The 72,089-nt window shown below is 40.6% G+C and overlaps 1 protein-coding gene across 2 annotated transcripts; it reads left to right on the forward strand.

The window, feature by feature from the left end:
- The first annotated feature begins 2,712 nt into the window (after nucleotides 1-2,712).
- Nucleotides 2,713-48,998, forward strand: LOC124131198 (carnitine O-palmitoyltransferase 1, liver isoform-like). Of its 2 annotated transcripts, none has more exons than XM_048395161.1 (16): nucleotides 2,713-2,932; nucleotides 20,060-20,214; nucleotides 21,258-21,380; nucleotides 22,244-22,547; nucleotides 23,272-23,376; nucleotides 24,121-24,252; nucleotides 26,290-26,344; nucleotides 27,697-27,826; nucleotides 28,276-28,415; nucleotides 29,215-29,414; nucleotides 30,336-30,480; nucleotides 32,001-32,072; nucleotides 34,035-34,195; nucleotides 36,029-36,185; nucleotides 38,816-38,932; nucleotides 39,280-48,998. In XM_048395161.1, the coding sequence occupies exons 1-16, from the start codon at nucleotides 2,808-2,810 to the stop codon at nucleotides 39,478-39,480; spliced, it is 2,322 nt and encodes a 773-aa protein (XP_048251118.1). In that variant the 5' UTR covers nucleotides 2,713-2,807; the 3' UTR covers nucleotides 39,481-48,998. The 2 variants fall into 2 exon arrangements, with proteins under 2 accessions (XP_048251118.1, XP_048251117.1); XM_048395160.1 differs by lacking the exon at nucleotides 2,713-2,932 and adding an exon at nucleotides 5,685-5,904.
- Nucleotides 48,999-72,089: the final 23,091 nt, after the last annotated feature.

Consider the following 72,089-nt stretch of genomic DNA (forward strand, 5'->3'; position numbering starts at 1 on the left):
TTACAGGATGACAACACAGTCTCAGGTTACAGGATGACAACACAGTCTCGAGTTACAGGATGGCAACACAGTCTCAGGTTACAGTATGACAACACAGTCTCAGGTTACAGTATGACAACACAGTCTCAGGTTACAGGATGACAACACAGTCTCAGGTTACAGGATGACAACACAGTCTCAGGTTACAGGATGACAACACAGTCTCAGGTTACAGGATGACAACACAGTCTCGAGTTACAGTATGACAACACAGTCTCAGGTTACAGGATGACAACACAGTCTCAGGTTACAGGATGACAACACAGTCTCAGGTTACAGGATGACAACACAGTTGTCCGGTGACCGGCCTAGCTAAACGCGAGGCCACCATCTGTGCCTATCCATCCCAGCTGGCCTGGCCGTTATACAACGATAAGTAGTTAACGGCAACATGCACACACGATGTTCATTCATAAACTACTGGGACATGCAAGGATGGCCTAATTGTCTATAACCCACAATTAGAGACCATATATCGGTGTTGGGTATCTGATGGGTGTTATGGCTAAAAATGGGACCGCATCATAAGGGTACCAATATTGCCAAGTCGGTACCTCGAAAACGACACTGTAATACAATACTATGTATACGAGCTTTCTGGAGGAGCCCCCCCCCCCCCCCCCCCCCCCCCCCCCCTATTTACATCTGATGCCATTTGTGTGCGCACTGCCTACCATAATAACACGTTGATTTGGTTGCTAAAGTAAAATTAATAATGGTTTACATAAAATGTTTGTGACTTGACTTTTGGGGGGTAGGCTTGGGGGGTCGCCCCCACTCGACATCCCCCCCCCCCCCACACACACACACACACCCTTCACACACACACGCTCTGATATATATTCACAACTAACGTCTAGTCTCAAAAATAATTATTTTTCAAAGAAAAAAAACAGCTGTTGAATAATCTTAAAACAATATAATAAAAAGGAGCCCATGCAGAGACTCTCTTCATTTTATGAAACTACAGTAATTTGGACTTTCATGGGCTCTCTTGTATATAGTTGTTACAGGGTATGTAAGACAGACAAGGTATTTGTATTTGATGCTATATAAGTTTATGAGTTTATTACAGGAATAATTAGCGGTATCACCCTCATTCCTTCAGATTACCTGTCATTACATAACAAGCGCGTCTGTTTATTGCGCTACGATGAATGACAGTCAGTAATTCCATTTGGACATTTATCTTATCGGGGGGTCATTTTAGTCAAATATTGGGTTATAAATAGAGATTATTATAAGTACACGAGCTTGTTTCATACGGATTGTACGACAGAAGTGTCAGAATTCTTGTATTTCCTGAGCGAGAGTGAGGGTTATTCATAAATTCTTTCATGAGTTTCGTAAATAGAGAAATTATACTCGCGTGTGTCACACTGACTTTAGGAAAGGAGTGTCAGAATTGTTGTCCTTCCCGAGTGAGAGCGAAGATAATACACGACGTCTTACACGAGTTTCGCCAAGACATAACAAAATTTCTACAACACAGTTTTATTTACAAGTTGACAAACTATTATAACATAAATATAAAAAAAACATAATTCCTTGTCCAGTTCACTCAAATGTCCCCAGCTTGAAGTTATCACAGATAAACACGGCTCTAATCAAGTCGGATCTTCTTTGACATAGACTGCACGAGAACTGGTTGAGTGTCTTTCTTCCATCAGCGTGAAAGGATTACCCACAGAGAATGAAAGGATAAATGGTTTGTCATTCACACCCCATTTCGTCTGATAGACTGTTACCTTTGATATCCCAAAACACCAATTCTCGGCATGCTGATTAGGCAATGGTTCACATCACACACCCTAAAGTGAGCATGTCTACATGGTCACACCCGCAGAATGTTGAGATCACAAATCCTAATTGTTAAGAAAAACAACTACTGAAAATACATCGTGAGTCTCCCACCAAAATTCATCTTTAAAAAATGAAAACAGCGTCGAGAAATGTCCATCTTCCCGTGGCAGGGGAGTTTACTGGCTGTAAAAGTCTAGTTTCCACTTGTCTTTTACAGTCAGTTAATATCACATACCCTAATGGGAGGATGTCGTACTTGTCTGGACTTAATCATAGTCAACATACGTTGAATAGACACTTACCTTCCTTGAAAAAATATGCACATTCACATACATACAGTTAAAAATATGGCAAACGTGTATCTATAGACGAATTATTATGGCTATTTATTCTTACATGTGCATGTATATTGACACGTTTATTTATTCAGTATATCATATATAACACATTTCTTATCCGTATGATTAGGTCTCCAGTATTGACGACGTTCTGTTGTACTCTTATGTAAACATCCTTTGTTATAATATCTCTTTTAATATTATTTGGTCTTCTAAAATGACGTTGGAATACAATAGATACAAACTAATACTTAGAGTTTATTGAAACAATACCATATACCGTGTGTTCATTTCTATGAAGATATATGAAGAAGCCATTAATACTAACCGCCTTTCAAGAACAATCGTTCACTATTTAACCTGACTTACATATTAAGTTCAAACCAGTTACTTGTATTTACCGTAAACGACAAATGCGGGTATATATTTTAAAGATACGAAATAAATTATCCCCGATGGGTCAGTAGACGTCTGTGTATTGTGAACGGTATTGTACGTAGTTGCGAGGAAGGTAGTATTACTGACTCGCCGGTTGCAAGTTAGTATGCGAGCAAAGTCCACATGTTGGTAGTGTTGACAATTTGCAGCGTTTGACAGCTGAACGCTGATCGCTCCCCTCAGATCACAATGGCCGAGGCCAGAAGCGCAGTGTCCGAACCAAGAGTCAGTAAATTTGAGGAAGATAAGACCACAGCACCAGACGTTTTAGATGCATGGCGACGGGGGCTCCTTAGACGTTTCTTTAGAACACGGTAAGATTCTAACTCCCCACATTTCTTAGAAATTAAAGTTTTCAATCATGATAAAACCCATGCGATTTGGAGATGTGACTGACAGGTGTCAATTTCACATCTTGTAGCAGATGTTCGTATGTTCGCCGGTATAGCTTAGTTTGTGTCTCCGGTTACACGCGAATATGGAGACCAATGGGACGTATTTGTATGTGGCTATTGATGGTATAGGTTTAGATGTTGATATACCATATCATGGGTATATTGGCATTAAGTATGATACAGGGGTACAATGAAGTATTTTGCAGCTGAATACAATAAACATTCATTAGGCTAGGCCACATACTAATAACGAAAACAATCATGTTGGCAAGACATGCAAAAGTCGAAATTAAATTTTATCTTTTTCCCAACATCTCCAACCTACAGTTACAGTTGTACTAATTGAAAACAATATTAAGAAGTAGAGATTATGTTTCTGTGGTCTTTATCACAAAATTTTGTTATTAACAGAATATTGCTGCTAGTCCGAACAGGCGGCACCATGATGTGAAATTTTGGAATGGAAACTATCTTAAAAGATGTGGAGCCAGAACAAGATTTTAGTTTTAATATTGTGTAAAAGGTTTATGGTTGGGATGTATTTGGGGGTTGTCTGGTTATTTTGTTTGTTGTAGTTTAATGCCACACTTAGCAATATGCCAGCATTATGACATCGGCCCAGTAATAATCAAATCTGTCACAGACGTTCCAGTGATCAAAATTGTGAGCAACGATCATTGATGTTGGGGTACTCAGAGACGCTATCAACCAAGTCATTGTGCCTGACCACCCAATCCATTTGGTCGTCTTTTATAACCAGCATAGGTTGCTGGGACCTATTCTAACCTGAAATACCAACCGGGAACTGTTTTGTTCCAGTTAGATATGTACCAACAATCCTGCCCCCCCCCCCCCCCCCCCCCCCCCAATATACTATGAGCGAAAGTAAAGGGGACCTTATTCTCGAGACCCACAAAATATTTGCCTTTACTGATTTCCCATTTGTACATCATCTTTTCACTGACACTCATAGAAGGACAAGGAGATCACATAAGCTGGGTGCACAAGATTCATTTTGAACACTGATCAGAGTGAAGCTGTTAAGGCGGACAAATAGTTTCCATTAACAGAAGTCATGAGTGACCAGTGTGTGGTGTGAAAGAAAAACACACCCAGCTGTGACTTGTTCAAAGTTTAGTAATGATAGCGTACACTGGTGATGCATGTGATGCCTGCTGACACAGTGGATGACATCACACACAAAGGTCAAATCACATGCATCATGTCTCCAACAATAGATACAATAGAGCTAGCTGGGATTCCAAATGAAGTGCCCTTGGCAAGCAAATTTGGAACAACTGTTATTTTGTTAAAAATTGGGATATATTTTATTGAGTTATTATTTTCCTAAATTCAGAGGTATTGTAACATTGAATTTTTAACATTGCATTCAATGCAATAATGTTGAACTGAGCATTAAAGCCTCTTTCACTATATTGGTCCGGGTCGGCGGAGTAGCCGAGGAGTTCAAACGTTCACTCATTATGCCAAAGATCCGGGTTCGATTCTCCATGTTACAGCGTTCCCGTTTACCGGTAATTACCAGTTTTGTACCAGTAAAATTAGGCTTGGACTGGTAATTCATGTGACTGCCAGTCCCTGTGGACCAGCAAATAAAGTACCTTATAAATCTTTGTTGTTGAACAAAACGTTGGTGATATTCATATAAGTACATTTTTTGAATAAAGTCAGCTTGTCTGTTACCATCAGGGTTTCCCCTTATCTATTTCTAGGTTAAATATCCATTTGTAGCAACTTCATCTCGAAATATTGAAAATTGTGACTCAAGTTTGTGTTAATGACGTATAGATCTAAAGACTACGTTACTTTAGAGATGACATCTTTGCACTGAACATTATGTTGAAAGAATTAAAAACAAATAATTTTCATATGTTTTTTTATTTGTTGAAAGTTAGGACTGGCAAAAATTAGGGGGAACTGGTTATTTTTAGAGTTGCCACTCCACAAGGACTGGCAGTGGGGATTTCTGGTATCCCCTGCCGTGATATTGGTTATAACAATAACAGCATGAACTGGGAAATGTTTCTTTCCAGTGGGGATTTCTGGTATCCCCTGCCGTGATATTGGTTATAACAATAACAGCATGAACTGGGAAATGTTTCTTTCCAGTGGGGATTTCTGGTATCCCCTGCCGTGATATTGGTTATAACAATAACAGCATGAACTGGGAAATGTTTCTTTCCAGTGGGGATTTCCGTTTATTTATTCAGTATATCATATATAACACATTTCTTATCCGTATGATTAGGTCTCCAGTATTGACGACGTTCTGTTGTACTCTTATGTAAACATCCTTTGTTATAATATCTCTTTTAATATTATTTGGTCTTCTAAAATGACGTTGGAATACAATAGATACAAACTAATACTTAGAGTTTATTGAAACAATACCATATACCGTGTGTTCATTTCTATGAAGATATATGAAGAAGCCATTAATACTAACCGCCTTTCAAGAACAATCGTTCACTATTTAACCTGACTTACATATTAAGTTCAAACCAGTTACTTGTATTTACCGTAAACGACAAATGCGGGTATATATTTTAAAGATACGAAATAAATTATCCCCGATGGGTCAGTAGACGTCTGTGTATTGTGAACGGTATTGTACGTAGTTGCGAGGAAGGTAGTATTACTGACTCGCCGGTTGCAAGTTAGTATGCGAGCAAAGTCCACATGTTGGTAGTGTTGACAATTTGCAGCGTTTGACAGCTGAACGCTGATCGCTCCCCTCAGATCACAATGGCCGAGGCCAGAAGCGCAGTGTCCGAACCAAGAGTCAGTAAATTTGAGGAAGATAAGACCACAGCACCAGACGTTTTAGATGCATGGCGACGGGGGCTCCTTAGACGTTTCTTTAGAACACGGTAAGATTCTAACTCCCCACATTTCTTAGAAATTAAAGTTTTCAATCATGATAAAACCCATGCGATTTGGAGATGTGACTGACAGGTGTCAATTTCACATCTTGTAGCAGATGTTCGTATGTTCGCCGGTATAGCTTAGTTTGTGTCTCCGGTTACACGCGAATATGGAGACCAATGGGACGTATTTGTATGTGGCTATTGATGGTATAGGTTTAGATGTTGATATACCATATCATGGGTATATTGGCATTAAGTATGATACAGGGGTACAATGAAGTATTTTGCAGCTGAATACAATAAACATTCATTAGGCTAGGCCACATACTAATAACGAAAACAATCATGTTGGCAAGACATGCAAAAGTCGAAATTAAATTTTATCTTTTTCCCAACATCTCCAACCTACAGTTACAGTTGTACTAATTGAAAACAATATTAAGAAGTAGAGATTATGTTTCTGTGGTCTTTATCACAAAATTTTGTTATTAACAGAATATTGCTGCTAGTCCGAACAGGCGGCACCATGATGTGAAATTTTGGAATGGAAACTATCTTAAAAGATGTGGAGCCAGAACAAGATTTTAGTTTTAATATTGTGTAAAAGGTTTATGGTTGGGATGTATTTGGGGGTTGTCTGGTTATTTTGTTTGTTGTAGTTTAATGCCACACTTAGCAATATGCCAGCATTATGACATCGGCCCAGTAATAATCAAATCTGTCACAGACGTTCCAGTGATCAAAATTGTGAGCAACGATCATTGATGTTGGGGTACTCAGAGACGCTATCAACCAAGTCATTGTGCCTGACCACCCAATCCATTTGGTCGTCTTTTATAACCAGCATAGGTTGCTGGGACCTATTCTAACCTGAAATACCAACCGGGAACTGTTTTGTTCCAGTTAGATATGTACCAACAATCCTGCCCCCCCCCCCCCCAATATACTATGAGCGAAAGTAAAGGGGACCTTATTCTCGAGACCCACAAAATATTTGCCTTTACTGATTTCCCATTTGTACATCATCTTTTCACTGACACTCATAGAAGGACAAGGAGATCACATAAGCTGGGTGCACAAGATTCATTTTGAACACTGATCAGAGTGAAGCTGTTAAGGCGGACAAATAGTTTCCATTAACAGAAGTCATGAGTGACCAGTGTGTGGTGTGAAAGAAAAACACACCCAGCTGTGACTTGTTCAAAGTTTAGTAATGATAGCGTACACTGGTGATGCATGTGATGCCTGCTGACACAGTGGATGACATCACACACAAAGGTCAAATCACATGCATCATGTCTCCAACAATAGATACAATAGAGCTAGCTGGGATTCCAAATGAAGTGCCCTTGGCAAGCAAATTTGGAACAACTGTTATTTTGTTAAAAATTGGGATATATTTTATTGAGTTATTATTTTCCTAAATTCAGAGGTATTGTAACATTGAATTTTTAACATTGCATTCAATGCAATAATGTTGAACTGAGCATTAAAGCCTCTTTCACTATATTGGTCCGGGTCGGCGGAGTAGCCGAGGAGTTCAAACGTTCACTCATTATGCCAAAGATCCGGGTTCGATTCTCCATGTTACAGCGTTCCCGTTTACCGGTAATTACCAGTTTTGTACCAGTAAAATTAGGCTTGGACTGGTAATTCATGTGACTGCCAGTCCCTGTGGACCAGCAAATAAAGTACCTTATAAATCTTTGTTGTTGAACAAAACGTTGGTGATATTCATATAAGTACATTTTTTGAATAAAGTCAGCTTGTCTGTTACCATCAGGGTTTCCCCTTATCTATTTCTAGGTTAAATATCCATTTGTAGCAACTTCATCTCGAAATATTGAAAATTGTGACTCAAGTTTGTGTTAATGACGTATAGATCTAAAGACTACGTTACTTTAGAGATGACATCTTTGCACTGAACATTATGTTGAAAGAATTAAAAACAAATAATTTTCATATGTTTTTTTATTTGTTGAAAGTTAGGACTGGCAAAAATTAGGGGGAACTGGTTATTTTTAGAGTTGCCACTCCACAAGGACTGGCAGTGGGGATTTCTGGTATCCCCTGCCGTGATATTGGTTATAACAATAACAGCATGAACTGGGAAATGTTTCTTTCCAGTGGGGATTTCTGGTATCCCCTGCCGTGATATTGGTTATAACAATAACAGCATGAACTGGGAAATGTTTCTTTCCAGTGGGGATTTCTGGTATCCCCTGCCGTGATATTGGTTATAACAATAACAGCATGAACTGGGAAATGTTTCTTTCCAGTGGGGATTTCTGGTATCCCCTGCCGTGATATTGGTCATAACAATAACAGCATGAACTGGGAAATGTTTCTTTCCAGTGGGGATTTCTGGTATCCCCTGCCGTGATATTGGTCATAACAATAACAGCATGAACTGGGAAATGTTTCTTTCCAGTGGGGATTTCTGGTATCCCCTGCCGTGATATTGGTTATAACAATAACAGCATGAACTGGGAAATGTTTCTTTCCAGTGGGGATTTCTGGTATCCCCTGCCGTGATATTGGTTATAACAATAACAGCATGAACTGGGAAATGTTTCTTTCCAGTGGGGATTTCTGGTATCCCCTGCCGTGATATTGGTTATAACAATAACAGCATGAACTGGGAAATGTTTCTTTCCAGTGGGGATTTCTGGTATCCCCTGCCGTGATATTGGTTATAACAATAACAGCATGAACTGGGAAATGTTTCTTTCCAGTGGGGATTTCTGGTATCCCCTGCCGTGATATTGGTTATAACAATAACAGCATGAACTGGGAAATGTTTCTTTCCAACTGGGGATTTTTTACTCACATTTGCTGCATGGCTAAGGACGGAGCTTGCTGACTGTGATATTCCTTCTGTTTTCTGAATTGTCGAGTGAAATATCATGTTTCTCTCATCGAGTGTCATTACAAATGTACAACCTTGAAATGTAAATTCTCCCTACCTAACACGAATGGTCATTTCACCACCCCTTGGAATTTCTGCTTAGAATGTAGTTCCAAGTTAGCAAACTCTTAAATACGAACAAAAGTAATAAAACATATTTGAGGTCACTAAAATTCTTTATCATACATTTTGATTATATATACAACATCACCTGAAAAAATATTCTTGAAAGTTACGAGACCGTTGTTGGAAGCGAAAGAATACACACTGGTCAAGTAACAAAAATGGCGCCTTGTGAAACGACCAATCTTGATTGACGAGTTACATGAACAATATACAGTTCATAACAAAAACATTTCCAAGAGAATAACAAACGGCAAGAAGCGATATCAACTCTTCAAATGACCATCTTTCATTGTTTTGTCTTGTCCGTGTGGAACTGACGTAAAAAAGAAGTCAACAGTTTGTTTACGGGCCAGACACTTACGATAAAGGGTGACAATTTGCGGGGATGTACCTCTTGTATGACAATAGTTCCATCAAATAGTTATGTTCACTGCAGTGAAATAGCAAGTGTTATGTTCACTGAATATAATAAATGTTGTTATTTGTGATTTATTTAACACAGTATTTGCACCGTATTTCTCACAAACAAGAAACATGACAAGTTTCTGCTAAACTTTCACGATAACATTAAAGACAGTTAATCGTCATCAGGATTAGAAACTAGTTCAACTACTTGGTTGATGCATGTCACTGTATCCCAATTGGGTGGTTCGATGTCCATGATATCAATCACGGGATTGTCTGGTTCAGACTTGATTATTTACATACTGCTGTCATGCAGCTGGAATATTGCTGAGTGTGGCATTAAACAAACAAACAAACAAACAAACAAACAAACCCATCTTTCTTTATTCAATGAAATATACCCACATAGACCTACTCTGATTAACATTCATGATTCAATCGATTGCTATCCTTTGAGAGTTAATGTAAAAAAATAATAAATATAAAAATGCACATTTTTTGACACATTTACGCATTGGGATGAAAATCTAATAAATAATTTATTGTGTCCTAAGTCGGACTGACATATTTTATCATGTTTACAAGAAAATGGGGCAAGTTATTACGTACACTACTTAACCTGCCCTTGAATAGTGGGCCAGGAATTTGTAACCATGTTCTGGTGAATGAACAGCTGTAGAGAGTACAATGTTGGGGGCAAAGTCCGGGTGCCCCCTGTGGATTTAGGTTATCAGTGTCTGAAAGTGTCTGCAGCTGACTGATAGCTGTGATAAAAATAACTATGTGTTGTTATTGATAAGAGTTTCCAACACTTCTGAATGGCCTCAAAATGTCAATAACAATTTATGTAAATGAACAGGATTAAGACCTACATACATACACATACATACATACATACATACATACATACATACATACATACATACATACATTTGTTAATAGATGGTACTTGTTGTTACCCTGACTGGTGCTCTGCATTATGGGTCTAAAACAAGGACTGGTTGGCTCGGAGTCGGTATACTGTGCCTAAGTAGGGTAATCATGTTAAACTGAGGCATGGTATCCCAGCGACCTACCACTATAAACTGGCATTTGTCCGGACTAGTACAAGTAGCCACACACACATGTGCAATGCACGTTGCTATATAAGTGTAATAATCTTGGACACAGTATTAAACCTCACCTCACCTCACCTCAACTCAACTCAACTCAACTCACAATTCTTGCCGTAAAAGGCGACTATGCTTGCCGACGACTAAGGGGATCGGGTGGTCAGACTCGCTGACTTGGTTGATGCATGTCATCGTATCCCAGTTGCGGCTATCGATGCTTATGACATCAATCACTGGATTATCTGGTCTAGACTTGATTATTTACAGACTGCTGTCATAATGCTGGAATATTGATGGAACAAAAATACAAACAAACATTTTAATGAACTGTTATTAAAGATCATAGCATTCATTATCAAGACCTTGTTTGGCAATTGAAGATATGAAACCTTGATGAAATTAATTAATCATGTTATTTGGATTAACAGCAGTGATCATTCTAATAGTAACACCCCTGTGGGGATTCCAGGTCAAAGGGGGTACCCAGCATCCTCAGCTGGTCAGAGGCAACTATAATGGACCGGCTGGTCAGACTACCAGCCTTTGTGTGTCGTCCTACTCCAAAGGCAATGATCATTGGTCATAATCAGTGTTTCCGTTCTCCGGTATATGCCGGCCTTTGGCCGGTAAAAAATGGCAAAGACCGGTAAATGTTAAGTGTGACGGTCCCAGTGTCCGGTAGAAAGAATGTTAGAAAAAAATAACTTTAACTGAGTCTGTGTCTGCAACAAGGTGTTTAAACTTTGTTCACTCAACTCTAAAATCAGTCCGTGTTTCTCTTCCACACAGAAAGGAATTCCCAGTTTTCTAAAAATAAACTGGACTCGACTCGTTTCGTTTCACTCAGATTGCATCTGTATATCTTTGGTATCTTGACACAACAAAGCTATAGTAATCAAGTAATGGATTTAAACGATATTTTCCGAATGAGTTCAGAACCACGTGCACACTCATGCGCAGTGATGACTTCCCATTGCACCACTGCCAAATTTGCATATCACAATCAAGTGACTGAACTTTCTCGTGTTTGTAAACAAACACGCTTATTCTGAAAACAGAACAGACTGGCCTAATGCAAACCTTATTGGCGAGCTTTAGATATTGTTTTTCAAAATAATATAGATCTAGATATGCTACCACATTTGCGAAAGGTGCATGACAAAATATTTTTGGGCTCCATGTGCTGTCATCGAAACCTACGGAGAGCTATATATTGCGATGCGGTCATTTTAATGTGTAAATAGCATATGTATTGTCATGCAACTCACTGTCGCAGTTGTAGTAGCGTATCTATATAATTAAGCAAAACAATATGTAAAGCGCCCCAAGATACTTGCATTAGTCTGTTCTTTTCTGATTTCTTAAAAAGCGTGTTGGTTTACAAACAAGAGAAAAGTCCGGTGACGTGATATGCAAATTAGCCTATGGCAGTGGAGCGATGCTAAGTCACCACTGCGCCGGAGTGTGATCCAATGTGAAGAAAGAATAGTGAGTGAGTGAGTGAGTAAGGTTTTACGCCGCTTTTAGCAATATTCCAGCAATATCACGGCGGGGGACACCAGAAATGGGCTTCACACATTGTACCCATGTCGGGATTCGAACCCGGGTCTTCGGCGTGACGAGCTAACGCTTTAACCACTAGGCTACCCGACAGCCCCGAAGAAAGAATAAATATGCAAATAGAGTCTAGTGATAGTTTTTCACATTTCATGATATTTTCTCAATGAAACTTACTTACACAATCTAAGACAAATGTATATCTAAATAGATAGGCTCGTCAAAAATAAAACAGATGAAATACATATGCAATATCTTGAATCAAAGACGTATATATATACGTCTTTGCTTGAATGGAGATGTGACGAATCACAGGGCCACGGATAGCCATACTATACTGACTGTACTGATTACATTAAAAAAATAATTTGTGATTTGTCATAAAGTGAGTGGTCCAATAAATAATGACGTCACATATATCATAGATGGCGACCGGGCCAACCGTGATTTCGCCAGCTACATAACTACAGTTGTGGGACTTGGTACACACACACTTCAACAGAATTGTCGAGTTATCATGGCTGATTATGAGGATATTTATCCAGATTTTGCTGTTTTCGCAGCTGTAGCCATGACGATACCTGTCAGCAGCGTACCAGCCGAACGTGGCTTCAGTCTGCAAAACCGCATACATACGGCAAGTCGTAACAGACTTTGCCAGTGAAGATTAAACAATCTCATGATCTTGAACATGCATTCTGGTGAAAAACACCTTCCTGCAGCAAATCTACAGTTCAGAAATAAAAAGGGAAAACTCTGATCGAAAGGTATGTTTTTACACAGTAACGTGGGGGACCGTCCGAAAATGATAAGGACCGGTATATTTTTAGTCAGCCGGTCCAATGACCGGCTGACAAAAAAGCTAACGGAAACACTGATAATGTGCCCCCATGGTACTGTGTCTTCATACCACAACAGCTTAGATCGTTGCTCACAATATCAATCACTCTATTGTCTGGCCCAGACTGGGTTATTTACAGGCCACCGTCACATAGCGGGAATGTGAATACTGCTTTAATCAAACAAAACAAATCTGAAAGTGATGGGGTGAAAAGGATTCAAAGTCATGAATGTATCAAGTTATCTCGTTCACAATATATGTATCACTATACAGTATGATATATTGAAGTGAGTAATGTTGATTTATAAAAGATTAACAAAAGGGTATTAGTTTATTTGTAAAAAATTGTCTTTACCCAAAATATCTTGCCGTTTTACTCCAAAACATGATCAAATTAATAAAAGGCCTTCATAATATAAGCTAAAATGTTGATAAGCTCCTGTTTCTAAACAACCTGATAGTCCTGTCATTTTCATAGCTCCTGTGTTACATTTTGGTTTCTGGATGATGACTTGGGCAAATACATTTCAACCACATTTGGTTTTGCAATCTAAAAGACAGTTCAAGTTAGCTAACTTCTGAATGGTCAGTATTACATCATCATGTGACCTGTCTTGAGTTTGCCAGTATTTGTATGGTCATTTGTTTGTTGTTTAATGCCACACACAGCTATAGTCCAGCTATATGATAGTGGTCTGTAAATAATTGACCAGACAATCCAATGAATGAAATGGGATACGATGACATGCATCAACCAAGTCTGCGAGTCTGACCACCTGATCTATTGGTTGCCTCTTACGACAAGCATAGTCCCCTTTTACATCAAGCATGGGTTGCTGAAGACCTATTCTACCCCGGAACTTCATAGGTAGCTTTTGCCAGTGATTTTTTCTGAGTACAGACCTGATCAATTTGATGACTGCTGTGGTATATGTGAAAGATAAAGCACGTCCAAGTGAGATATTGAGATTTAAAACCTGCATCAGAGGGATTAAGCTGAGGAGTGTTCACCCCGTCATTATATTCTGAGGAGGAAGGTTTCAAACTTTCAGCCTCGTGAAAACCTGAGAGAAAGTATTTTATCCAACATATATGCCTTCATGTGCACTTCAAACTACTTTGAAAAGATGAATATCTGTGTACGTATTTTCAGAAATGAAAAACAGTTATACAATGAGCAAGCTTCATGCACTGGTCGAGAGTTGAGACGTTTGTCCTAAATACAGAATTCGACTCACTCTGTACCTTCTCAAAATGTCAAGTGCAACATGCCCTGTGCTATTGTTTTCAAAAACATGGATAGCAATGTGTGTATGTGTGAATCATTCAGACACTACTGTGCACATTATGATTATTAAGAAAAACAAAATATTTTATCACTCACTGCAAATAATTATTTATGACACTTCAAAGTATGGCTTCAAAATATTTTCCCACTGTTTATAATGGCCAGTGGCCCAAGTTGTAGCAGCTTGAGAATCATCAGCAGATGTCATGAGAAGTAAGGGTTTGAATCCCAGTAGAGGGGACTATCTAGGGAACCATGTTAATGAGAAGATAACATCCCTGTGTAAATAAAACATTATAACATCCTGCCAATGAGATTAACCAGCTTGGAGAATAATGGGATGACGTCACAAGAGGTTTATAAGTCCCAGTAGATAATCCCCTCTCTGCGTTTTCCTACCCCACTCCTTCACAGCTGACGTATGTAGGTATTATCTTGCTGTGGGATTATGGCAGTTTGTTAGATAGGTGTTTATTTTCCTCAAGGTTGAACACTTGAGTGTTTACATGCAAGTGTTAATCTTACTTGTAGATATTTCTGTATGTTCCTGATACCTTTGAAAGACATGGTGAGGCCTGGCAAGTTGTTTGTTACTGAATCCATGCAACAGAATCTCAATAAAGGTCATTAAATTTGAATGTTTTACACAGTTTTGGGGTAATTAGGAAAAAGGCAGGAGGCATATATTTTTTTAATAAATGATCCTACCATGACAATGAAGAATGCTTGATTCTGATTGGTTAAAAAGAGGTTTCCATTTTGCTACACAAACCCCTATTAAATACACAAAAAATGTGAGAATAAATAGATGCATCAATAGCCTATATATCGATTCATAAAAAATGGCTGCTGATTGATCACCCAAATATATTGATATTTCTCTCTTTTACATGCTGGGTCTCTAATACAAGCCAGGTCTCTAATTCTCACGAAATTAATAGACAGCCTAATGTCTATTGCATTTTAGTTGTTGTTGCATTAAGTGTTTAAGAGGTCCCCTTCTGCCTAAGCAATTGGCTGACCTGTCCCTCTTTGGGACTCCTGTGTGTGAGTAGGGTACACATATCTATTGTGAGTTTGGTATTCACATAATTTCTGTTTTTGTATTGATATGATTTCTATTTTCTTATATTGATATGATTTCATTTTTATCCTTGGCTGCTCTGTTTATATACGCTCGAGTCGCTGTCCATCTCTCAGAAATAGAGTTAGTTTGGCCTTCGCTATTGCATCTCTTGGCTCTAGAAGATCTATGACAGATAGCGGATCTAACTGCAATTCTTGTTTTAACCTAGCCCGGGCTAGGGCATGGTCTTGACATTCTAATAACATGTGAGCAATGGTTTCAGCCTGATTACAAGATGAACAAACCTTGTCATAGTGCTTTATGTGACCGAGTCTTGAGGCATGAGATAGCAATTTAAATTTTCCTTTCATTTGAGTATAAGTTTGGTTTTTTTAGACCTTGGGTTGAATTTTGTATAGCCATCTGCCGACCTTACTTGCATCCCATTGGGCTTGCCATCTTAACAACATTTTAGTAATCCTTACTATCTTTATAGATAACTGGGCAATGAAGACTGCTGAAGTATGTAGACCGCTGTGATAACACCCAATCAGTAAACAATAAGGGCACGTGTCGTGATGATGGTAGAACAAGTGAGCTATCACCACAGGATGTTGGTCTGTGGGGCACTGTATCATGTCTCATGTCTTGAGTGGTGATAAGTCTCTCCTGGGTTCAGTATAGGTACAATGTTGAAGAGTCACTCACAGACAAGGAGAGTTGTTTTGTAATGACACCTTCAGTACATGAGAACTGCAAGCACATTTCAGCGCTCCAAATGATGTTTTACTTTTATTACTTGCCTGTGAATCACCTGTTTAATAAACACACAGCTGTGTTACACATTGTGTAATACCAAAGCCCGTGTTTATGTACTGGGGGAATATGTACTAACAAATACTGAAAACTCCCAACATCTCTGGGCGTTTGCTCGTCAGATACTAGAACTATTCACTCGTTTTATAATATTGGTATTACACGTTAGCTCTATATATGTTTACTTCCTTTTGCAATATAGTGTGGTCTGTCCACCAGTAATGTCTACGCAACTGTTATGAGTTGTGTGGATAGCATCAGGGAATCATCTTCCCGAGGCAAGAGAGTTAACTGACTTTAAAAGTCCAGTTTCCGCCCTTGCCGAACTTGGCTGGAATTCCTTGGCTCGATCGTAGTGCCAACTGTGGCTATTACGAGTTATGTCCTTTCTATGCCTCTCCTATTGACCAATCAGATTCAACCTCTCGTATCACTTGCAATTGCTTCAAACAAAACGGCGGCGCCATGTCAAGACGATCTGATCGATAATCAAGATCTATATTGTGATAAAATGAGTCTTACATCGCAAAGTGCATCAAATCACGTGAGCACCTTGATTATAAACATGAAAAGATTTAGAAAATATCTGTTGACAACGAGTTAGCGGTGCACATGCTTTGCAAATCCTGCAGTCGACCGAAATCTACATGACACTTTAGGAACCGGATTTCGATTTCGGTGTGCGATTTTGATTGGACTATGCAGAGACTCGTTAGTCCAGCCCAAATGTAACTCCATAATACCAGCCATTACCAGTTCGGCAAGGGTGGCAAAGCACTTCTTGAAACTGAGCGAGGACAATACCTCACCTTGTTCTCCCTGACTTCAGCATTGGAGAGAGTGTGATCACTCCCAGCCATACTACCAAAAACATGGGCATCATTGTGGATCCTATCTACAGCTTGGATAAGCAGCCATAAGCAAATGTGCAGGAGATCTGTCGATGTTGAGGCTACAAAAATGTGGATCCCAGCTTTTGTCATCTCTAGGTGGGGTCACTGTAATTCCCTACCAAGGAAGGATGCAGAAACACTACAGGGTGTTCAGAATACAGCTGGAGAAGTCTGACAAGAACACCAGAGTGAGAACATATCACTCCGATATTGACTGAACTGCACTGGCTGCCAATCCAACAAAGTGCAATTTGAAGTACTCACTCATGCATGCATAGTTTCGCTCCTGCAGACTTACAGGAACTCTACTATCATACAAGCCTGCATGTTCTCTCCGATCTAAAGATCAGCATCTGCAAAATATATGGCGATAGGTCATTTCAACATGCTGGCCGACTGGTATTGAACATCTGCCACAAGAATACGAGAAACAGAATATCTGACAAACTTTAAGAAGACACACAAAACCTCTCTCTTCAAGGTCAATCATGGTCTGAGCAGATTTGAGCAGTTGTTAATTGTAAAATGTGCTGTACAGATTCTTAATTTAATTTTTTTCATAAGCAGAATAAATTCTGCTTAAAATGCTGTCTTGACTCACTTCAATAATATTTTTTGCACTGTTTGCGACACAGATTTTCAAGCCATTTAGCAAATGCTTACTGTTTTGATTTTGACACGGGAAGTCACATTTTCAAAATGTCAACGTAACTGTAAATTTTTAGATGAAATGTTACTAAATTATTTCCTGTTATGAATTTTTTCAAATTACTTAAAAATGACAGGAATATCTATAAAACAAGTAATTAAATTGGAGTGGCCTGATGTTTATTAACAATAGTGGATTAACAAACACTGGAGAGACCGGCCATACAAGGAGGGTGTCAGTGTGAGAGTGTTGACCATTCCTACTGTTGGTGCAGTCCACACACAATATGCACTGATGTGTGTCTTTGTCCAAGTTTACACTTGTGGGAGTTTGCTGGTATGTTGACAATCACCAATGTAATGAGTGATTCAGTGATTACTCAAATATCAGATTTGTGTTTGTGTCATACTTCCTTACAACAGTTGCACCAAAATCAGGACCAACTTCTCTCAAGCGCTGGAACTTTCACACACATTTGAACAAAATGTCTGCATTGGCTCAAAATGTTTAAAGAGTGTTGAATTTTCAACAAATCATCTTGATAGTGCACACATGCTCAGTGCTATGAACATGATGAAAATGTTGTAATAAGGGGTTTAATTTATTGTTTTGTATTTTTTGAAACTTTGTTTTTGAATTCTTATAGCCAGCCCATAGAATGTTTGTTTTGTGGTAATTTCATTCAAACTTCAAAAGAGTAAGTACTATGCAGGGATTTTGCCTTTGTCTGTTTGCAAGTCCTGGGAACCTCCTGTAATACATGTTGGGGGTCTGTGGCATTATACTGACTATAAAATACCCCAAATCTACAAATGGCCACAGATCAGCTCTAAAGTAATGCTACTCCCTATCAGAACTTTGCTACCAAGGAAATAAATAAGGAGAAAATGGGTGTCAGAATGTTGTGGTTGGGTGTGATGAGGTGGCCTAGTGGTTACAAGGATGCTTGTCAAACTGAAAGTTTCAGGTCCAGTGTGGGTAACGCATTAGTGCCCAGTTTAGATGTTGCTGGAATTATTAAAATTAAATCACACACACACTCCAGATAAAAGGACTGCAACTTACTTCAATAAATTAGTTTTTAAAGTTTTTATTGCTTATGAATATATTCCAATTAAATATTGGGAACGCATGCTATAAGCGGATTAATGGAACAGTTATTGTGTCAAGCAGAAGTTTCTTGGATTTGCATTAAATGCTGCTAGTCTGGTAGGTGGTGAAATAATATTGAATATGGAAATTGGAACAGCTTTAGTATCTCTTAATAGCTGGGGCCTCCTTCCTGTGTTGTAAGAGCCAGATTATATGTTGATTGTACAGTGGAGCCTGTAGGTTTGATTCTTTATAAGATTCTTTATTACAGTATAAAGGCCAAAGGCCCATAATACATGCTGGATTTTATTAACATGTACTGCGCTTACGCTAATATAAAGGCAGATGTACAATCATATGCAAGAAAGTGTGGTACATGTTTCAAATGTTACCAACAGTTGTTTAACATTGAGACATTATGTTTCATTGAACCATAAATATCACTCATCATTTAAGAGTGCAGTTCCCTGTTTATAAACTTTATATAAATACTGACAAGTATCATGAATAACATAATTATCTGATGACCTAATACTTTTGCAAGAAAGTGTGGTACAGGTTTCAAATATTACCAACAGTTGTTTAACATTATAAATAGTATGTTTAAATGAACTATAAATATCACTCTTCCTTTAAGAATGCAATTCTGTGTTTATAAACTTTATGTAAATACTGACAAGTATCATGAATAACATTATAATTATCTGATGACATAATACTTATAAACGCCTGTAATGAGGCTGATCTAAAGTGCTTAACAATGTACATACTTCTTAAGGTATCATACTGTTTACACACAAGTAATACATGATGTTCATCTTCAATAGATGCAATACCTTCCTTGAGACAAAAAGGACAAAAAAGTGGAGTCTGTAGGTTTGATAGTGATAACATCTATCTGTAGGGCTATTGAGATAATAACATGTACAACTGAACACTTAACATACTGATGGGGAAAGTAAGGGAACAGATAGTAACACTGCACTGAAATGTTCACATGCGTGTCCAGTTATGGCCCTTGGTTTAAGGTAGCCCACCATTAGGTAGCCATTAGGTGCCCACTACAATGGTGTAACAAAAAAACGGGGCAAAATATGATTTTGTCTTCAGTCATTGTTTTGTTTTGATATGTTTAATCAAGATGTACTGCTGATATATGCAGAAGGGAATTTCCAATGTTCAAATTTAGGCCATGTGTTGCTCTAGGTCTACCAGTCGTTTATTGTGACTTAATGACTATGTCCCCAGGACCATTGCTGATCAGAAGAGGCAGTTTAATTGGGTCGGTGGTTAGGCTCTGTGACTGTAAATCTGTGACTCTATGACTCTGACTCTGTGACTGTCGTGTTGTCAGGCTCTATTAATCTTTTGTTTGAGTCATGTGCTATTTTTAAATATTTTCCAGAAACTTGATTCGCAATGGAATGTGGCCTACCTCTACATGGAACCTCTTCGCCTTGGTCACACCTCTCACTGCACTCCGATTGGCTGACTGGAAAGCTGTTCGTCCAATCACAGACCAGCTACATAAAGTGGAAGATCTGATTTGTTTACCAACAGGTACTTCTTTTGTAACCATATGTAGGTTTAACACAATATATGTATCATTTGGAGTCAAAATGTGATATGTATTGCAATAGTTTGCGTCAGCGTAGGAGTGCTTAAATATATTCTTTTGTTCATATAACAGTGGAAAACAAACGAGAAATTCAAAATTAATGTTGATGTCAGGTGTTTAAGATATCAACAATACATGATCAGACTGTTATGGGCATAATATGATAAAGCCAGAATGTCGATGAGATCAAAATTGATGACGATCCTATGCCTTGATAAATAACATTTGTGAAATGTATGTAACTGTATGTAAATGAAATTTGTATTAATAGAGAATGAAGGTTACCGGTAATGTATATTGTTGAGATTAATGTGAAGTCCATAGCTGCCAACTGTCTCCAATCTTTGTTATTTGTTGGGAATTTGGTACTAAAATAGGCCAATATGATTTTTTTTCAAGACACTTGAGTGTCATTATTTAGCCTTACTCTTGTCTTGTTTATCGACTAGTATGAAGTGGATTTATAGTGTTACTCATATTATCAGAAGTTGTTGAAGTCGAAATAGAAACTAGGTGATATTGTTGTCAGGCTTTGGTGACTGGACCAGACGATCCTTACAAAATACTAATTGTAATTTAGAAAAGTTAGCAGCTTTGCAAGGTGCATCAGTGCCTCAGTGATACTTTCAGCCTCCAGTGTATTGCTGTTTGGGCATTTAATATAAATATAAATACCCAGGATAGTTTAAAACCTGGCATACTTTTGGAACTCGTTTTCCCATTAAAAAACTGATCACAAATGAAAGAAATCCCTTTGAAATGCGATCTTGCAAGAGATACAGCCAAATCTGTTCCACAATGTGATATCAGTGCTTCAAGTTCTGTGTTCGAGTGTGGGAGAATTGACTCGTGGAACTGGGCCTGGTGAAGACATCTGTACATGGAGGTGGTGTTTCCAGAAAGGGATTCTCATCATGCATTATGCCACGTGATACTGAGATAAATGAAGGTATGTCATGAATTGATGGCCTTGTTTTATTTCCAGGATGTCCAGTTGTGATCAAGTCTGTGATTGGTTCAGTTGTTGTCGGTCTAGGATTTTTCATCGTTGTGCTGTATGTTCGTCGCTTCACCCTCCGAGCTTTGCTGTCATATCGTGGATGGATGTGTAAGTAGTAGCTATGTGTCAGCATGTGATCCACTCCAAGGACTGTTGCCTGGACCCAGGTCTTGGTTTGACAGACCCGGAGTGGCCACCCTTGTCCACCACTGTTGATGTTCCCCTGTAGGGACAAAGGCTGGCTCCTGCTGTGGATTTTTCTGTTCCCACAGTCAGGGGGAGCCCATCTTCCCGAGGCAAGTGAGTTAACTGACTATAAAAGTCCAGTTTCCACTCTTGCCGAACTAGGCTGGTATTATGGAGTTACATTTTGGCTGGACTAACGAGTCTCTGCATAGTCCAATCAAAATCACGCACCGAAATCGAAATCTGGTCCGTAAAGTGTCATGCAGATTTCGGTCGACTGCAGGATTTGCAAAGCATGTGCACCGCTTACCTCGTTGTAAACAGATATTTTCTAAATCTTTTCATGTTTTTAATCAAGGTGCTCAAGTGATTTGATGCACTTTGTGATGTAAGACTCGTTTTATCACAATATAGATCTTGATTATTGTATTGACTTGGTGCCACCGTTTTGTTTGAAGCAAATGCAAGTGATACGAGAGGTTAAATCTGATTGGTCAATAGGAGAGGCATAAAAAGGACGTAACTCGGAATAGCCACTGGTGGCGCTACGATCGAGCCCAGGAATTCCAGCCTTGTTCGGCAAGGGTGGAAACTGGACTTTTAAAGTCAGTTAACTCTCTTGCCTCGGGAAGATGGGGGGAGCCTTGACCCAGGTCTTGGTTTGACAGAACCGGAGCAGAGACTGGTTCCTACTGATGATGACTCCCAAAATGTCGTTTGCTTTGCACCTGAGCTCTAGTGTAATCCTGAAATGTAATCCTGAAGTACAATCATGTGTATTGCAGATGAACCCCCGAAGTCCCAGTCAGTGTTGACGCTGATCTGGGGTGCGATGGTGCGTATTGTGAGTGGCCGCCACCCCCTGCTGTACAGCTGCCAGCGTAGCCTGCCCAGAATGTCTGTGCCAACATTGAGACACACCCTGGACCACCTGCTGGACTCCCTCAAGCCCCTGTATGGGGAGGACTCCGAGGAGTTCCAGACTCTCAAAGCCGAAGCCAAAGTATTTGAACAGACACAGGGGCCAAAGTTACAAAGGATGCTTGTGTTGAAGTCCTGGTGGTCCCAGAACTGGGTCAGTGATTGGTGGTATGTATCATGGTTTTACATCCTGTTTAGGCTCTGGTCAAAATGTCCCTGGATTAATGAGGTTCAAACTGAAAGCACGTTCACCTGGATTATGATCATATGTCAACAACTGTATCAAATTTACAGGTTAACAGATCTACAAGGTTTACAGCCAGCAAACCTTATTAAGTTTTCTTACAGTTCAAGTCAATAAATAACAGCTCTTTTTGTCATATTTTTACTCTGAAAATGAACAGCTTCAGTGAAACAAAATGAACGATCGTGCCAGATCCAAAATCTTCCCAATCCACTGTTTACCTGCTGTCGTGGTATGGCAGGAGTACTGCATGCAGTGTCAGGCAATAGACATTTACTTTTTTATGCACACTCAGTGAGTGGCAGGTGCTGCTGGTAGAGTAGGACAGGCTAACCCATATTGCGAACACCTGCTGTCATCACCAATTTCCCATGATTCATTTATATAATTTTCATCACTATTTTGTCTTTTGTATCCAATGGAACCCTCATCAGCAGATAATCAAGACTGGTCATTATCTGTTTTTTTAAATTTTGGTCAGTATCAAACACTGTGATTGCGTCAACATTTTCGCAATTAATTTTCCGGGCTTGGGTAGGGGTATGTCTAAAAAATAAATGCTGATCTGACATCAAAATTTTGAAGTTTTCCAAAGCCCACTGACTGCGTGTCTTGCTGTGTGTCTTACTGCGTGCCTTGCTGTGTCAGGGAGAAGTATGTGTACCTGATGAGTCGGAGTCCACTGCCCATCAACTCCAACTACTACGTGATGGACCAGAACTCCTGGATACCCACACACAGGCCAACATCCAGGTAACTGCCGCACTTCGCTGTGCAGAGTTGGGTCTCTGAGGCCATTAATTTACCCACATGCATATACCAGATGATGGTGGTGAAACACGTATACTGTAGGAAGCAGGATATCACCTGCATGTTTGTGTGTTGTAGGGCTGCCACATGCATATACCAGATGATGGTGGTGAAACACGTATACTGTAGGAAGCAGGATATCACCTACATGTTTGTGTGTTGTAGGGCTGCCACATGCATATACCAGATGATGGTGGTGAAACACGTATACTGTAGGAAGCAGGATATCACCTACATGTTTGTGTGTTGTAGGGCTGCCACATGCATATACCAGATGATGGTGGTGAAACACGTATACTGTAGGAAGCAGGATATCACCTACATGTTTGTGTGTTGTAGGGCTGCCACATGCATATACCAGATGATGGTGGTGAAACACGTATACTGTAGGAAGCAGGATATCACCTACATGTTTGTGTGTTGTAGGGCTGCCACATGCATATACCAGATGATGGTGGTGAAACACGTATACTGTAGGAAGCAGGATATCACCTACATGTTTGTGTGTTGTAGGGCTGCCACGTGCATATACCAGATGATGGTGGTGAAACACGTATACTGTAGGAAGCAGGATATCACCTACATGTTTGTGTGTTGTAGGGCTGCCACATGCATATACCAGATGATGGTGGTGAAACACGTATACTGTAGGAAGCAGGATATCACCTACATGTTTGTGTGTTGTAGGGCTGCCACATGCATATACCAGATGATGGTGGTGAAACAGAAGCTGGACAGGGAGCAGTTTGACCCTCTCGTCATCCGGAACACGATCCCTGTGTGCATGGCCCAGTACGAGAGGGTCTTCTCCACAACAAGGTAACATGTCATAGTTACCTCCAGATTGTTGTTAGCAGAATGGAAATAAATTTATTACTTTTATTGGTATATTTGTTCATATGTTTGCTCATGTGTTCATATTTGTCAGGCATGTGTTGTTACCTAGCAGTTTCATATCATTCATAACTGGAAAACGAGTTGTCGATCCAGGGGAGATAACAATGTGCTGGGGTCGCATGACCAAATTGTCTCCCTTGACAAAAAAGATGCATGGCTTTTTTAGTAGTAATTTTAGTATATTGTATCTAAAGTTAACTATTTTATATTCTTGGGACAAACAATCACTAAAACATAGACATTGTAACAACCTATTGAACTACTTAAATTCCACATACAGGCTTGGTGTTTTGTGATGATAGTCGGTACCAGGTGTTTTGTGATGGAACTCGACACCAGGTGTTTTGTGATGGCAGTTGAAACCAGGTGTTATGTGATGGTCCTTGATACCAGGTGTTCTGTGGTGGTACTTGACACCAGGTGTTCTGTGATGGCAGTTGAAACCAGGTGTTCTGTGATGGTACTTGACACCAGGTGTTCTGCGATGGCAGTTGAGCCAGGTGTTCTGTGATGGTACTTGACACCAGGTGTTCTGTGATGGCAGTTGAAACCAGGTGTTCTGTGATGGCAGTTGAAACCAGGTGTTCTGTGATGATACTTGACACTAGGTGTTCTGCGATGGCAGTTGACACCAGGTGTTCTGTGATGGTACTTGACACCAGGTGTTCTGTGATGGCAGTTGAAACCAGGTGTTCTGTGATGGTACTTGACACCAGGTGTTTTATAATGGTATTTGGTACCAAGTGTTTTATGATGGTACTCGACACCAAGTGTTTTATGGTGGTATTTGGTACCAAGTGTTTTGTGATGGTACTCGACACCAAGTGTTTTGTGATTGTACTCGACACCAGGTGTTTTATAACTGTACTTGACACCATGTGTTTTGTGATGGTACTTGACACCAAGTGTTTTGTGATTGTACTCGACACCAGGTGTTTTGTGATTGTACTTGACACCAGGTGTTTTATGATTGTACTTGACACCATGTGTTTTGTGATGGTACTTGACACCAAGTGTTTTGTGATTGTACTCGACACCAGGTGTTTTGTGATTGTACTCGACACCAGGTGTTTTATAACTGTACTTGACACCAGGTGTTTTATGATTGTACTTGACACCAGGTGTTTTGTGATTGTTCTTGACACCAGGTGTTTTATGATTGTACTCGACACCAGGTGTTTTATGATTGTACTTGACACCATGTGTTTTGTGATGGTACTCGACACCAAGTGTTTTGTGATTGTACTCGACACCAGGTGTTTTGTGATGGTACTCGACACTAGGTGTTTTGTGATTGTACTCGACACTAGGTGTTTTGTGATGGTACTTGACACTAGGTGTTTTGTGATGGTACTTGACACTAGGTGTTTTGTGATTGTACTCGACACTAGGTGTTTTGTGATGGTACTCGACACTAGGTGTTTTGTGATGGTACTTGACACTAGGTGTTTTGTGATTGTACTCGACACTAGGTGTTTTGTGATGGTACTCGACACTAGGTGTTTTGTGATGGTACTCGACACTAGGTGTTTTGTGATGGTACTCGACACCAGGTGTTTTGTGATTGTACTCGACACTAGGTGTTTTGTGATGGTACTCGACACTAGGTGTTTTGTGATGGTAGTTGACACCAGGTGTTTTGTGATGGTACTCGACACCAGGTGTTTTGTGATGGTAGTTGACACCAGGTGTTTTGTGATTGTACTCGACACTAGGTGTTTTGTGATGGTATTTGGTACCATGTGTTTTGTGATTGTACTCGACACCAGGTGTTTTATGATTGTACTCGACACCAGGTGTTTTATGATTGTACTTGACACCAGGTGTTTTATGATTGTACTTGACACCAGGTGTTTTATGATTGTACTTGACACCATGTGTTTTGTGATGGTACTTGACACCAGGTGTTTATGGATGTTGACACCCGATGCTTCATGGTGGTACTTCATGTGGTTGCAGGATACCGGGAGAAGACATGGACATCATACAGCATAAAGACCCATCCGAGTCTAAGGTAAGCTGGCAGCTTCGTGAAGGTCAAGTCTTTCAACTAGGACACCTACTTGTGGCAGTAGGCAGTTACACACCAAACTAGGTGTCAGTGTGTTCTCAGGCAAAGAACATGACAAGTTGCTGACATTATTTCCTTGGCATTTTAGAAGAATGACACAGCAAGTCATATCTTTTCAATAATTGACCATGTCTAGGTCAAAGAATTTATATTGAAATAAATAATGATTTGCCAGCAGTGGTGGTTACCCAAATTTTCACACAATGCTGCCAATGTGTTTGTTTTTTGTTTTGTGGATTTCTTGGTCAATATCCCAAGATACAGGTTGATGTAGATAACTAAATGTAGCAAGGTTTGCCCTAGGGACCTCCCTGGTGATCATCTCTGCAATAGAGGTGTTGTCCAGAGTTCATTCTGGACTTGAAAAAAAGGTTGGCCCATGACCCACTTAACTCTAAAAATGTGGGCCATTCAGAAAATGTGATGGGCCATAAAATCATAAGATAGGATGAGCTATTGGTAAAGTTCAAGCCAGTTCCTTTGAAATATGTGAGGTGCGTACGTAGTTTCAGGATCCTCACTTGACAGGATAGCTTGTTAAATATCGGCTGACATTTATCTAGAATTACCTGTTTTTCATGTGAAAAGAATGAAATATCGTGACATGTGATATGACTGATGACAATTTGGCCATCGAGGCCATCAGGTCATGCTTTCCTAATGTCATGGAAATATGCATCTTGAAACACGATTGGGTACTACTGGTGATATGGACCAATCACACAAGCTGACACAGTGTCATGACTGAAATACTGTTCAAATGGCGTAAATCCAGACTCACTCACTCACACATTTGAAGAGGGTCTACTGAAGACTGAAAGTAGCCTGTCAAGACTACACGGCCAACTGACAACCCACTTGCAGTACGTCGGTTCAGTGGGGCGGTTTTCGAGTTGAAATGAAATGTGAAATGAGAAGCCTACAAGTTTTACCATTGGAAGATCCTGAAAGATACTATAATATTTTCAAAATTAATTACTTTTTACTGTCTAAAGTCCTCTGGTACTGGGATATGAAATGCCTATTCAAACATAACATTGAATAGTGTTCTAGAATTCATTCTTGCCACACTTTGATATCAATCAAATGGTACTTTATGGTATATAGTATATTTTAGTGTCAGTGAATATATCATTTGGCATGTTTCGGATTTTATTATCTCAGTAAGACATTAGCAAGTCTGCAAAATTGTATTTCTGAAACGTATAATGTTATTTATCAATACAAGATAGTTTAGTTTGAGAAATGTTGTAATTTTGATGTGTATACAATACATTCCCATGTTGTACTTTCAGCATATAGTGGTGTTAAGGAAAGGAGTTTTCTACAAGGTGAATGTGTACAGTCCAAGGAACCGACCGGTGCCACCTCAGGTCTTGGAGAAACAGTTCCAGTCCATTCTAGAAGATGCTGAAGCACATCAAGGTATCGGCGCCTTCAGCCTTTTGTGGGGATTTCAGGGTGTAGATCTCCGGTACCTGATGCTCAAAGTGTTGGCAGAATGGTGGTTTGACTTAACAAAAACTATGTAGGGTGACTACAGGTTAAAGTTTTAGTTTAAGTTTTTCAAAATCCTTGCAACTATGCTGGAGATCTCTAATTTCTAAAGCTCCTTGTTTGGTCATGAATATTGATTCCCACTGCCATCAAGTACAGGCTTAAATAGTGTGTGTGGAATAAAAACAGACTTTTGATGATGATGTCCGTAGCTGGAGAGTTAGACAAACAAACACCAGCCGTCCACACCTTATTTTTGACACAAACAGCCAGTCCAGCCACATTTTCTACCTGCTGCGTTTAAGTGTTTAACCCTGAATTATGGTGGTGTCTTTGTGTTCATTGTGATACCAACATCTGTAACAATGTGTCCACAGACAGCCTGTGTATGGGGGAGGAGAGTCTCCCCGCCCTCACCACACTCGACAGGACGTCCTGGGCTAAAATCAGGATGGATCACTTTTCCCATGGAGTGAACAAAGAATCTCTTGATATTCTGGAAGGAGCCATTTTATTTGTGAGTGTTTACTAACTTGTATATGATTTTATATTGCTGACTTTTGTGTCAAACAACATTAACTTCCTAACAGTGATTTTGTGAAAGAAAAAAACCCTGCTTTTGTTGTCAGCAACGTTTTCTTTTTATTTTATCATTTATCATCCATGTGCATCAAGAAAGGTTATTTAGAATCGAACACATCACACATCATTACTCAAAAACATATTTAATCAACATAGGCAATATTTAAAACAATATGAACAAAAGTAGTTTCAATTCATTCCCTGTTTTACATCTTTCACCATGTTTTTGACTGTTATATAATTACCTCCCTTCCACACTGAATTTGAAAACACAGTCCTTCAACAGTAAATGAGTGCAGTATCCTATTCAGGCCAGAACTTGGTCAAACCACATTCTGTTTGTGATGAATGGGCATGTAGGCACCGTCAATATTGCAGTTAACTTTCTTACATATGTCGTGTATTTTAGGGTTTTATTGAAGCTGAAACTGAACAAACAATTAACATAAGCGAAAATTTAAGCACACATAGACAACTGTTTATGTCAGCAATGATTCCTATATTGGAATTATGAACTTCGCTATCATGTTGTTGAAGTTCTAACAAATAGTGTGTCTTTGTAGAGGTGACTAGTATTTTACCGATAACAGGGTCATTATAGAGGAAGTTTTTGGTTACTTTGGAACCTTATTTTGGTTTTCAGCTTTGCATAATGTTGCAACAGGTGGTGTGGAAATAGTGTCTCCCTGTGGAATAGCTTGTATAATGTATGACACTTATCATGTGTGTTGCAGTTGAGTTTTGACACTCACAGCTTCAAGGACTACTCCCCACGGGCCAAGTACCTGCTGCACGGTGATGGCAAGTCCATCTGGTTCGACAAGTCCATCAATCTCATCTTCTTCAGCGATGGACGCTTCGGCATGAACAATGAACACTCCTTCGCTGATGCCCCGGTTGTTGCTCACGTACAGGAATTCAACATGCTCAACGAGTGAGTATTGAAATGTTTTACACTTCTCGTTTTGTCTGACACTGAGGCATAGCTACGATGAAGACAATAACTATACAGCTTAATGTAAATGCTTTTCACTGATGTTGAAGGTCAAATTCACTCTCAAGGTCATACACACAAACGTGTTTAATGCTCGTGATAGCTCAAGAAGAGTTCTCAGTTTTAGGATGAAATTGAACTTTGGTACATTTCATCCTTAGGGTGGGGCGTTGAATTGCTAACCTTTCTTGAAGGTCACAGGAATGGTCACTTGTAAAGTATTTCTCGTTCTATGGCTCAGAACCAACCTGTGTTGAAGTTTGTAAGGTCAAGCACCCATGTTTTCAACTAGAAATAATCAATCATGTGATTGGCTGAAATTGAAGGTCATGGTCATAAAACCGGAAGCGCATTTTACATTCTTAGTAAGGTAGTTAGAGGCTGTGGACTTTCTGTTATAAAGTTTACAAGTATTGTGCTTGTGTTTTCCAAAACTGAAATGATGTCACAAAACTTCGAACTGCACATAATTATCTTACTAATATTGTTAGAGGCATGGGACTTTCTGTTTTTAAGTGATGTCATTAAACAGAAATGTGTTATAAATGTAGCTACAGGCAATAGGACTTCTGTTTCAAAGTTGCATAGCATTGGGAATATGCTTTCCCAGAAGAAGTAATGTTATTAAACCTGACGTGCTTACAACTTTGTTATTAAGGTACCTGTTACCACAGGCCTTTCTGTTACAAAGTTGTACTGCATTGGGGATATAACATCACGTGATGGTCAGACGGGGCGACTTGATTGATAGTGTGTCAGTGTACCCTGACATTGTGGGCTGTCTGATTGTTGGAATACTTACAGACCGCTGTGATAAAGCTGAATCATTGCAGCCAACTGTATGAGTGTTGTATCTGTCAGAGTGATCGGCCTCCACGACACGGACGGTTATGCTCACCCGGTGCCCTGTGAGCAGACGGAGAATGTGAAGCCAGTGCGACTCATCTGGAACATCGACACAGGCCTGGGCGGGCGCATCAAGCATGCCATGGAGGTTCACCAACAGGTACGGCATGCTTCACTGTGCGTAGATCTGCAGATGCAATTTTTTAGTTTTTTTTTTGCTTTCCTTCTTTATTCATCTCAGCAGGTACAGCATATATATATATACATGTCATGTCAATACAATTGTGGTACATGTTATTCAAGAAGTGTAGAGGTTTTTATACACATAAATTCTTGCCTATGAAGTCAACGTACTGTATCAGTGTGTATTACAGATTGATTTTTAAACAAAGTGTGGAAAGATTTGTCGTGGGAAACAGTACTGATGATTGCAGACACAAAGGCAGACTGTACCATGGATATCATCCAGACAGTACTGTTGATGCAACCCAGACAGTACTGTTGATGCAACCCAGACAGTCCTGTTGATGCAACCCAGACAGTACTGTTGATGCAATCCAGACAGTACTGTTGATGCAACCCAGACAGTACTGTTGATGCAACCCAGACAGTACTGTTGATGCAACCCAGACAGTACTGTTGATGCAATCCAGACAGTACTGTTGATGCAACCCAGACAGTACTGTTGATGCAACCCAGACAGTACTGTTGATGCAATGCAGACAGTCCTGTTAATGCAATCCAGACAGTACTGTTGATGCAACCCAGACAGTACTGTTAATGCAACCCAGACAGTACTGTTGATGCAATCCAGACAGTACTGTTAATGCAACCCAGACAGTACTGTTGATGCAACCCAGACAGTACTGTTAATGCAACCCAGACAGTACTGTTGATGCAACCAAGACAGTACTGTTGATGCAACCCAGACAGTACTGTTAATGCAACCCAGACAGTACTGTTGATGCAACCCAGACAGTACTGTTAATGCAACCCAGACAGTACTGTTGATGCAACCCAGACAGTACTGTTGATGCAACCCAGACAGTACTGTTAATGCAACCCAGACAGTACTGTTGATGCAACCCAGACAGTACTGTTAATGCAACCCAGACAGTACTGTTAATGCAACCCAGACAGTACTGTTAATGCAATCCAGACAGTACTGTTGATGCAATCCAAACAGTACTGTTGCGGCAATGCAGACAGTACCATGGATATAATCCAGACAGTACCTTATGCAGACAGTATCATCGATGGAATGCACACAAAGTTGCTGAAGCATTGCAAAGGTCATTGTCTACATAATTCAGACATTGTTGATGCAGTGCAAATCTTGTTGCTGATGCAATGCAGATGCAGATGCAGAGATAACACAGACATCATTGTTGACTCAATTTTATTGGGATATAAATGGAAAACAATCCTCACAGATTCCATGATTGATACCTTGGTTGTTACTAAATCCACCAGTCATCGATGAAATGATTAATTGGCATTGTGGAAGCTGTAGTATCATTGAAGAGAGGGTTGTCTGCTGTGTAGGACATGCTTGTGGATCACTTGCTTGATAAAGGCACCAGCATCTGTACTGAAGTGTGGAATTGTGTAGGACATGTCCATGAGTCAGCCCTGTCATCACTTGTATATAACATTGTAGGTAATGTGTCCATGTTGCAGAACTGTGAGAACCTGCAGATTGTGGTGTCAGACTTCCAGCACTTCGGCAAGAGCTTCATCAAGAAGTGTAAGGTAGGAAACAGATAGACATTGACAGAGCTTCATCAAGAAGTGTAAGGTAGGAAACAGATAGACATTGACAGAGCTTCATCAAGACGTGTAAGGTAGGCCGCAGATAGATGTTGACAGAGCTTCATCAAGAAGTGTAAGGTAGGCCACAGATAGATGTTGACAGAGCTTCATCAAGAAGTGTAAGTTAGGCCACAGATAGATGTTGACAGCTTCATCAAGAAGTGTAAGGTAGGCCACAGATAGATGTTGACAGAGCTTCATCAAGAAGTGTAAGGTAGGCCACAGATAGATGTTGACAGCTTCATCAAGAAGTGTAAGGTAGGCCACAGATAGACATTGACAGAGCTTCATCAAGAAGTGTAAGGTAGGCCACAGATAGATGTTGACAGAGCTTCATCAAGAAGTGTAAGGTAGGCCATGGGCAGATGTTGACAGCTTCATCAAGAAGTGTAAGGTAGGCCACAGATAGATGTTGACAGAGCTTCATCAAGAAGTGTAAGGTAGGCCACAGATAGATGTTGACAGCTTCATCAAGAAGTGTAAGGTAGGCCACAGATAGATGTTGACAGAGCTGCATCAAGAAGTGTAAGTTAGGTCACAGATAGATGTTGACAGCTTCATCAAGACGTGTAAGGTAGGCCATGGGCAGATGTTGACAGAGCTTCATCAAGAAGTGTAAGGTAGGCCACAGATAGATGTTGACAGAGCTGCATCAAGAAGTGTAAGTTAGGTCACAGATAGATGTTGACAGCTTCATCAAGACGTGTAAGGTAGGCCATGGGCAGATGTTGACAGCTGCATCAAGAAGTGTAAGGTAGGCCACAGATAGATGTTGACAGAGCTTTATCAAGAAGTGTAAGGTAGGCCATGGGCAGATGTTGACAGCTTCATCAAGAAGTGTAAGGTAGGCCACAGATAGATGTTGACAGCTTCATCAAGAAGTGTAATGTAGGCCACAGATAGATTTTGACAGAGCTTCATCAAGAAGTGTAAGGTAGGCCATGGGCAGATGTTGACAGCTTCATCAAGAAGTGTAAGGTAGGCCACAGATAGATGTTGACAGCTTCATCAAGAAGTGTAAGGTAGGCCACAGATAGATGTTGACAGAGCTTCATAAAGACGTGTAAGGTAGGCCACAGATAGACATTGACAGAGCTTCATAAAGACGTGTAAGGTAGGCCACAGATAGATGTTGACAGAGCTTTATCAAGACGTGTAAGGTAGGCCACAGAATGCTTCATTCATATAACAGTGTAGAATAATGTAAAACAATCACCCGAACACACCCTCCGACCACCTCACTCCCAGCATGCTCCTGTACTCCTCGTCACTTTTTCCTTCATCGCCTGTATTGGATAAACGTGTTTTGCTACGCTCCCAATTTATGATTGGAATTGACTTAGTTTGACTTTTTTGGTTTGCTGATTTAATTATGCCTTATTAACATTATATGAGTCCCTGGTCATATTTTATCAATAAATATAAGAACTTCCTTACTTTGGAGGTGGGGGAGCCATCTCGGGAACCTCCAGTCTTCCCGACTATGGACCGCCCGTTTCCCCATTGGCTATTCAGACTTTGCAGACGATCCTGCAGGGTACTCGTCTCATGATAGCGACGGATAATGACACAGTCGCTCATTACTCCGATTGGCTGGGATCCTCTCACTAGCAGAGTCTCCTGGATCTTACGTTCGCATTCTACAGTCTTAAAGACAATCACCCTGTTGGAGCTGAGAGCTCGCCATATCCCAGGCGTCACCAACATTCTCGCTGATATCCTCTCTCGCCCCAGTCAGTCAGCTCCCCAAGTCAGTGGCCTGAGTCCACCAGCTGGGTGCTCTCGTCTACACCCAACAACTAGATGCACCTCCACATCAGTCCTTTTCTTGTTAAAAACTTTGCAGGGGAAACAGTTGTTATACTTTGGTAGTTGAACACTGGTTGTGTTAATTGTTTGCAGGTGAGCCCTGATGCCTTCCTCCAGATGGCGCTTCAAGTGACATACTTCAGGAACGCTGGCAAGTTTGCTCTCACGTATGAGGCATCCATGACAAGACTGTACCTGGCCGGCCGTACTGAAACAGTGCGATCACTCACCATGGAGTCTGTGGACTTTGTCAAGTAGGTACTCGGATAGAGTAGGGCACTACCTGCATTTAATTTTCTTTTGAATACGGTGCTGTGATTCTTTTGAAAAAAAAAAAAATGTTTTCCTGAATAATCCATCTCATTCATTTGAAATAGTGGCAATGTTGGCAAAACCGCTTTAACAGGGGTGTTCATTATGTTGGTTTATAGTTGAATGTGTAACTGTTAAAGCACTGTCAGCATTTTACCACAAATTCTATCTTGGTTTTAAAGAGTCAAGAAAATGTGTAGAAATTTAAGTAGGGGTGTATGTTAGCCTGCGTGCTCCAGTGTAAACAAAATTGGCATTTGAACCCTGAGAGCCCAAGTCAAACAGGAGTTGAAACAGTACCTTCTCCAACATCTGTTGAATCTGTGGGATGATGTACAGAGCAATGTAGATGAACTGTAGCAGGACAGTGAATGTATAGGAGACAAACACACACTATAGGTGGGAGACATTTTATTTCGTCAATGGAAGATTATATATTTTTTACACCGTGAAACATTACAGGAATAATAAGTGATATAAACAATACACATAATCTAGTCAATAACATCACAGTAGTACAAACTGTTACATTACAAACAAATCTTACTCTTATATTAGTCGTTATAGTGTACAGTAATATCTGCTAATTGATGTCAGAGCCAAACCGTTAATATATAATATATAATATTGATAATTATTCTAAGTGTAAAGAGATTATAAATCTCTTACAAAATACATACATGCACATGAATTTATTGGTGTGACACACTTAATATGTTACACAAATATATAAAAACAGATTATTCCAGCAATAATGTGCCTACCCTGTGGGTGAGACTGGGGTGTCTTCCCAACCACAGTACTGCAACATGTTATTCTGGATATCTGATAAACATATAGTTTTGTAACAATGACTAATACAACTATACTACTTACATACACTTTACAATATTACTACGGATTCTACAATATCCTATAATACAGACAGTATCTTACACAGAACTAATCACAAGAGCATTTAAAACATAGCCTATTCTGTAAAACAACACATACACTCTTTCTCATACATACGAGTACATAGAAAAGTGATATATCAGTAATTTCCAAAGCTTACAATTTATAAGTCTTGTTTACCACATTTACTAAAATAGATTGTAACTGACAATATGATAATATTAAACACGTTTAGTTAAGTTAAATATTATAGGTTTAATATACTGCAACATTTAAATGCAATAACTTACAATACAAATATATACAAACATATTAAACTAACCTGATTCCGATGGTTTTACTTGGCAACTTGTCTGTAAAGAATGTGTGCAGACTGAATATGTGCAGTGAGACAAAGGGTTAACTTAGTGGGCTAGCTTGGCCAATCAGTTGAGCAGTTGAAGACACATGGACTACATTTAATCTATCCTAACCACTCAGTATACATAAAAGTTGAACACTAATAAGCAGACACTGTAGAATAATAAAATAAACATGAACAATAGTTGCATCTGTCACAGAATGATGAAGCAATAACACTAGATGCAGAGTAACACATGGTTCAAACCCATCACCTCAGTGACAGTAGCACATGGTGTATGTTATCATCTCTGTAACACTAGATGCAGAGTAACACATGGGCAGAGTAACACATGGTTCAAACCCATCACCTCAGTGACAGTAGCACATGGTGTATGTTATCATCTCTGTAACACTAGATGCAGAGTAACACAGGGTTCAAACCCATCACCTCAGTGACAGTAGCACATGGTGTATGTCATCATCTCTGTAACACTAGATGCAGAGTAACACATGGTTCAATTTTTTTGTGTTTACCTCAGGGCGTTTCTGGACAAGAACGTGCCAGGGGAGGAGAAGATCCGGCTGCTGTTGCGAGCATGTGAAAATCATCAGATCATGTACAAGGACGCCATGAATGGACTAGGAATTGACAGACACCTGTTTGCCCTCTATGTAGCCAGTCGGGGACTCGGAGATGTGAGTACTGTGGGTTAGACATATACGTACTGGGGGCTGGATACATGAGCACTGAGGGTTGGACATGGGAGTACTGGGGGTTGGACATGGGAGTACTGGGGGTTGGACATGGGAGTACTGGGGGTGGACATGTGAGTACTGGGGGTTGACATGTGAGTACTGGGGGTGGACATGTGAGTACTGGGGGTGGACATGTGAGTACTGGGGGTGGACATGTGAGTACTGGGGGGTAGGCATAGGAGTACTTTGGGTTGAACATGTGAGTACTTTGGGTTAGACAAAGGAGTACTGGGGGTTAGACATGGGAGTACTTTGGGTTGGATATGTGAGTACTGGGGGTTAGACATGGGAGTACTGGGGGTTGGACATGGGAGTACATGGGGTTGGACATGTGAGTACTTGGGGTTGGACATGGGACTACTTTGGGTTGACCATGTGAGTACTTTGGGTTAGACATGGGACTACTTTGGGTTGGACATGTGAGTACTTTGGGTTAGACATGTGAGTACTTGGGGTTGGACATGTGAGTACTTTGGGTTGACCATGTGAGTACTTTGGGTTAGACATGGGACTACTTTGGGTTGGACATGTCAGTACTTTGGGTTGGACATGTGAGTACTTGGGGTTGGACATGGGACTACTTTGGGTTGACCATGTGAGTACTTTGGGTTAGACATGGGAGTACTTTGGGTTGGACATGTGAGTACTTTGGGTTAGACATGTGAGTACTTTGGGTTGACCATGTGAGTACTTTGGGTTAGACATGGGACTACTTTGGGTTGGACATGTCAGTACTTTGGGTTGGACATGTCAGTACTTTGGGTTGGACATGTCAGTACTTTGGGTTGGACATGTGAGTACTTTGGGTTAGACATGGGACTACTTTGGGTTGGATATGTGAGTACTTTGGGTTAGACATGGGACTACTTTGGGTTGACCATGTGACTTTGGGTTAGACATGGGACTACTTTGGGTTGGACATGGGAGTACTTTGGGTTGGACATGTGAGTACTTTGGGTTAGACATGTGAGTACTTTGGGTTGACCATGTGACTTTGGGTTAGACATGGGACTACTTTGGGTTGGACATGGGAGTACTTTGGGTTGGACATGTGAGTACTTTGGGTTAGACATGTGAGTACTTTGGGTTGACCATGTGAGTTCTTGGGTTGGACATGTGAGTACTTTGGGTTAGACATGGGAGTACTTTGGGTTGGACATGTGAGTACTTTGGGTTGGACATGTCAGTACTTTGGGTTGGACATGTCAGTACTTTGGGTTAGACATGGGAGTACTTTGGGTTGGACATGTGAGTACTTTGGGTTGGACATGTGAGTACTTTGGGTTGGACATGTGAGTACTTTGGGTTGGACATGGGACTACTTTGGGTTGACCATGTGAGTACTTTGGGTTGGACATGTCAGTACTTTGGGTTGGACATGTGAGTACTTTGGGTTGGACATGTGAGTACTTTGGGTTGGACATGTGAGTACTTTGGGTTGGACATGTGAGTACTTTGGGTTGGACATGGGACTACTTTGGGTTGGACATGTGAGTATTTTGGGTTGGACATGGGAGTACTTTTGGTTGGACATGGGACTACTTTGGGTTGGACATGTGAGTATTTTGGGTTGGACATGGGAGTACTTTGGGTTGGACATGGGAGTACTTTGGGTTGGACATGTAAGTACTTTGGGTTGGACATGGGAGTACTTTTGGTTGGACATGGGAGTACTTTTGGTTGGACATGTGAGTACTTTGGGTTAGACATGGGAGTACTTTTGGTTGGACATGTGATCACTTTGGGTTGGACATGTGAGTACTTTGGGTTGGACATGTGATTACTTTGGGTTGGACATGGGAGTACTTTTGGTTGGACATGGGAGTACTGGGGGTTGGACATGTGAGTACTTTGGGTTGGACATGGGAGTACTTTGGGTTGGACATGTGAGTACTTTGGGTTGACCATGTCAGTACTTTGGGTTGGACATGTCAGTACTTTGGGTTGGACATGGGAGTACTTTTGGTTGGACATGTGAGTACTTTGGGTTAGACATGGGAGTACTTTTGGTTGGACATGTGATCACTTTGGGTTGGACATGTGAGTACTTTGGGTTGGACATGTGATCACTTTAGGTTGGACATGTCAGTACTAGGGGTTGGACATGGGAGTACTTTGGGTTAGACATGGAAGTACCGAGGGTTGACAATGTTAGTACTTGGGGTTGGGCATGTGAGTACTGTTTCTTTTTTTACATTTGACTAGTAGAGTGTGTATGTGCTTGATAGTGCAGTGTCAGTCTTCTGCCATCTCATTAGGTATTGATTAGATGGGTCACATGGGAACCCTTACATTATGTCAAGGCTATTGAAACATAGAGCCCTGTAGAGACCATGGGTTGAATGAGTCCCCAGCACACCTTTGTTAGTTGTAAGAGGTGACTAAATCTGATCTAGACTTTCTTATTTACACACTGCTGTCATGTTGCTGGCATATTGCTGAGTGTGACATTCAACCACACAGACACACAAGTACAAAATAAATATGCTATGTATGTAGTCATTGGAAAATGGGTTGAGACGTCTTGAGATGTGCTTCTGGGGTTTCCTGACATTTACTCTGTTTTCCAGGATTGTGAGTTCCTGAAAAAGGCCCTGAGCATTCCTTGGACACTGTCCACCAGCCAACAGCCCCAGCAGCAGATCTTCTGGGCACCAGACTGTAGCCTGCCACAGTATTTTGATAAGGTTAGCTATGTCTATCCCATTAATAACACCTATGTTTTTGGATACCAGACTGCATCCTGTCACAGTATTTTGACAAGGTGAGCTATATCTCTCACATTGACAACAGCTGATAATTTTGATACCGGATTAGCCTGCCACAGTATTTTAATAAGGTGAGCTATATCTATCACATTGATAACTGCTGATATTTCGGATACCCTGATGTAGCCTGCAACAGTATTTGGATAAGGTGAGTCTGTCCCCATAAAATTTTGAGTACACTTGCTCCAGACATTTACTTCTTGCTTCTTCAGTGTCAATAACCATGGTGTGTTTATCTCCTAACTCACTCACTCTGTCTGTGGTAGGTTTCCCCTGGGGGAGGCTTTGGCCCCGTGTCTGACGATGGCTACGGTGTTTCATACATGATACCCGGAGAAAACCGCTTCTTCTTCCACGTCTCTTCCAAGAGGAATACCAGTAATACCAACTCCATGAAGTTCACCGACCAGTTGTTCCAGACATTGCAGGAAATCAAGGAACTCTTTGATGCCCATCTGAAAACATAATGCTAGAGACCTTAGACCAAGAATAGCATGAATGGTTCGTCAAGTTACAATAATATGAATATGTGATTTTCTGAGATTTTATATTGAACATAGGGATTGTTTGATGCAAAGTAATTGAATATGCAGTGGTCATTTTGTTGTCAAAGAGAAAACAAACTTTATGATTAAGGCTCCCACCTTTTACCAATGTTTTTAAGTATATGTGTTAAAAAAGGGACAACTTGCTGATATTTTTAGCGCCAAGGTTGCACCATACATGAATCTAAGCCTTCTGAGTTTCCTGAGTCAAAAAGTCCCTGGGTGATTGCTTGTGTTTTGGTCACAATGTAATCAAATTGGATCATTCTCTGATACAATTCCTGTCTGCGGATGATCTGACAACTCCTCCGTAGAACATCACATCAGGAGAACTTTCTAATCCGTTTCAAGCTTCTAAACTCCTGGTACCAGTACAGACCCGTGAAGATCCGGGTTAGACTCATGCTTGTTGTAAGAGGCAACTATCGGGATTGGGTTTTGATGCAGAATATCACATCCCAATGGCGTGGATCGATGCTCGTGATATCACTGAATGTCACTGAATTGATTATTTACGGACCGCTGTCATGCATAAATGCTGAGCCCGGGGTTCAACAAACAAACAGACCAGTACATCTGATTTCTATATCTCTAAAATGAAGTTAAACAGAGAATTCTGAAGGTAAATAATAAAGGCTGTGCCATGTCATTGTAGTAGATATTTCATACACCATGTCGTTTTTAGGGTCATGTCATCTACACGTAAGGGAGTTCCATCACAGGAATATTTGTGTAGCATGATGGTTTTCTTTTGTTGAAATCAAGTTTTTTAGAAGCTGTCATCTGATTTACTCAAGAAACCAAACATTCTTCATTTTAGATTTGGAAGTCAAAGTTCACACATGGTTGTGACCCATGGAGGTGTTGTCAGACCTTCACACACAGATGTATTGTATTGAGGTAAAAGATCTGATTTTGATGAGATTGTTATAATCACAGTAAACCTTGACCAGAGGTATATGAATAAATGTGTTGTATGGTATTAGATTTATGATGTAAAATAGTGATGTTTTATGAAAGGGCATCTTGAGGCTGTGATCACATGCTCAATTCCCAAGGCATTTTAAAGACTTGCATTTTTCTGTTACAAAGTCCCAAGATGCATAACTTGCACATTTACAATATGGATAGATTTTCAGTGTTTTAGTAAATTGGGCATTTTTAGAAATGCTTTGTAGAAGCCCTTTCTTCTTAGACATTATTGTTTTAGTTCAGTAGAGCTCCAAAAGACATATTTTATTATTTACATTTTACAAAACAGAGGTATGCCTTCTTTTGCACTTGCCTGTTTACTATGTTGATGTGGAAAGCTACATGAACCATTTCACTCCCCCCCCCCCCATCCCTCCCCCATCCCACAGAACGCTTACAGAGCCTTAAGGCCAGATCAATGTAATTGCTGGTTTGCTGGTGTGTGTGTGTTTTTGAAATAAATAAATACTCGACTAAATGTATTTGTTGCATTGTGCATAATACTGTATCTTCTTCAAACAAACACACACACACGCACGCATGCATGCACGCACACGCAAGCACGCACGCACGCACGCACGCACGCAGGCACACACACACACACACACACACACACACACACACACACACACACACACACACACACACACACACACACACACACACAGAGGAACATATTTTTAAGATGGTGGGGATTACGTCCTGTGACAGATTCAGATTAAATTGACCTGGCCTTATCATATTCCCAAAGCAAGGCAGTTAAATGACTATAAAAGTCCAGTTTCCACCCTTGCCAAACTAGGCTGGAATTATGGAATTATTTTTTGGCTTGACTAAGTCGACATCCGGTTTGTAAACTGCCATGCAGATTTACACAATATAAATTTTGATTATCGATGAGAGCGTCTTGACTGTGCACTGCCATTTTGTTTGAAGCAAATTCAAGTGATAGGAGTGGTGGAATCTGATTGGTCAATTGGAGGGGCTTAGAAGGGACACAACTTGTTATAGCCACTGGTGGCGTTATGATCGAGCCCAGAAATTCCAGTCTATATCAGCAACTGTGGAAGCTGGACATTTACAGTCAGTTAACTCCCTTGCCTCGGGCAGATGAGGCCTTACATGTACTTACAAGTGTGCCAAGACTGCTTTTTGGAAAGTGTCCTGGGTATTCCAAATATCTTAACTACCCTATTTTAACAAAGACTGTCATAAAACATGTGAATTGTTTAACAAGGCCTAGAACTAGCCTTGACCTCATTATTTGTTTACATGTAACCATGGCAACATGTAATTGCTGGTATCCTGTAACCATGGATGGCGCTCCACGAACAGCACAATTTATTGCTTGTGCCAATATTTCTGGTGTATAAACATGAAGTATTATTTGGGATTTTATGAAATCTACTTTCAATACAGAGAAGTATAGAAACACAAAGTCAATTATATTTGACAGTAAAGAAAAATGAATAGTACCTGTGTTGTCTTCTGATAATATTTTCTGTGGAAGTTTATGTCCTGATTTTACCAGCTTGATGAACAAATATATATGCCCATTTAATGGTGCTTTGTGAACATACTACATTATTCATACTATGGAAGATTTGAAGGCAAACCTAGGATCCGCATCTTCCTACTCCATACTTGACCCAAAGATGCCATGTGGTGTATAAGAACAAGTTTATTTTCATAGATTTAAAGCCTGCTGAAGAAATATATTATAAGACTAAAAATGCTCCCTCCCTTCCTATTCACGGTCAGTTCTATAAAGCAATCTTAGCGCTAAGAGAACTGTAATACCCATTCTTTAACATTGACTCGTGAAGCTAAGATTGCTCTGTTGAACTTGACTCAGGTTTGAAATCATCATGAGAAACAAATATTTGTTTAACTGTTTAAGTGCTAGTCTGCGAATGTTTTGCAGGATAAGAGGAAGCACTGCGAATGTTTTGCAGGATAAGAGGAAGCACTGCGAATGTTTTGCAGGATAAGAGGAAGCACTTCAATCTCCCTTACTTCTTACTCTCCATCTCATTTCATCAACATTCAGAGCATGTTTGTTCAGACACACGGATGTATGATGTGTTCTGGCCAGTCCAGTCTGTCTTGTTTTACAGATGTTTTATAGGCCCATATGCCAAAATTCAGGAAGAAAAAAGGAACTGTTATCAATGTCAAGTTACTAAACTTTGAATGCAGAATATTATTTTGAAAGCGCAGTGGTTTTGGGGTTGTTTTGCCCCACAAGAACACTCTATAGATAAAGATCCTAACCAGAAGAGAGAGTATGTATCTGTTGGATAGTGTATTTCTTGTTCTTACTTTTGCAATTTTACAACAGTTTCATCTTTAAATCTTAAGAACAAAATCATTCTGGCCACATCTTACAACGTTTCATGTTTGCATCACACAACATTATCAATGCAAAGAGACATTACCAGGTGTTTTAGTGTTCCAGATGAAGCTTGCCAAACATTAATAGTGTTATCCTGTCAACAAGTGTTATTTGTGTCAGAGTTTAGTCTTCGTTCTAACCTGCACCCATGCAACTTTGTGTGTGTGTGTGCAAGAGTTGGTACAGAAGTGGAAATGTTTTGTTGTATTTGCTCAACGACAAAGTGATGAATGTGATCCTGCTAACTTATTCCTTGTTTGGTTTTAACCATCCTCAATGCAACCGGTCCCCGGTTAGCACTGATGCATCAGAATGTAGGACATAGTTTATTATTTATCATTTTGTTTTATTGTTTTATTTTCATAGATTTACGGTTGAGAGAAATATTTTTAGTTCTCAGATTGTGTCTGCGTCAGTAAAACACATGTTACCATTTTTTTAAAGAATATAAATCAATGTTATTGAGTTGTGGTCGCATTAATACACTATGATGAATGAAGTTTCTTGTTGATGTTAGCTGCTCTGTAATTGGAGTATTTAATGGATTGTTTTTTTATAGAAAAGTTGTCTTGTGAAACTAGATGATTAAGATGATTACTTTAAAATAAGAATTAGACTAAGATTTTCTTGACTGGGCGCCAACATTTTATTTGAAGCAAAAGCAAGTGAAATGAGAGGTGGAATCTAATTGGTCAGTAGGAGGAACATAGAAGGGACATAACTCGTAGTAGCCTCTGTTGGCGCTATGATTGAACCCAGAAATTCCAGCCTATATCGGCAAGGGCCTTGTGCTGTCAGTTATCTCCCATGCCTCGGGAAGATGCACCCAGAAAGGTTACAATGCAGTGACCTCATAGTTTCAAGAATGTTTTGCTCTCTATTCCTATCATAATAAATTCGGAATCAACTCACTTTTTGTTTAATATTTTATGCCATGGCTTTAATGACTTGACAGTCTGTGATCCTGATAGCATCTCGTCATATTTGCAGTGGAATGACTCAGTGGATTTGTTACAGGACTCCCAATACACATCCGCGCTAAGTTGTGATAACGAAGTCGACCCAGCAGACATCTTTATGGCACTTATTCATTGTTGAAGACCACCTGTTTTAGTACGGGTGGAAACCCTAGCATGTTTAGTTATGTTAAAGTCTTGTGTAGGTTTTATTTGTTACTAAAGAAGATTATAGCCTATTGATGGCCTGAGAGATTTTATTTCATGACTTGTTTTGTTTGTCAGGAGGCTTGCTGTTGGAAATAGTGTGAGTTTTGATTTGGTTTTATTGAGGGTATGTGGTATAGAGATAGTTATCTTCAGATGTTGATTTTTATGGATGAAGAAATCCCTAATTTGGTTAAAGTTAAAAAAACCCGGATGTCTTTGAAAATCTTCTATTTTGACCCATTTTTGTTTGTGTTTTATAGCAAGAGTTATTTTTAGGGAAATAAATATCTATTCAACCCGATCATAATGTTTCGTTTTTTTTTAATAACATGTGCCTCTATTCAACAAATTCACAAAGACAGTCTATAAAAGAATAAAAATTATGAATTTGGCTCTTTTTGTATTACAGATAAAGTCAATCCTTTGATCCTTTCTGATGAATGATGTATCCCTCGGTTACTTTATACATAGATAGATTCTAACTTTGCTTTGTTTTTCTGGTAGATAGACTAGGAATGAACAGATTGCAGCATAGTCCCTGTGCACTTTAATTTCAGATCCACATTCCATGACTCGGACATTAATTCCAAAAGACAGGTACCATGGTTATTTTGCGTCCTATAGGTAGAATAGACCTTGACCTTGACCTTGCACTCCACTGTAAGCCCTGATGAAACACTTGTTGACCTGATGTTTATGCACCGACCTGTTTACAAGGTTGTGTCTATTAAATATATTTTTGTGTACTTTATATTACTTAGAATGTGCCATTCATGTGTTGCATGCATTGATATTAAAATAACTATGTTTTAATAACTGATGACAGTATGGAAGAACTTAATAAAATATACAAAGGAATGAATCAAATGTAGTTTATATGTTTGTGTGATTATCTCCCTTTACAAGGGGTCAAAATTAAAACTGTTCCATTGTACACGTTTGGTTCTGTGACAATATTCCCTGAAAGGGCTACAATTCCAACATGGCCTGGTACAAAAAGAAACTGATAACAATTAGTTCAACACCATTACACAGTCTCATGCAATAATACTGAATTCGGGGAAATAATTTCTTCTTGAGAGATGTACAGCAAATATGTACCGTGTCATCTGTTGACTAGTCCAAGCTTACATGGCAATCAGCTGATCACAGTTGCAGAGATATTGAAGTGTGACATCAGAACCAATGCCACAATCAGATTGTTAAGTCTGAAACAATACTTCGCTGTGTGAAGATCTAAGGATGGCTCTGTTGGAGGTAAACTTTCAAATCAGTGTTCAGGGTTCTAATTTTTAGTACGCGTAAGCGGTATTGTGGATATTTTATACATACTGTTGTCTGTGAGCACCATGACATCTTCACCTAAATGGGTGTACTATCTCGGGTATACTTGTGTCCTGTATGCTTTATCCTTTGATCAACATTTCTGAATCGAGGTGATAGAGAAATGAAGCCACATCATTTTGTGAAGCTGACATCTGATTTGCTCAAAAAGAAATCCATCCTTTATTTAGTTTGCAAGGTCAAAGTTTGCTCATTGGGCACTTGACGTGAGGTTTTCGTATCGAAGTAAAGATATTAATGACATTGACATCCCATACTTTTAGTTTCCTTGGAAGGTGAGCTGCTGTACCTATGTTTCTGTTGTATTTGATAAGTGACTTTGGCCTTGTGCTGGCTGAGATAAATGGCAGGATAAGCCTGAAAACTAAGATGCATGGTATTGAGAACTTAATATTGTGAATGATCACAGGTGAAGTGAAAATCTGTCTTCTTATCCAGTATGTTCTCGTGTCCGATCAGTAGGCAGGTGTAGGCAGTATTTGTTCAAGGACCCATAATGCTGCAGTATAGCTGACTGCAACTTTACAGAACTATGTTATAAAACGTTATTGCTGTGTAAAAGAACATGTGCAGTACTTTTTGTTGTGTAACCTTGTAATAACCCTACATGTTAGCCGAGTCCAGACTCAGATGCTTCATACATTACAGTATTGCTGGTGGCTTGTGTGCTGTAGCACAGACTATTGGAAAATGTAATCCCTGTTATGTGTGTAGGAGTAATCTACTGTTGTATTTTATGATAGGGACTTCATCTGCTATTAAATATTGGACTGGTGGACATAACAGTTTGAACAATGTTTTATCCGTGTGCTTCTCGGCCCTTGCATAGTCAGTCAAAAATATAACCAGTGAGGCAAATATAGTACTGGAAAGTAGGACCCGATTCTTTCATAATACTGGAGTTAATCTGTGATGTCATGACGATATTCAGCGATTTCTCTTATTTAGTGGGTCCCAGTCATCTAAGGTGTTGCAATTCACCATGCAGAGGTGTGTCCCTTAGGCATACCAGGATCTCATGATCACTGATTCCACACATCGGCGCATCCCTATGCTGGTGCATCCTTACATCAATACATCCCCGCAAGGGAATTTAAAAAATATGCACAGTACAAATCGAGAACTTGGTTTATCAGTTAGAATTTTGCTAATAGAATGATCTTAGTGCTATAACTATCACATCTCTTATTCTTTTTATCTGAGGCAGTTATGAATATGGTGCTGTGGAAATAGCAATGCATCGATAAATTTGGACCCATAGTGCCATCCCTTATATAATAAACATATGACTGTTATGTGTTGTGATAATTTCAAAGTAAAAATTGGAATGTAATATATATTTAATACTCATTGTTGATAGGGATGGGTTAATGATGCTAATGCACCACAATAAGCTGCGGACTTGCATCCTTTGCCAAGAGGTTTGACTCCTGTATTCTCTGTGGCACGGATCCTGTCAAAATCAGACTCTGTCTGTGGGTCTCACCGAAGTGCTAGAAAACAATGGCCTTCATCACTTTGGGCTTCCAACATCAAGCTGACAAACTGTTCAATGCAGCGTTAAACCAAACTCTCTGATAGGAACACGGGCGGAAGGGTAGCCCTGTGATTCGCTCATCACACCAAAGACCTGCGTTCAATTCCCGCAGGGGTACAATGTGGGAAGCCCATTTATGGTGCCCCCTGCCATGATATTACTGGAATGTTGCTAATAATGTGTGCAAAACATACTCAGTCAGTTGATAGGGCACAGAATATGCACACTGTTTCAATGTGTACATATAACCAAAGTTTACACCAATTTTGTGTAGTGTGGACATATAGGATACTAGTATTCCTATCAAGGTTTTTTAGTATTTATTACTCATAGAAATAACAGCGTTCATAAAAATCATATGTGTACTTGTGCAAATATCACTTCAGACGCTCCAATGTATGTTCTACTTCATCTGGACAGCATTGTTGACATCATTCAAATAATGGATAATAAAGAAATTATTACACTCACACGTGTCACTGATTTTACAAAACTTGGTAAGAATTATTAGATTACCCTCTCTCGTGGAAATACAAGAATTCTGACAGTCGTTTCTTAAAATCAGTATGACACATGCTCGTATAATAATCTCTTTATATCAAATGATTTGACCATCATTACATGATGCTATTTTTATGCTGAAAAAAACTCACTTATAGGGGTAGAAAGGGTTTCTGTTGTTTTGTTATTTTCCTCTATTCTTCTCACCAAGGCAGTGTTTGGTTGTCATAGGAACAGTTTCATTGGGATATTGATTTCTTTTATGTAATGATTTTACATTTAGAGTTTTAGTTTTTAGATTCGACTTTCATTGTATCTCTGTTAATGTATGTGACCAGAAACATGGTCCTCATTTCGTACCAGCAATGTATCCAATCAATGACGTATTTACAAATTTCAGCTATTTTGAGAGCATTTGATTACTTCAGTGACTACTGTGAATATAAATTAGTAAACTACCAGTGGCCTAGCGTAGTTGCTGAAGGCCTTGGCTACTTCCCCAACATAGGTATACATACTTCAGTGACTACTGTGAATATGACTTAGTAATCTACCAGTGGCCCAGCCTAGTTGCTGAAGGCCTTGTTCACTTCCCCAACATAGGTATACATACTTCAGTGACTACTGTGAATATGACTTAGTTATCTACCAGTGGCCTAGCCTAGTTGCTGAAGGCCTTGGCTACTTCCCCAACATAGGTATACATACTTCAGTGACTACTGTGAATATGAATTAGTAATCTACCAGTGGCCTAGCCTAGTTGCTGAAGGCCTTGGCTACTTCCCCAACATAGGTATACATACTTCAGTGACTACTGTGAATATGACTTAGTAATCTACCAGTGGCCTAGCCTAGTTGCTGAAGGCCTTGGCTACTTCCCCAACATAGGTATACATACTTCAGTGACTACTGTGAATATGACTTAGTTATCTACCAGTGGCCTAGCCTAGTTGCTGAAGGCCTTGGCTACTTCCCCAACATAGGTATACATACTTCAGTGACTACTGTGAATATGACTTAGTAATCTACCAGTGGCCTAGCCTAGTTGCTGAAGGCCTTGGCTACTTCCCCAACATAGGTATACATACTTCAGTGACTACTGTAAATATGACTTAGTTATCTACCAGTGGCCTAGCCTAGTTGCTGAAGGCCTTGGCTACTTCCCCAACATAGGTATACATACTTCAGTGACTACTGTAAATATGAATTAGTAATCTACCAGTGGCCTAGCCTAGTTGCTGAAAGCCTTGTTCACTTCCCCAACATAGGTATACATACTGTGAAATCTTGGTGTCCCTTGACATGATGTTGAGGGAAGTCTGAATACAGGCCCATCAACTTACTGACGTAATCAGTTGTTATTTAGGACCTATGAGTTATGGTTCTGTCTCAGGTGATATCACCACCATTCACTGCTCCTGGTGTTGTGTAGTTCATTGTTTTTACACTGTAGTATTTTATGCTTTGTTTCTGTATGATGTCATCGATACACATAAATAAACTGAATAAACTGTCTCATTATAAAGCCTGTTTGTTGTGATATATATGGGATACAGAATAATAGATTGTGATAGTGATACATACTTACATCAATTAGAAAAGCTGGATAGTATTACAAGGTGATTCCCAAATTGAAACGCAAAGGATAACCCAGGAATCGGTACATACCGAACTACATTGTGAAATCACCTGTGAAGACCCCGGGTAGAATAGGTCTTCAGCAACCCATGAAGGCGGCTATGCTTGTTGTAAGAAGCAACTAATGGTATCGGGTGATCAGGCTCGCTGACTTGGTTTATGCATGTCAACGTATCCTAATTGCGTGGACCGATGCTCATGATGTCAAACACTGGATTGTCTGGTCCAGACTTTAATATATACAGACCGCCGTCATATAGCTGGAATATAAGGCCTTAAAGTAAAGGAAGTGCACTCACGAATTTCAAAATTTTGTAGCTGTTGTATGTAGCTGAATCAGAATAGTGTTGGAAGCAACCATGAATTCGGGTGTTTACAACTAGGTATCCAGTCTGCAAGATTCGATACAGATTGGGTCGAAAATGGCCATGAATCGCCCTCGTGGCACACTTAGGTCGTATGTGGTAGGTACAGCCAGCAATCTTGAAACTACTAGATTCCATAAGGAAGAGAACATATGGATGTCAACTTCTTTATTATGAGGAACACAACGTTTTGGAGTATATGATGGAGGGTGGGGGTGGGTGTGTGTTTGTGTGTGTGGGGGGGGGGGTGGGGGGTGGGGGGTGGGTGGGGGGGTGGGGTGGTATTTTAGCACTGATTGGTGAAAGAATGGACATCGAAGGGGGCAAATTAAAGCCAGCCAGCCGACAAAGATCGAAGCAATAAGTCCCAAGCACTAAGCAGATAGGTTCCCTGGTCACGGTTCATGGCTGGCTGGTGTCTCCTGATGTCAATTTCTGGTCGAGTTTGCTAACAGAGGTCCGATGTTCTTTGAGTCTTGTGTTGAGGGGTCTAAGGGTTTCTCCAATGTAGTGGTGGCCACAGTTGCAGGGTATCTGGTATATACATCCTCAGGGGTTGGGACTCGCGCTGCTTGTGCCTCTGCCATTTGCTTGTAGATGGGTCTTCATAGACTTGCCGCTAGAGAAGGTGACATCTATGTTGGCTTTATTCTTGATGAGGCGGGAAATCTGAAGAGTGACAGGGCCTTGGTAGGGTATGGTGATTCTGATGGGCGATGGAGCTGGTTTGGGCCGGGGGTCGGAGTTCTTAAGAGTCTTGCGGATGGTTTTGGAGACTAGGTGGGCAGGATAGCTATTGAGGTACCTCTCAGGGCTTCTAGCCCCCTTAGGTAAAGATGGAAAACCCTTCATCAACGACTCCTCCTCTTTCGTCAACCAGCTGATGAGGGCCACTGACAAATTCAAACTGTACTCGCCAGATACAGATTCCATAGTAAAGACAATAACAATATCCTTGGTGGAACATTTTCAGACCTGTCATCACATTCCTCACCACAGTCAAATAACACAACCGTTTATGTTGTTGGCGGCCTGTGGTGTGGGCAGTATAGCCCGTTTTACTGACTTTCTTATCAATCCTATAATGACAATGGTATTTAGCCCTCGAAGGTAGACCAGGGATGGGTAGGTAACAACAATGGGTTTTTGTGTAAAAGTATTACTATTTATTTGGGACAAGGGGGAGGGGGTTCCATTTATCCGAGACTTATTTTGTTTACTTACCACAAATCTATTCTAGGTACACCTCAAGTTTAATTCTAATCAGCACAATACTAATTGTTGGAACTGTTTTAACCTCTAAATAGGTCTTCATGAAAGTTAAAATGATCTGCACCTCAGCTTCAATCCCCGGCAACTGCTAGTGCAGTTTTGAAACTGATTTCTTTAGTTCTATATACCAGTATGTATAACTATATAAGGCAATAGACACCTCCAGTGTTAGGTATTGTGATACTTCATTAATGATATGCTATATCAGAGCAAGAAATGTAAAATGTTTTGTTATTTTGTAGTAAGGCCAATTCTGTTTAATTGCTGGCTTTACAGACAGGCAGATATCTCAGATGTCAGGAAATAGTACATACTGATGTTGATTGAAGTGTATGGATGACATTTATGCATACTAGTAGTTAGTAGTATTTCAAACATTACTAGGCGGTTTTGTTAAATTCTGTTTCCTACTTCACATTGTAAGTCATTTTCTCATCCCAGTCAACCCCAGGTCACAGGTAAAACTTTAATGTTTTACCTTTGGCATGTCCGAGTTTGTTTTAAACAATAGTCATCTTCCTTACATCTTGAGCTTGAAACTTAACTGGTTGTTGAGCATGTGCTGATTTTCTAGCTTGGTGTTGATGGGATATGTGTACACAGGAATTATGTCTTTGGCATATTCCTGATGTTGATGGTCCGCTGATTCTTAAACCAGTTAATACAAAATATAATGCCTTGTAATGAAACCAATTATATTTCAGTTATTTATATAAAAATATTTAGGATTAATCAATCATCATATGTTTTAAACCTGTGAGTTGTACATAGACAGACATATGTTATTATATAAAGCTTGGCGAGATTTCGTTAAATGTGTTGTATTTTGTCAGATGAGTGTTCTCTGTACTGACAGTTTCATATCTTTGGAGGCCCTCGAGTTTGACTACTGGTCAAATACATATGTGCGAGGTGTTTACGAGTACAGAACTAGCGCACTTGACATGCCCATAGGTAACTAGATCAGGCCCTCGTGCGTCTTTTACCACTTTTTAAAATCTGATTCGGAGACTGGATTACCCAATATTGGATCTGTGTGTTGGTAGAGGAAGCTTGGATATCTTCATGATATATTCATCATTTGTTTTGCAAAATAACTGTCAAGTTCAGGTTTATCAAACGGACTACTTTATACAGTAAGGGACATTCTCGCGATCTCGACCTTTGGAAACGAGACAAATATGTCAAAAAACAAGAACGCGAGATCTTGAGAACGCGCGATTTGGCCGTAGAGTGTAGAGCGGTAGTTATCGAGTCCATGTAGCATTATATATAGTGTCTTTGATTTCATATTTAGGGTTAGGAAATGTTAATCCTACATACACGTCTATTACTGTTTCATGCAGTTTGAGTTGGACTGTATCTGCTTTCGACCCCTTGAACAATTGTAGATGAAACTGTTTCAATCCAGTGAAGAAAATGTCACCAAGAAATGTTAGTATCACAGGATGTGGTCAGAAATATTAAAAGGGATTGTACAATTTATATTTGTTTCAGAACAGACAGACAGACAGACAGACAGACAGAACTACAGAACTAAATCATTGTACCCGTTTGTAACACATACTTCCTGTTATATTCGATGTAACTATCATCAACCAGTGATTTAAGCCAACTCGTTGCTGAGAATATACTTTTAAATATTAGCTAGCATTGTGCAGAGGTATAGAGGCCATCACGCGAGTGTGTTTGGGATGGTAATATCCTGTAATAGGAACAAAAAATGGTTTTTAGCAAGCCTTGCTTGTATGCTATGCTTGTAGATATGTAAACTTGTTCTCGTCGCTGTGTGGCTGAAATAATGCCGACGAAACGTTAAAACTCTACACTCGCTCATGATATCTTGAGCCCAGGTGCTGTGCACCCATTGTCAGACAACAACGTGCCCATCCGCCTGGTGTACAGCAAGTGACATCTTAATAACATATCTATAGCATAGCTAAATCGCAAAGAACAATGAAGAACGAAGCGTGGTTTATTTCACGATAAAATATAGTTTTATTATGACGTCATTTTTGGAGATACTAACATGCGCTCGCAACTTGATGACGTCGTTTATTTGACGACGTTTTTTTAGAGGGGAGTGTCTATTGAGTTGTTCCCCATAGTCACAGCAGGGCAACGCAGATAAATGCGATGGCCGAACGATCGCATACAAAAGCGGGAGCGATACAAGAATCAGTATTGGGACAAAAGATACAGGTAATCGACGTGACGTGAGAATATGCGGGAAATACCCACCCGTGCATAAAATGGAATTGTCCGACATTTCCGAGGTCGGATACTATTCAGGGAGTCATCATTTAATATTAAAAATTATTTTAAAAGCTTGTACATTTTATCACCATCCTTGAAGAGATTGGACATAATGTTGATATCGCATATAGGAAATAAACGACTCAGGTCGTTGTTTATCGTACAATAAATTACTGCTGCGCCCTTCATGGTTTAATCTCCATGCATTGTACGATAGACAACTCCCACTCGTCGTTTATTTCTTAAATATCTTCATTTATAATGTCATGACCTACTACTGACATACATTCAAGCAAATGGAGAAACCTAGTAAATATATCATCTGTCCCGTGCTTTTGTAAAAGTCAAATGAACTTGATTTTACGACTTATTACATTTTGAAGTTATGTAATACCTTGGAGCCGAACAAGAATATGTGTACCATCGTATATAAGATGTGCAGCATGTTATAATCGTTAAATATCTTTTTGTACATGTTTTTGACCATGCAGGTTTGATAATACCGCACAATCAATCTTAGATTTAAAATTACCTCAAGGATTCTAAGTGAAATAACTACACATGCATGTTCTAGTTTTTTATGCCTAAATAATAAGTGTTTCGAAAATGTTTTCTTTAGGAAGGTTGAATACGGGTTGTATATGAAACTTGTATCATATGGTGTATCGCTTTATCGCCTCGTGGTATCGTTTTGAAGGCGAGAAAGCGATACCACGAGACGAGAAAGCGATACCACGAAACGAGAAAGCGATACCACGAAACGAGAAAGCGATACCACGAGACGGGAAAGCGATACCACGAAACGAGAAAGCGATACCACGCGACGGGAAAGCGATATGTGAAGCAATATCCCCACTTATAGGGGTGTTATGTCTTATGTGTAACAAATATATACATATACTTAAAACAATAGTAACGAATTGTTGAAACAACAATTAGTATCATTAAGGGGCTGAGGATATAAGGAGTTGGTGTCGTGTTGTTGTTTTCTGTTGTTTTGAGGGCTGAGGTATGTTTTCTTCACGAAAGAGAGCTGAGATAGTTTCCAGTCACATTTCAAATTATACCTATGGAGGGAATATTAAAACTTTTCTCACTGTTCACTTAAACATAATAACTGTACAGACGTTATGTTGTACCGCAAATGTGTCGCAAATTTGACTAGATAGTATTACTATTGTGGCAAAATAGAGGCGCGAAAGTGATACAAAAGAGGCGCGAAAGTGATACAACAGAGGCGCCAAAGTGGCGCAATAGCGCAGCGATCTTTTTAAATATTTTCGCGAAAGTATCACGAAAATGGCGCGATAGTTTCGCGTTAATGCCTTAAAAGTTGTGCGATAATACCGCGTTAGTGCCGCATTAGTGGCGGGAACATTACGCGAAAATGTCACGTAACTAGGGGAAGTTCATACGTAAAATATCTCTGGCAATAGGACAAAGTGCCATGGATATTATTATAAATATATATACATAGCAAACGCCGCAACCAAAATAGCATGATATTCGAATATATCATTCCTGGCAAAATAATAGTTTCAGATACAATTTCTTCTGATAATTGCATTAAACTTATTTTTAATTATAGTTTTGGGTATTTCTTAATTGAATCACTGGTAGAACTGGGAGAAAATGATTACTCAGCTGATTGCTATTCCGGGCATAGTCTGCAAGACAATTACATAAAATCATCTCATTCTCTGCAATGACAAGCATTTTAGGAAGTACAAATAAAATGGTAAATCGTCAGGGCTAGTGATTGTTTAGCGCAAATTTGACAGTTTTATTAACGTTTTATCTTGGACGCAACGTTAAACCTTTTTTCACCTCACCTCACTTCACAGTTTTATTGACCAAGTGTGTTATCTCCTGTGAGTCGATACCTGCTTCCCTTCCATTAAGAAATCGGTCGACATTTTAGTATTATCGGCGAATTTATTTAAAATAAATGAATACATGTTTCCTATTTCCTTTCGAAATCGGAAAAATTGGACGGGTCTTATAATGCTGTACAATTGTACAATTTTCTGTCTCATGTCGGTATTTATGGTCAACACTATCAAGAACTTGGGGACATAAACTGTAATCACATACAGACCGCCATTTTGTTCTAAAGCCTTTGGAAACCCGACTGTAATCGGCTTTCTATTTCTAGCCATGAGACTAAACCGAGTGATTTCATTGGTCGTCATTTTCCGTTTGGCTTTCGTATGTAAATTAACGAAGGACTTGATTGGTTAACTCTTAACTAGCCAAAATTGGAGATCTGTAGTATACATAAATAGGATGTAAACAGAAACATCGAGCGGAATGATCTTGTTCAGATCTTGTGTACACGGTATCAGGGTGAAGCAAGTGACATTTATTAGCCTTTTTGAATGCATTGTATTGGCAGTCTTGTACTCGCTCCCTGTGTTATGATTGATGATAATAAGGTGTAGCTACGCCGAGATAGAGTAAGTGAGTGGGATTGGATGTTTCATATTAGGGCTCATCAGCTTCAAGTGCAAGGATATCCCAGTTGGTGATGTTAGATGGTGATCACATGGTCCAGGATCAAACCCATCGTCAGAGGATTCAGGCACAGCCATGCAAAGTGTTGAGTGACTTGGAGGCGAGTGAGAATTCTATAAAGAGCCATAACGCTCTGTAGCTTACTCGAATAATGAACCAAAAACTTCATGATGCTTCGACCATTTTATTGCGACAAACATCTATTGTGACTTAAAGCAAATTATTGTAATAAAATCGAGAAAAAAGGCTCTCTGTGGCAAGTGGTTCTTGAGAGTAACATTTTAAAGTGTTTGTAAAATTTGATTTCTTCAATATTTTCACAAATTTAAAATATAACCACAAAACACGATTTAACATAATAGTATGTCTTTATGCTTCAGGCAGGGTACACAGACACACAGAGGACTACTGGGTACATCAAACTTATTCCCAACGGGATAAGCCTACAGCATATATTATCCCACGTACCACGTACCAAGCGCAGATAATGACCCATAATGAACATACAGAAACCAGACAATAGTTATCATTGTGTACATCATAGCCATAAAGTCCTCTTTGGGCATTAATCACACTATACAACTTTTATATTTCTCAACAGAGGCTGAGCTCTTCACTGCCAACTATCTAATTACGTTTGAGGTAAACCTATGCTTTAGGCTCAATGCATCTGCGCATGTGCAAGGCGGGGAAACATCAGTTCTATCCAATAACCTTCATAGACTAGATGCAAGATATATTTGGGTGAGTGTGCGTGCGTGTGACTATTTCCTACTCAATAGAGAGGTAGTACTCTTAGAGTTATAAGGGAATGACCAATTGCCAATTTTGGGTAGGGGCTGGGTTCTATCGAAAAAAAACAGACAATAATATTGAAAATAATAATTATGCTTCAGACTGATGAAAAATGAGAAATTGCCTGTCACAAAACATGACATTGCTGCAAGGGAGTATTTATTTTTTTTATTTCGGTTCAGTTTTGATTAAAAACATATCTGTGATATATCTCCCCCCCCCCCCCCCCCCCCCCCCCGTCAATCGCATGAAGCTGACACCCTGGCTGCTGTAGCCATCACTAAGAGAAAAGCTGTCTTTTTCGAAACTGATAGAAGTGTAGCATCTGTCAAGGGCTCGAATGGTGGTTCCATGAATATATGACGACGAATTCCATTTTGCGAAGGTGCACGGAACTATTGTTATCTTCCAGTGAAAAGGACTTCAAAAGTTGATTTAATACTGATTGAGTGCCTAAAGAGAGTCTATCACGTTTCAGTACTAAGGCAAGTGCTGATCTATAGCATTCCCAATTGTCATGTCTGAAGTGCTCCTTATTTCTAAGGTGGAGTAAGAAATCAGCTGCTGAAGGTGTCGTTATAGCCACGTCTTGTAAACCTCTTTCGAGTAACCACTAGGAGAACTTTCACCAGTTGACTCTATAGATAGCTCAAGTAGGCGATATCCACGAACTAGCCTCCGCTTCTGAAGCTGAACCAGAAACTTGAATCTTTGCTGTGATAGTTTCCTTGAGTGAAGGTGGAGATTGAGGAGGCAACCATACAATACGCCTGATCTCGACTGTATGGCGTATACAGGTAGCCCGTTGTTGAGGCGTGTGGCAACGAGATCTAGATGTGGGGTATGTGCCATAGAGGTAGCAGAGTTCTGAAAGTTCATCAATAACGTATGTTAGTCTGAACAACAAGAGTCAATACCGATTAAGAATGCTGTCCAGTATGCTAAGGATAAAACCAACATGTTCGAGATTCATTTCCACTTGACCTGCAATTTCTTGATTCTTGATATGGTAGTTCATGTCTGATTCCCAAACACACCAATTCATATAAGTGGTGGTATTGACAAATTGTTTATTGACAATGTCAAATTTCTTCATATCAACTTTGTAAGCCGGATGTTTGACAAGTTCATATATCTCCTCGTCAATGGCATGAGACGTGGGGTACGGACAATCGTGCATCTTATAGCATGATCTATTCCTCTGAGGGATTTCTGCTGGTAATTTTCTGCTAGTAGAACTGTTTAAGGTCCTGTCCACTTTGGTAACGACTCTATCGGTGAATGACTGGAACGGCAAAGTGTGAAATTGTCTCTGTCTTGACTACTGGATTTTCGTATCGCGCACGTTCAATTAACATCGGTTCATCGTTGCTTCATCGAAGCTCGTAGAGTTCGATAATGATATCCTCGAATGAGTAGTCATTTGGTTTAAATGGCCATTTGGCTTGAAGAATGGTGTCTATTGCTTCTTGCCTGTGAGACGCCCTTTGCGTTTGCTCATTGCCTCGAGATGCACTGGATCAGGATGGGCTATGTTCACCACACCCCGAGATGCTGTTGTCCTGTGAGCTGACTGCACTGTCACGGCGGGAGGGTTGTCAACGGGATCTAGCCTGAAAAGGGTAGGCAGGATTCCCTTTATTCATCACCCGTTTGACGCGCGAGTGACACTCGGAGGAGGTCAAGTTACAAGAGACCTAACACTCTTTCGACTTTGCTTTAGTTTTAGGAGTAGCAGATGGAGATGTCTTCGTCCGTTTTCCACGTGGATTTCGATTGTGACAGTTAAGACCTTGATAGAGCTTGTCCAAAGTCTCTTTGGAAAGACAATACGAAAACTAAATCTACGAACTTACGTCAAAGGTCTTTCTTCTTTATACCACCGTTCTGAGCAGGCTTCTGGGGACTGTAGGTTGACTGCCTACCTCGTCGATTATCATTCAAATGCATTTATCCCACAAATGCGCATAAGCCTCTAAACTGCGTATGAATACTAGTAAATAAACGGTACTATTTCTCAAGACAAGCCAAAATGAACCGTAACTTAACAAGCCTGGTGCCATATTGGTCAATAAAAATATTAGACTACTACAGGAAAGAGGGCATTTGGAATTACACAGACAAACATCGATAACATGACAAAAATGATACGTCAAATACGCAAAGCCAAACATGGGTGATGAACTCATCATATGAGAACTACTATATGCCTAAAACAGTCAGTATGATAGGTACCACGTGTTGTAATGCTAAATACCCGACAAAACCCTAAAAGCAGAGTCCATTGTACGATCCCGACTATATATAGTGTTCAATATTATACAGTCGATTATGTATAAATTAGCAAAGGCTGACACGCTTCCATCCTTTCAACCCGTTGTCCTGGTGGCTGGCCTTTCCCTGCTGGATGTCACAAGAACCCAATGGTCCTGTGTTGAAGCCGACACAGCTCGGGTCTTGAAGACAGGTTACGGCACACCGAAGCTTTTTTATCTTATTTATATTTGAGACCCGCTTGAAGTGCTTGCCTTTGAAGTATGCTGAGGCTGTCGTAAATTAGAGGGTACGTCTTCAATGATTTCTTCATATACATGCACAGAGGGTAGACATATCTTTTATTATATTCTCTTAAAATGAATGTAGTCAATATATATGCAGAATCATATTTTATTTGTTGATGCAGAATGAGTAAATGGTTTTGAAGTGAGTCGAATTGGACTCCGCTTTGAACAGTATTCAGTTTTATGGGATTAATGTTGGGGAAGATAAAGACTTAAGGAACACAACAATTCAGCGCTTCAGATTACCTGCATAAGAAACACAGAGTAACGTCACCTTTATCATATAGTTCTGACTGTATCAGTATAACATCACCCTAACCATGTAGATCTGACTGTATCAGTGTAACAACCCCCTGATGGTGTAGATCTGACTGTATCAGTGTAACATCACCCTTACCATGTAGATCTGTCTGTATGAGTGTAACATCACCCTGGTGGTGTAGATCTGACTGTATCAGTGTAACATCACCCTGATGGTGTAGATCTGACTGTATCAGTGTAACATCAACCTGATGGTGTACATCTGACTGTATCAGTGTAACATCACCCTGATTGTGTAGATCTGACTGTATCAGTGTAACATCACCCTGATGGTGTAGACCTGACTGTATCAGTGTAACATCAACCTGATGGTGTAGACCTGACTGTATCAGTGTAACATCACCCTGATGGTGTAGATCTGACTGTCTCAGTGTAACATCACCTTAACCATGAAGATCTGACTGTATCAGTGTAACAACCCCCTGATAGTGTAGATCTGACTGTATCAGTGTAACATCACCCTGATAGTGTAGATCTGACTGTATCAGTGTAACAACCCCCTGATAGTGTAGATCTGACTGTATCAGTGTAACATCACCCTAACCATGTAGATCTGTCTGTATCAGTGTAACAACCCCCTGATGGTGTAGATCTGACTGTATCGGAGTAACATCACCCTGATGGTGTAGATCTGGCTGTATCAGTGTAACATCACCCTGGTGGTGTAGATCTGACTGTATCAGTATAACACCACCCTGATTGTGTACTTCTCTCTGATCAGTGTGACAACCCCCTGATTGTGTATATATGATTTTATCAGTGTAACTCCGCCCTGATGGTGTAGATCTGACTGTATCAGTGTCACATCACCCTGGTGGTGTAGATCTGACTGTATAACTGTAACATCACCCTGATGGTGTAGATCTGACTGTATCAGTGTAACAACACTCTTGTGGTGTAGATCTGACTGTATCGGTGTGACATCACCCTGATTTGGTGTAGATCTGACGGTATCAGTGTGACATCACCCTGGTGGTGTAGATCTGACTGTATCAGTGTAACGTCACTCTGGTGGTGTAGATCTGGCTGTATCAGTGTAACATCAACCTGATGGTGTAGATCTGACTGTATCAGTGTAACATCACCCTGATGGTGTAGATCTGACTGTCTCAGTGTAACATCACTCTGGTGGTGTAGATCTGACTGTGTCAGTGTAACAACACCCTTGTGGTGTAGATCTGACTGTATGAGTGTAACATCACCCTGATGGTGTAGATCTGACTGTATCAGTGTAACATCACCCTGGTGGTGTAGATCTGGCTGTATCAGTGTAACATCAACCTGATGGTGTAGATCTGACTGTATCAGTGTAACATCACCCTGATGGTGTACATCTGACTGTATCAGTGTAACATCACCCTGATGGTGTACATCTGACTGTATCAGTGTAACATCACCCTGATGGTGTAGAGCTGACTGTATCAGTGTAACATCACCCTGATGGTGTACATCTGACTGTATCAGTGTAACATCAACCTGATGGTGTAGATCTGACTGTATCAGTGTAACATCACAGTGATGGTGTAGATCTGACTGTATCAGTGTAACATCACCCTGATGGTGTAGATCTGACTGTATCAGTGTAACATCAACCTGATGGTGTAGATCTGGCTGTATCAGTGTAACATCAACCTGATGGTGTAGATCTGACTGTATCAGTGTAACATCACCCTGATGGTGTACATCTGACTGTATCAGTGTAACATCACCCTGATGGTGTAGATCTGATTGTATCAGTGTAACATCACCCTGATTGTGTAGATCTGGCTGTATCAGTGTAACAACACCCTTGTGGTGTAGATCTGACTGTATGAGTGTAACATCACCCTGATGGTGTAGATCTGGCTGTATCAGTGTAACAACACCCTTGTGGTGTAGATCTGACTGTATCAGTGTAACATCACCCTGATGGTGTAGATCTGGCTGTATTAGTGTAACATCACAGTGATGGTGTAGATCTGACTGTATTAGTGTAACATCACCCTGATGGTGTAGATCTGACTGTATCAGTGTAACGTCACCCTGATGGTGTAGATCTGACTGTGTCAGTGTAACATCAACCTGGTGGTGTAGATCTGACTGTATCAGTGTAACTTGACCCTGATGGCGTAGATCCGACTATGAGTGGAACGTCACCCTGATGGTGTAGATCTGACTGTATCAGTGTAACATCACCCTGGTGGTGTAGATCTGACTGTATCAGTGTAACACCACCCTGATGGTGTAGATCTGACTGTATCAGTGTAACGTCACCCTGGTGGTGTAGATCTGACTGTATCAGTGTAACAACCCCCTGATGGTGTAGATCTGTTTGTATCAGTGTAACAACCCCCTGATGGTGTAGATCTGTTTGTATCAGTGTAACACCACCCTGATGGTGTAGATCTGACTGTATCAGTGTAACGTCACCGTGATGGTGTAGATCTGACTGTATCAGTGTAACACCACCCTGATGGTGTAGATCTGACTGTATCAGTGTAACATGACCCTGATGGTGTAGATCTGTTTGTATCAGTGTAACGTCACCCTGATGGTGTAGATCTGTTTGTATCAGTGTAACACCACCCTGATGGTGTAGATCTGATTGTATCAGTGTAACGTCACCCTGATGGTGTAGATCTGACTGTATCAGTATAACATGACCCTGATGGTGTAGATCTGACTGTATCAGTGTAACATCACAGTGATGGTGTAGATCTGACTGTATCAGTGTAACGTCACCCTGATGGTGTAGATCTGACTGTATCAGTGTAACATCACCCTGATGATGTAGATCTGACTGTATCAGTGTAACAACCCCCTGATAGTGTAGATCTGACTGTATCAGTGTAACATCACCCTGATGGTGTAGATCTGACTGTATCAGTGTAACATGACCCTGATGATGTAGATCTGACTGCATCAGTGTAACAACCCCCTGATGGTGTAGATCTGACTGTATCAGTGTAACAACCCCCTGATGGTGTAGATCTGAGTGTATCAGTGTAACAACCTCCTGATGGTGTAGATCTGACTGCATCAGTGTAACAACCCCCTGATGGTGTAGATCTGACTGTATCAGTGTAACAACCCCCTGATGGTATAGATCTGACTGTATCAGTGTAACAACCTCCTGATGGTGTAGATCTGACTGTATCAGTGTAACGTCACCGTGATGGTGTAGATCTGACTGTATCAGTGTAACGTCACCCTGATGGTGTAGATCTGACTGTATCAGTATAACATCACCCTGGTGGTGTAGATCTGACTGTATCAGTGTAACAACCTCCTGATGGTGTAGATCTGACTGTATCAGTGTAACATCACCCTGATGGTGTAGATCTGACTGTATCAGTGTAACATCACCCTGATGGTGTAGATCTGATTGTATCAGTGTAACGTCACCCTGATGGTGTAGATCTGACTGTATCAGTATAACATGACCCTGATGGTGTAGATCTGACTGTATCAGTATAACATGACCCTGATGGTGTAGATCTGACTGTATCAGTGTAACATCACCCTGATGGTGTAGATCTGACTGTATCAGTGTAACGTCACCCTGATGGTGTAGATCTGACTGTATCAGTGTAACATCACCCTGATGATGTAGATCTGATTGTATCAGTGTAACATCACCCTGATGATGTAGATCTGACTGTATCAGTGTAACATCACCCTGATTGTGTAGATCTGGCTGTATCAGTGTAACAACACCCTTGTGGTGTAGATCTGACTGTATGAGTGTAACATCACCCTGATGGTGTAGATCTGGCTGTATCAGTGTAACAACACCCTTGTGGTGTAGATCTGACTGTATCAGTGTAACATCACCCTGATGGTGTAGATCTGGCTGTATTAGTGTAACATCACAGTGATGGTGTAGATCTGACTGTATTAGTGTAACATCACCCTGATGGTGTAGATCTGACTGTATCAGTGTAACGTCACCCTGATGGTGTAGATCTGACTGTGTCAGTGTAACATCAACCTGGTGGTGTAGATCTGACTGTATCAGTGTAACTTGACCCTGATGGCGTAGATCCGACTATGAGTGGAACGTCACCCTGATGGTGTAGATCTGACTGTATCAGTGTAACATCACCCTGGTGGTGTAGATCTGACTGTATCAGTGTAACACCACCCTGATGGTGTAGATCTGACTGTATCAGTGTAACGTCACCCTGGTGGTGTAGATCTGACTGTATCAGTGTAACAACCCCCTGATGGTGTAGATCTGTTTGTATCAGTGTAACAACCCCCTGATGGTGTAGATCTGTTTGTATCAGTGTAACACCAACCTGATGGTGTAGATCTGACTGTATCAGTGTAACGTCACCGTGATGGTGTAGATCTGACTGTATCAGTGTAACACCACCCTGATGGTGTAGATCTGACTGTATCAGTGTAACATGACCCTGATGGTGTAGATCTGTTTGTATCAGTGTAACGTCACCCTGATGGTGTAGATCTGTTTGTATCAGTGTAACACCACCCTGATGGTGTAGATCTGATTGTATCAGTGTAACGTCACCCTGATGGTGTAGATCTGACTGTATCAGTATAACATGACCCTGATGGTGTAGATCTGACTGTATCAGTGTAACATCACCCTGATGGTGTAGATCTGACTGTATCAGTGTAACGTCACCCTGATGGTGTAGATCTGACTGTATCAGTGTAACATCACCCTGATGATGTAGATCTGACTGTATCAGTGTAACAACCCCCTGATAGTGTAGATCTGACTGTATCAGTGTAACATCACCCTGATGGTGTAGATCTGACTGTATCAGTGTAACATGACCCTGATGATGTAGATCTGACTGCATCAGTGTAACAACCCCCTGATGGTGTAGATCTGACTGTATCAGTGTAACAACCCCCTGATGGTGTAGATCTGAGTGTATCAGTGTAACAACCTCCTGATGGTGTAGATCTGACTGCATCAGTGTAACAACCCCCTGATGGTGTAGATCTGACTGTATCAGTGTAACAACCCCCTGATGGTATAGATCTGACTGTATCAGTGTAACAACCTCCTGATGGTGTAGATCTGACTGTATCAGTGTAACGTCACCGTGATGGTGTAGATCTGACTGTATCAGTGTAACGTCACCCTGATGGTGTAGATCTGACTGTATCAGTATAACATCACCCTGGTGGTGTAGATCTGACTGTATCAGTGTAACAACCTCCTGATGGTGTAGATCTGACTGTATCAGTGTAACATCACCCTGATGGTGTAGATCTGACTGTATCAGTGTAACATCACCCTGATGGTGTAGATCTGATTGTATCAGTGTAACGTCACCCTGATGGTGTAGATCTGACTGTATCAGTATAACATGACCCTGATGGTGTAGATCTGACTGTATCAGTGTAACATCACCCTGATGGTGTAGATCTGACTGTATCAGTGTAACGTCACCCTGATGGTGTAGATCTGACTGTATCAGTGTAACATCACCCTGATGATGTAGATCTGATTGTATCAGTGTAACATCACCCTGATGATGTAGATCTGAGTGTATCAGTGTAACATCACCCTGGTGGTGTAGATCTGATTGTATCAGTATAACATCACCCTGGTGGTGTAGATCTGAGTGTATCAGTATAACATCACCCTGGTGGTGTAGATCTGATTGTATCAGTATAACATCACCCTGATGGTGTAGATCTGACTGTATCAGTATAACATCACCCTGGTGGTGTAGATCTGAGTGTATCAGTGTAACATCACCCTGATGGTGTAGATCTGACTGTATCAGTGTAACATCACCCTGATGGTGTACATCTGACTGTATCAGTGTAACATGACCCTGATTGTGTAGATCTGATTGTATCAGTGTAACAACCCCCTGATGGTGTAGATCTGAGTGTATCAGTGTAACATCACCGTGATGGTGTAGATCTGACTGTATCAGTGTAACATCACCCTGATGGTGTAGATCTGACTGTATCAGTGTAACATCACCGTGATGGTGTAGATCTGTTTGTATCAGTGTAACATCACCCTGATGGTGTAGATCTGACTGTCTCAGTGTAACATCACCCTGATGGTGTAGATCTGACTGTATCATAGTAACATCACCGTGATGGTGTAGATCCGACTGTATCAGTGTAACATCACCCTGATGGTGTACATCTGACTGTGTCAGTGTAACATCACCGTGATGGTGTACATCTGACTGTATCAGTGTAACATCATCCTGAGGGTGTAGATCTGACTGTATCAGTGTAACGTCACCCTGATGGTGTAGATCCGACTGTATCAGTGTAACATGACCCTGATGGTGTAGATCTGACTGTCTCAGTGTAACATCACCCTGATGGTGTAGATCCGACTGTATCAGTGTAACGTCACCCTGATGGTGTAGATCCGACTGTATCAGTGTAACATCATCCTGAGGGTGTAGATCTGACTGTATCAGTGTAACGTCACCCTGATGGTGTAGATCTGACTGTATCAGTGTAACATCACCCTGATTGTGTAGATCTGGCTGTATCAGTGTAACATCACCCTGATGATGTAGATCTGACTGTATCAGTGTAACATGACCCTGATGGTGTAGATCTGACTGTATCAGTGTAACATCACCCTGATGGTGTACATCTGACTGTATCAGTGTAACATCACCGTGATGATGTAGATCTGACTGTATCAGTGTAACAAGACCCTGATGGTGTAGATCTGACTGTCTCAGTGTAACATCACCCTGATGGTGTACATCTGACTGTATCAGTGTAACATCACCGTGATGGTGTAGATCCGACTGTATCAGTGTAACATCACCCTGATGGTGTAGATCTGACTGTCTCAGTGTAACATCACCCTGATGGTGTAGATCTGACTGTATCAGTGTAACATCACCGTGATGGTGTAGATCCGACTGTATCAGTGTAACATCACCCTGATGGTGTAGATCTGACTGTCTCAGTGTAACATCACTCTGGTGGTGTAGATCTGACTGTATCAGTGTAACATCACCCTGGTGGTGTAGATCTGACTGTGTCAGTGTAACGTCACTCTGATGGTGTAGATCTGACTGTATCAGTGTAACATCACCGTGATGGTGTAGATCTGACTGTATCAGTGTAACATCACTCTGGTGGTGTAGATCTGACTGTATCAGTGTAACATCACCGTGATGGTGTAGATCTATCTGTATCAGTGTAACATCACTCTGGTGGTGTAGATCTGACTGTATCAGTGTAACATCACCATGATGGTGTAGATCTATCTGTATCAGTGTAACATCACTCTGGTGGTGTAGATCTGACTGTATCAGTGTAACATCACCCTGATGGTGTAGATCTGACTGTCTCAGTGTAACATCACTCTGGTGGTGTAGATCTGACTGTATCAGTGTAACGTCACTCTGGTGGTGTAGATCTGGCTGTATCAGTGTAACATCAACCTGATGGTGTAGATCTGACTGTATCAGTGTAACATCACCCTGATGGTGTAGATCTGACTGTCTCAGTGTAACATCACTCTGGTGGTGTAGATCTGACTGTGTCAGTGTAACAACACCCTTGTGGTGTAGATCTGACTGTATGAGTGTAACATCACCCTGATGGTGTAGATCTGACTGTATCAGTGTAACATCACCCTGGTGGTGTAGATCTGGCTGTATCAGTGTAACATCAACCTGATGGTGTAGATCTGACTGTATCAGTGTCACATCACCCTGATGGTGTACATCTGACTGTATCAGTGTAACATCACCCTGATGGTGTACATCTGACTGTATCAGTGTAACATCACCCTGATGGTGTAGAGCTGACTGTATCAGTGTAACATCACCCTGATGGTGTACATCTGACTGTATCAGTGTAACATCAACCTGATGGTGTAGATCTGACTGTATCAGTGTAACATCACAGTGATGGTGTAGATCTGACTGTATCAGTGTAACATCACCCTGATGGTGTAGATCTGACTGTATCAGTGTAACATCAACCTGATGGTGTAGATCTGGCTGTATCAGTGTAACATCAACCTGATGGTGTAGATCTGACTGTATCAGTGTAACATCACCCTGATGGTGTACATCTGACTGTATCAGTGTAACATCACCCTGATGGTGTAGATCTGATTGTATCAGTGTAACATCACCCTGATTGTGTAGATCTGGCTGTATCAGTGTAACAACACCCTTGTGGTGTAGATCTGACTGTATGAGTGTAACATCACCCTGATGGTGTAGATCTGGCTGTATCAGTGTAACAACACCCTTGTGGTGTAGATCTGACTGTATCAGTGTAACATCACCCTGATGGTGTAGATCTGGCTGTATTAGTGTAACATCACCCTGATGGTGTAGATCTGACTGTATTAGTGTAACATCACCCTGATGGTGTAGATCTGACTGTATCAGTGTAACGTCACCCTGATGGTGTAGATCTGACTGTGTCAGTGTAACATCAACCTGGTGGTGTAGATCTGACTGTATCAGTGTAACTTGACCCTGATGGCGTAGATCCGACTATGAGTGGAACGTCACCCTGATGGTGTAGATCTGACTGTATCAGTGTAACATCACCCTGGTGGTGTAGATCTGACTGTATCAGTGTAACACCACCCTGATGGTGTAGATCTGACTGTATCAGTGTAACGTCAACCTGGTGGTGTAGATCTGACTGTATCAGTGTAACAACCCCCTGATGGTGTAGATCTGTTTGTATCAGTGTAACAACCCCCTGATGGTGTAGATCTGTTTGTATCAGTGTAACACCACCCTGATGGTGTAGATCTGACTGTATCAGTGTAACGTCACCGTGATGGTGTAGATCTGACTGTATCAGTGTAACACCACCCTGATGGTGTAGATCTGACTGTATCAGTGTAACATGACGCTGATGGTGTAGATCTGTTTGTATCAGTGTAACGTCACCCTGATGGTGTAGATCTGTTTGTATCAGTGTAACACCACCCTGATGGTGTAGATCTGATTGTATCAGTGTAACGTCACCCTGATGGTGTAGATCTGACTGTATCAGTATAACATGACCCTGATGGTGTAGATCTGACTGTATCAGTGTAACATCACCCTGATGGTGTAGATCTGACTGTATCAGTGTAACGTCACCCTGATGGTGTAGATCTGACTGTATCAGTGTAACATCACCCTGATGATGTAGATCTGACTGTATCAGTGTAACAACCCCCTGATAGTGTAGATCTGACTGTATCAGTGTAACATCACCCTGATGGTGTAGATCTGACTGTATCAGTGTAACATGACCCTGATGATGTAGATCTGACTGCATCAGTGTAACAACCCCCTGATGGTGTAGATCTGACTGTATCAGTGTAACAACCCCCTGATGGTGTAGATCTGAGTGTATCAGTGTAACAACCTCCTGATGGTGTAGATCTGACTGCATCAGTGTAACAACCCCCTGATGGTGTAGATCTGACTGTATCAGTGTAACAACCCCCTGATGGTATAGATCTGACTGTATCAGTGTAACAACCTCCTGATGGTGTAGATCTGACTGTATCAGTGTAACGTCACCGTGATGGTGTAGATCTGACTGTATCAGTGTAACGTCACCCTGATGGTGTAGATCTGACTGTATCAGTATAACATCACCCTGGTGGTGTAGATCTGACTGTATCAGTGTAACAACCTCCTGATGGTGTAGATCTGACTGTATCAGTGTAACATCACCCTGATGGTGTAGATCTGACTGTATCAGTGTAACATCACCCTGATGGTGTAGATCTGATTGTATCAGTGTAACGTCACCCTGATGGTGTAGATCTGACTGTATCAGTATAACATGACCCTGATGGTGTAGATCTGACTGTATCAGTATAACATGACCCTGATGGTGTAGATCTGACTGTATCAGTGTAACATCACCCTGATGGTGTAGATCTGACTGTATCAGTGTAACGTCACCCTGATGGTGTAGATCTGACTGTATCAGTGTAACATCACCCTGATGATGTAGATCTGACTGTATCAGTGTAACATCACCCTGATGATGTAGATCTGACTGTATCAGTGTAACGTCACCCTGATGGTGTAGATCTGACTGTATCAGTGTAACATGACCCTGATGATGTAGATCTGACTGCATCAGTGTAACAACCCCCTGATGGTGTAGATCTGACTGTATCAGTGTAACAACCCCCTGATGGTGTAGATCTGAGTGTATCAGTGTAACAACCTCCTGATGGTGTAGATCTGACTGCATCAGTGTAACAACCCCCTGATGGTGTAGATCTGACTGTATCAGTGTAACAACCCCCTGATGGTATAGATCTGACTGTATCAGTGTAACAACCTCCTGATGGTGTAGATCTGACTGTATCAGTGTAACGTCACCGTGATGGTGTAGATCTGACTGTATCAGTGTAACGTCACCCTGATGGTGTAGATCTGACTGTATCAGTATAACATCACCCTGGTGGTGTAGATCTGACTGTATCAGTGTAACAACCTCCTGATGGTGTAGATCTGACTGTATCAGTGTAACATCACCCTGATGGTGTAGATCTGACTGTATCAGTGTAACATCACCCTGATGGTGTAGATCTGACTGTATCAGTGTAACAACCCCCTGATGGTGTAGATCTGACTGTATCAGTGTAACATCACCCTGATGGTGTAGATCTGACTGTATCAGTGTAACAACCTCCTGATGGTGTAGATCTGACTGTCTCAGTGTAACATCACCCTGATGGTGTAGATCTGACTGTATCAGTGTAACATCACCCTGATGGTGTAGATCTGATTGTATCAGTATAACATCACCCTGGTGGTGTAGATCTGAGTGTATCAGTATAACATCACCCTGGTGGTGTAGATCTGAGTGTATCAGTATAACATCACCCTGGTGGTGTAGATCTGAGTGTATCAGTGTAACATCACCCTGGTGGTGTAGATCTGATTGTATCAGTATAACATCACCCTGGTGGTGTAGATCTGAGTGTATCAGTATAACATCACCCTGGTGGTGTAGATCTGATTGTATCAGTGTAACATCACCCTGATGGTGTAGATCTGACTGTATCAGTGTAACATCACCCTGATGGTGTACATCTGACTGTATCAGTGTAACATCACCGTGATGGTGTAGATCTGACTGTATCAGTGTAACAAGACCCTGATGGTGTAGATCTGACTGTCTCAGTGTAACATCACCCTGATGGTGTACATCTGACTGTATCAGTGTAACATCACAGTGATGGTGTAGATCCGACTGTATCAGTGTAACATGACCCTGATGGTGTAGATCTGACTGTCTCAGTGTAACATCACCCTGGTGGTGTAGATCTGACTGTGTCAGTGTAACGTCACTCTGATGGTGTAGATCTGACTGTATCAGTGTAACATCACCGTGATGGTGTAGATCTGACTGTATCAGTGTAACATCACTCTGGTGGTGTAGATCTGACTGTATCAGTGTAACATCACCGTGATGGTGTAGATCTATCTGTATCAGTGTAACATCACTCTGGTGGTGTAGATCTGACTGTATCAGTGTAACATCACCGTGATGGTGTAGATCTATCTGTATCAGTGTAACATCACTCTGGTGGTGTAGATCTGACTGTATCAGTGTAACATGACCCTGATGGTGTAGATCTGACTGTCTCAGTGTAACATCACTCTGGTGGTGTAGATCTGACTGTATCAGTGTAACATCACCCTGATGGTGTAGATCTGATTGTATCAGTGTAACGTCACCCTGATGGTGTAGATCTGACTGTATCAGTATAACATGACCCTGATGGTGTAGATCTGACTGTATCAGTATAACATGACCCTGATGGTGTAGATCTGACTGTATCAGTGTAACATCACCCTGATGGTGTAGATCTGACTGTATCAGTGTAACGTCACCCTGATGGTGTACATCTGACTGTATCAGTGTAACATCACCCTGATGATGTAGATCTGACTGTATCAGTGTAACATCACCCTGATGATGTAGATCTGACTGTATCAGTGTAACATCACCCTGATGGTGTAGATCTGACTGTATCAGTGTAACATGACCCTGATGATGTAGATCTGACTGCATCAGTGTAACAACCCCCTGATGGTGTAGATCTGACTGTATCAGTGTAACAACCCCCTGATGGTGTAGATCTGAGTGTATCAGTGTAACAACCTCCTGATGGTGTAGATCTGACTGCATCAGTGTAACAACCCCCTGATGGTGTAGATCTGACTGTATCAGTGTAACAACCCCCTGATGGTATAGATCTGACTGTATCAGTGTAACAACCTCCTGATGGTGTAGATCTGACTGTATCAGTGTAACGTCACCGTGATGGTGTAGATCTGACTGTATCAGTGTAACGTCACCCTGATGGTGTAGATCTGACTGTATCAGTATAACATCACCCTGGTGGTGTAGATCTGACTGTATCAGTGTAACAACCTCCTGATGGTGTAGATCTGACTGTATCAGTGTAACATCACCCTGATGGTGTAGATCTGACTGTATCAGTGTAACATCACCCTGATGGTGTAGATCTGACTGTATCAGTGTAACAACCTCCTGATGGTGTAGATCTGACTGTATCAGTGTAACATCACCCTGATGGTGTAGATCTGACTGTATCAGTGTAACATCACCCTGATGGTGTAGATCTGACTGTATCAGTATAACATCACCCTGGTGGTGTAGATCTGAGTGTATCAGTATAACATCACCCTGGTGGTGTAGATCTGAGTGTATCAGTGTAACATCACCCTGGTGGTGTAGATCTGATTGTATCAGTATAACATCACCCTGGTGGTGTAGATCTGAGTGTATCAGTATAACATCACCCTGGTGGTGTAGATCTGAGTGTATCAGTGTAACATCACCCTGGTGGTGTAGATCTGATTGTATCAGTATAACATCACCCTGGTGGTGTAGATCTGAGTGTATCAGTATAACATC

The sequence above is a fragment of the Haliotis rufescens genome, unplaced genomic scaffold (genome assembly GCF_023055435.1).
Source record: "Haliotis rufescens isolate VD_foot unplaced genomic scaffold, xgHalRufe1.0.p SCAF_14, whole genome shotgun sequence".
In the NCBI taxonomy this organism is placed as follows: domain Eukaryota; kingdom Metazoa; phylum Mollusca; class Gastropoda; order Lepetellida; family Haliotidae; genus Haliotis; species Haliotis rufescens.

Bases quoted from the DNA above. Each gene is read 5' to 3' on its own strand.
- LOC124131198 (XM_048395161.1), top strand. From the start codon at position 2,808: ATGGCCGAGGCCAGAAGCGCAGTGTCCGAACCAAGAGTCAGTAAATTT. The intron at 22,548-23,271 runs GTATGTATCATG...TTGCTGTGTCAG, and splicing joins AACTGGGTCAGTGATTGGTG to GGAGAAGTATGTGTACCTGA. The intron at 30,481-32,000 runs GTACGGCATGCT...TCCATGTTGCAG, and splicing joins CCATGGAGGTTCACCAACAG to AACTGTGAGAACCTGCAGAT.